The following is a 60,426-nucleotide window of genomic DNA, read 5'->3' as shown; positions in this document are numbered from 1 at the left end:
CTGTTTGGAAGGAGCGTGCAGTCTGCCCCAGAGCAGAAGGGAAGCAATATAATATAGGATATATATTCATGCTTAATATTAATCCAAAACCACAAGAACAAAAGATTTCTTTCTTAACCTATCAGCCTAGTAACTGCTTAAATTTTTAAAGTCACAGAAGTGATGGACAATTTTTCCCAGAGTGGAAACAGTCACAAATAAGCTTGCTCTGGTGTGTGTCCCACATCACACCCCTCCAAACGCCATGCCTATCTTCAAACTGGCCCAGGCGGACTCATGCCAAAAAGCCATTCCGCCTCTGCTTCAAGAAGGTCGTGCGGCCCAGGCATGGGTAGTGGAAATGGGGAAAAGTGGAGAGAAGAGAAGGGAGTGACTAAAGAGATGGGACATTTCCGAGGCCCGAAGAATGAGAACCCATCCTCACGTCTCCAGGCTGAGGACCTCTCTTTGAGCTGCCCCTCTCTGAGCCCTCACACTTATTTGCTTCACCACCCACCCCATTTACCCTCCACCACCACCCAGAAATGGCCGCCGTGGTTTTTCTCATCATATTGCCAATATGCAATCTTTTTTATGGTTAAAAAAAAAAACGTAATAATCTCAAGAAATAATATGCAGATAGACTGAGTATAAACAGATGCACTTTTTTCAGATGTCTATTTTTGGGGAGAGTCTCTGGAATTGCAAGTGGGTGTATGTTTGGGAAGGTGGGGTCCATAGGATGAAACAGATGCATTATATCGTGGTTATACAGAGTGAAGTTTTGCGAGGTGAAAGGGTAGCAGTGAGGCTGCTGCCACTTAGATGTGTGTATACGGGTGGAAAGACAGTAATGTTTATAAAGTCTGTTCATTATATTCTGACATTTCATATACCACAAAGAATGTGGGAAGCTTGGCGGGGAAGACCCCATTATATTTTTATAAGTCTTTTTTTTTTGTTTTCCTTTTTGGTGCTTTGTTTGGCTTTAACATTTCAGAAAGTTAGACAAACATTTCTCTCTCCTTCTAACTCTGAAGTGCCAGAACTATCCAAGATAGCTAGGGATATCTTGGGATAGTTCTGCGGAAAAAGGAGAGAGCCTGCGAAGTGAACTGCGGGGAGTGGGGGAGCCCGCTCAAGGACACAGATGTTCACAGATGGGAGGTCTTCAAGGTGGGCCGCAGAATTAGAGGGGAGCTCTGTCCAGCAGCCTCTGGCCCACCCTCTGTCAACACCACTGCACCTGAAATGACTGCACTGTGGCTTGTGGCATCCTCCCTGCTATGGCCTGTGACCAGAATACTGGGGTTACATTTCTTTCTTTGCACTTTAGTGGATCAAAGTGGTAGGCAGCTGGTGAGACACAGCTGACAGTCAGTTGTACTGAGCCTTGGGGTTCACTTGTGCCTTTAGAGTATCCCCAACTTAGGGCAGGACAGAGATGAGACACTGGGAACCTACCTCCTCCCTAAAGCACCTTTCCCAGAGGAAATTTCTCCCATTCCCTATGCCCATAACTAATGCCCATAGAAGCCCAAAGAAGCAGGTTAAGACAAGATCCAGAAGTGATTTAGGTAAAGAAAATGCACTATGCAGCCAAAAAAGGATTTGGCTTTGTGGCTTTAATGAAAAAGCTGTTTACATCCAAGCTCGAAGGTTAATCAATCATTGCCTTCCCTTCTCTTGGCCTGTGTAGACCAGAAAACTAAGCTGTATTCTAGCCTTGGAGGATGTGGGATGGAACCCGGAATCCTTTTTTCTAAGAAGCATTGAGGGATGGGAGCCAAGTGAGTAGGAGTCTCTCATGTAAGACCATCCTTTTCCCCACCACTAACATGTGTCTGAAGGAGGAAAAGTTAAATAGAGGGACTTGAACAAATACTACCAGTTCAAGACTAGAATATCAGCCTTTGAACTGCTATTAGCACCTTTCATGAGCACTATATTCACTTTATTTAAGGGAGAGGGGAAAAAACCCTCAAATCTCAAGTGGTGTATGGGTCTCTGGAAAGGCTATCATCCCCTTTCACTAGCACTTTATTCAATTTAGGGGGCAAATCATTTTTTAATGAAAAAAAATTAAAGAACCCCTTCTCTCTACTTTACTCATTATTAGACTAAATTCAGAATGTCTGAAGTCTAGGTGAATCAGGCAACAAATGCGCTAGGCCACTATCAGGAACTAAAGACTGGTGTACCAATTGTTCTAAGACATTTTTCCTCCACTCAAACTGCAAAATCACACTATACTCCTTGTATGAGGTGTCTGGAATCTCCTCGAGACAGAGAAATCACTGGGCCATTTGCCCAACCTCTGCTGGATCCCTGAACTTCTGCCACAATAGTCAACCTCTGTGTCCACTGGGTGCTGCCAGGTCTAGTTGATAGTATCCAACAGACAACAGAATCATCTCTCTGAGACACAGAGGGGATGAAATCTTCTCTCAGACTATTCCAAACACAGCATCTCTCATAGAAAGTAAATGTGAGCGGATGCATGACAGCAGTGAAAAGAAGCTTGTGAATTTTAGTCCTGCCACTAATATGCTGGGTGACCTTGGGTAAATCACTAAGCTCTGGTTTCTGTAAATACATAATGGGGAGAGTGGTACAGGTGATTTCCACCTCCCTCCTGGCACTGACTGCTCTATGTGCTTGAACTGGTCTATAGGAAGTTCACACAACAGAAAGTTTAATGTCACTTTGATTTCTGAACTCTCCGGGTGGCTATGAATGTACCTATGCACACGTATATGGACACACACAATTCTTGTTGCCTTTCTTTGGACAATTTGCAGATGTGTTTTTCCTTTCGCTCCACTTTATCAAAGGTGAACAATGGTGGGGAAAGAACATCAATCATTATAATGTCAAAAATCCCATCATGAATGAGGAATGGAGCATGCTCAAGGAGAACACATTATCATTAATGTATAATGTAGTAAGGATTTAGCAACTAGTTACGTGGATTTCATCATTACAGAAAATCAAACTAGGTAATTTAAGCCAAATTTTTTTTAGTTGGCTTTAACAAAAAGGGCAATACTTCCTTAATTTCCTCTTCAGTTTGTGCACAGAGGACATCATGCCTTGGGACTATAGATGCCAAGTGCTATGGTACAGAGAAAACTGATTTAGGTATAATGAGTGGTTTATTGGTTTTCAAACCCTTTACCTGTATAGACCAGTATTTCTGCATGAAGGAAGAACTGCATACTGGCATAGACGAATGGGTGATTTCACCCACCTCCCAAACTGCAGCTATTCCTAGGAGCCAAATTTAGGAGAAAGCGATTAAGCAGATAATAATACCAATAACTTCTTATCGATTAGCTTACAACATGTCTCATTTTTCAAGACCAGCCAAAATAAATGGCTCAGCTCTGCCATCCTCTGGTCCTTTCAAATATTCAAGAGTCCATTCTTGACTAACGCTACAGGGAGTGACCAAGGACAGGCATGAATAGAACAAAAAATGTGTGTGTGTATATGTGAGAGAGATACCTTGAACTTAACTCTATTTTTAGTTTGTCTACAAAGACAAAAGGTCATTTGATCCAAATTATTTCTTCTTCTAAGCTGTCAATAAATAAGAAATGTATCCCTCTAAGAAGTTCACCAATATTTTTCATAGGCTACTTTTTTCATACTGGGGAGAAAATATATATGACGGGAGATGGTTCCTTTCTTTGAAAGTATGCGCTTTTATGAACGTCATTAAAAAGAGATGAGATGGTGTTTTGTGAGGCTCGATATTAGATTGCAGAGTAGGTTGGTGCCCCAGCTAAGCTGGTACCATCGCTAATAACAGTCTTATGAAAATTAAGATTCCTTAGTTAATTGCAACATACCAAAATTGAAGGGAGTTATCATGTCTGCAGTAAGTGCCTCCTTAGGAGAAGCTGGCAAGCAGCGGGTACAATCTGCATCAGCTTTAGGACTGGGGTGGAGATCTGAGATGTGCAGATATTCCCTAGTCTGGCTGGAAGCCCAGCCCAGGGGACGATGAATACCACTCTGGAAGCTATCAGATTTATTCAATGAGCTCCTTCTGCACATTCAGAAGGCTGCTCTCTACCCTAACTCTGAAGAGGCAGGCAAGATCAGGTTTCCTCTGTGAGCTATGGTTCTCAGGTTGACGGAAAGATTTGCACTCTGAGGGGCTGGTAAGGTCTGCTGAGAAAGAGAGATTGGATCTCTACGCCCTGATATAAAGTATCTTTAATGAACCAACCAGACCAAAAATTCTCTAAGCACGGAACAGACCAAAAATTCTCTAGCAGGGAAAAGCTAAAATATAATTTAGCTTTTTTTTCTTCCACTAAGTCCCTTCTCTCAAAAACCAACTCCTGAAATTTAAATGAAGAACCCTCCTATTTTCCTGCACCTCTAGGAAGCCAGGAACAGGAGCTTATCCTGACCAAGGAAGGAGTAAAAGACATACGCTTTGTTTTGATTGAGCTGGGCTGCTCTTAACTACTCGTAGCACTGGGAGGCAAAGCATAGGTTGCAAAGGCTTTGGTCTCAGAGTATCCTGAAATCCCAATGGACGGGAAGAACCTCCATGGATAGGTTGAAATCCCTGTCGTAATGAGGAACTTTAAAAAAAATCCCGAAACACTGCCCTCCCTACCCCAGCCCAATGGTTAAGAGAATGAAAGCAATGACTTCTTTCTGGCTGTCCCAGTTAAAGATCTCAGAATGTCAAGGAGAACAAGGGCAACGTGCCAGCACCTCTCCCAGGCCTGAGTAACCTAGAATCTTGAGGGCCCAGACTAGATGATGCCTCTACCAAGTTATTACCCTGTTGCTCCCTTAAGGATTTCTCAGGCTGTAAACAGCAATGGCAGTAGATAAGTTGGCTCATACGTGTGTGCTATTTCATGCTGTTTTGATGGAGCTGTGTGGTTATTTAAAGCAATAATTAAGGTGCTTTATCATTCTTTGCAACAGCAAAGTGAGTTCCAAGGTAGCAATTATTGCCCAATAATTTTTAGGATCATTAAGGCTTCTTCAGCTAGCGTCCAGACCACTCCTTCTCCCTCTTCGCTCTCCACCCCACCTCTGCCTCCTCTCACTGCCTCCATCAGCATCCCTCTTTCATCAAGCTGTGCATCTTGTTTTGTGAAATCCAGCTCTGCCAGATATGCTGATGTATTTCTGAGGGGGTGGAGAACGGGATGCTGGGATGGGGACTAGAGTGCACTAGTAGCTCCTGTCTCATTTGTTTTAAGGCTGTGATTTCTATTCTTCCTCTTGCTCTTGCATTTTGAAATTTCAATGCTCTGGAAAATTGCCACTGGAACATTGGGTCGAAAAGTCAGACTACAGAGAATGGCAAGCCAAAAATATACCCTTCAGAGAGCCCAGTGATGAAAATTATATTCTATGTAAGGCCATTAACCAGCTGTAGACCAATACCAGCTAATTAACCAGCTAACTAATAATGGGGATGAAAGACATTCGCTGGCGACATACAGATTCCAAGCGAGATTGGGTCTCCCATTCCCACAATTGCCCTGCTTCCCAGTTCCCCGCATTGCCTTGTTTTAGGCCTGCCTTTCTTCAGATTCAACTGTTTTCTTATGCAACTTCAGAAACCCAGTGTTCTTTTTAAACACACCTGCCTCCTGAAGTAGACAGAGGTCAATGGGAAGTGGGTCCTCATTCTGGCGCTACCTCAGGCTCACCATGGAAACATGGGTAAGCTACTCCACCTTCCTTGGCCCAATCACCCTCCTGTAAAAAGAGGGAGTTGAAGGAGATTTATCACAGCCAAATTCTGGATACTTTGATGGGTTGAAGAAAAGAGCATACTGTGTGTTGTAGAAGGTTTCACTGTTTCCACATTGCAGGGTCAGGCTTGGAACCCCATCCCAGGCCTGCCCAGAAGGCAGGTAGGGAGAAATTAAGAAAGATGAGGGTCTTGGTCCTCAAGAAGATTACAATCTTAATTTTCTGGCAGTGAAAGTCTAGGTATTTCACAGTACTGATAAACTAGCTTCTCACCTGAGAATCCCATCCAACATCAGGACAACATTCCACTCTGTATTTTAGCATATATGTCCTGTGAAGGCTGTACCCCATTTCCTATGGCAGTTGTTTGAATTCTCTCTGCCAGAGACTCTGGAAGGATCAAAGAGAAACGCATCAGAGCAGAACTTATGAAATATCCCTGGGGAAATAACTGCAGTGACTCCACGTCCCCTCCCAGCCTGTCCCCCACACACCGTTTAATCGTAACAAGAAAATTCCAGCAAGACTTAGGAATATTTTCCTCTGTCTCTGTTACTCTAGCTGCAGTTAAAGGCAGAAAAAAAATGGGACTGCTCCAGACCATTGGGGAGGTTCATCGAAATTCATACCACTAACTAGGTTATACTAAGAAAGAGAAAAAATATTATAGCAAGAATGGCTGGAGTTGAGCCAGCTCTCTCCAATCGCCCCCCACCCCCAAACAAACCTCACCCTCGCAACGATGTTCCTGAAATTGCTTCCACACGCCTGTAGCTCCAACAAACACTCCTTATAATCAGAAAACACTGCTCCTGTCTTTCCCAACAGGGATGTGTTTATGGTTTATAGCAATAGAATCTCTTCAAAATATTTATAGGGTGACATTATGACAAATGATCTTCACTCTCCCTTCATCTGGCCCTGCAATTAATGAGAATATTGCAGATTGAACTTTTTTCTGGTTCCAAAGTTAAAAATAAATTAATAGATTTCACATAATAAAATAGAAACCATAATGTTTCCATTAGGAAACCAACCGTTTCCTACCCCTGCTCCCCATCACCATATAGCCACTTCCTTCTTTGCCCCTGAAAGATTCAACCCAGGGATATTTAAAAAGACCTCTAGAATGGATAGATGTGTGATAAAACAAATACAGTGAAATGGTAGTTGTATAGTTTAGGTAGTTAATATAGAGAGTCACTGTAAAATTCTTTCCTATTTTCCCCTCAGTTTTCCTATCTGTAAAACAGAAGTACTGAATTAGTTGAGCCTGACGAGTTTTCCCAGCTGTAAAGTTTTTGTTGTTTTTTTAAAGGCCACTTCTCCAGTTGCCTTTTAGTTGCAGAAAAAACATAAAGACTTCCCCAGACTCTAAGGTGATCTCACTCTCCCTTTTCTCCTCTCAGCTTTCCTCTCTAAACCCACTTGTGATTCTCCTAGTGCAGTGGAAAAGCCACGAGCTTCAAGTTAGAAGGCTGAGACACAAGTAGGCAAGTGATCTTGAGCAAGACCATCACCTCTCCAACCCTCAGTTTCTTTATGTATCTGGGGATAATATTCACATCACAGATCCACTGTCTCGATAAAATGACATAATGAATGCTAACTCCACCCCCTTGATGTAAACCGTAGAGCATTTTCATTATCTCAATCTCTCTGAAGCTCCTTATCACTTCTTCCTGTTTGCCAGAAGAGGTCACCAGAAATCTTTCTTTCAGAATTGAGGCTGGTTCCCAAAGGGCTAAATCCACCCGCCCTGCAGAGCAGTTGATTCAGTGACATTGCATGACTAGCCCCAAGGATTCTCACTGGCGAATTACACCACACTTGCCTCAGAGCCTGTACACACACTGAGAGATCTAAATTCTAGAACCGATTCCACTTACCAAGCACTTGCCTCCCTTTTTCCCGCAGATACCATGAGTACCAGCTAAATAGAAGCACCATATTAAGCTCTGTGAATAGTGGTCACTCACACATAGACCATTAAGAGATTATGAACAAACCCTGAATATCGCAATAATATTGTTGAGCATCTACTGTATGTCAGTCTCTTTAAATTATATAACTTATAAATTATATAATTCTTACAATGGCCCTAATCCTACTTCTCCTTTTATAGATCAGGAAACTGCGGCTCAGAAAGCTTATGTTACTAGCCCAAGTCACAGCCTTGCGGAAGTTTCATATTATAGAGATGATGGGAAGCCAAGTTTTGGAACAGGCATGACATGTTGACCTCTTCCACTCATCTGTTTTTGACTTCAACAAATTATTTCACTCTCTGTGACCTTAGTCACCTGCCTGTAAAAAGCTCTTATCTTCCCAAATTGTTGAGTATAAAATCAAGTAATTGATGTGGTAGTTTACTTTACATTAAAATAATTTAGTTTAGTTTACATTAAAAAGCAGTATATTGAAGAGACATTTATTAGTTTAACCAAATGTATCTTCTAACTGATAAAACACATGGTTCCTTTTGCCTAGGTACATTCCAATACACATAAATTTAACCTCCTGTAATCTGTTATGTGCCAAGGCATACTATCTTGTACTAGACTGGAAATCAAACATCTTCTAGATCAAGAACCAACCAAGACAATCCTTGGCCTTCCTCTTCTCAGAACTTGGTAATGAACAATGAATATAAATCAGCCCACCTTAAAAGGTTGAGAGCCTATTAATCCAGTTTTTGGTACATGAAGGATTTGGAATTGATATGGGGCCATTTTCGGGCTAAAGGAATAGTGGAAGAGAGCAAAATGAGTAAACAACAGGGCAGAATGGGAATAAATGGCATTTGGAGGACCACGAGAACACCTTGTCTGTAGTCCTGCATGAGAGGTCACTGTGTCCTGGAATGGCTTGGATTTGGCTGGACTCATGGGTAAGGACTAGAACTTTTCTGGAAGTCTTTCCTAAGTCTAGAATCCCTCTAAAACATTCACTCAAATAAGAACCTACTACAAACAATACAAGGCATAGGAACCAAAGATAAGCACCATTCCTAACTACAGAACTTATATTTAGTGAAGTGAGATGTGATATGGATATGAATAACTAATTCAAGAGAAGATCTGATAACAGATGAGGCAGAGAAAGAATTCAGGAGAGGTCTCTTGGAGGATGGGACATCTGAGCTCAGACTCTAAACAAAAAACTATTTTCCACAGCAGTTTACTTCTTAGATTTATGTAACTGTAGTCTCACCCACCTTTCAAAGTGTTAAACACAAGGTAACTACTTCCCCCAAGCAGCTGCGGAGGTAAAGAGGGAGCAGCTGTTTATATGAGGTACCACTGAAACAAGAGTATTACAAGGGGCAGCCTGACCAATGTTCCAGTAAAGGAGGGCCTTCTAACAGCTCTTGACTCCTATCCAGGCTCTGGAAATTAAGTGGGAAAATAAAATCCTAGGGAAATATGTGGACATAACCCTGCCCCACACACTCAAAAAAAATATATTAATAAGCTACTGCTTGTCTCCAAGTCCTTTTGTTCCTGACTTAACAATCGCCTAGGTAATTTGATGTGTATAATCTAGCCAGACCAGTTCATGGGGGTAGGCTTCTTCTTACTACATTGCCGAAGTCCCTTTTGGCCTCATCCATGACTCTTCAGCTGCATCAAGTTTGGCGTCTGGCCTAACAGAACCATCAGCTACCAGCAGTGACACCAGAAAGGTCTTGGCGACCGCTCTGAGGACCAGGGCCGCTCCTTCTGCACAGCTCTGGATGCTGGTGAGCAAAGTGGTGCTCTGAATGGACCCTGTTTAGTGACCGCAAGTCAGCTTCAGCAGGTCTCCTGGCAACTGTTAAGTACTTGCATTTGGATGATTTTTCAAAATGTCTCAGCCTAGAGAAAGCAGCTTAGCCCTTCAAGGTTTGAGCTGGAAGCTCAAGGAGGAGTTTTCAAAAGAAAGTGTCGTAGCCAGGGCTAGAATGTACATATTCTGTGCAGGTTTTCTATAGCCAGGGCTAGAATGTACATATTCTGTGCAGGTTTTCTATAGCCAGGGCTAGAATGTACATATTCTGTGCAGGTTTTCTATAGCCAGGGCTAGAATGTACATATTCTGTGCAGTTTTTCTATCAGCTTTGTTTTTAACCTCCCTACACCTGCCTGTCTCCACCTACCTGCTCTTTATTAAATCTACTGTGGCAAGACAGTGTACCATGAAAGCAGGGCATCAGAATAAAGCAGAGCTTCTTTTCCTACATCACAGGAGGGGCTAACAGAAGTACCAAAATACTTGGTACTTACCAATAGTTGGTAATACTTACTAATGTGGAATGCAGGAAATATGTGACAGACAAAGGAGGGTACCATGGACCATGCAGAAAATAAAACATGATATGTTTCACGGCTTAAGAGCCATTTGAGCAGTAGCAAGCTTGAAAAACATGTGAGATTTTGATGGATTGTAAGAGTATTCCAGCAGAAGGAACATAAGTAAAAAATATGGAGGTAAATAACAAGAGGCACAATATAAGGCATAGTGATTATCCATTTGGCTGAAGTCTAATGAATGGTAGGCATGTTTGGAAAGACAGACTTGGAATCCATCAGGACAACCTTAAATGTAGAATAAAGGGTCAGGACTCTATTGAGTATGGCAGTTCTCAAAGACAGACCAATAGGGTATTCCCTCATGGTTTGCAAAGCAGTTCATTCAATCCCCTCTCTCCATTAACTGATACTTCCAGCCTAATTCAAATTTACCTGTACTTTGTTGCAGAGAACTTGCCTTTCCCTTCATCTCAGCAGCAGATATAGTTAATACCCACTAGAAATTCACATCTTCTAGGACATCAATTCAAGCCAAGTTTTAAGCATTTAGTTTGTGGTAGGTAGGCACTAGAAAGGGGACAATAAAGGTACAGTAGAGTCATGGTTCTACATTCAGCTCACTATTCTACAGTGATTCTGAAAAAAGTTACTTCTAGAGTTTCTTCTTTTGTCAAATCTCAAGCCAAGGCAATTCTTAGTACAATGTAGCTATTTGTAAAGAAGAGATTGTGATCCTAGTACTATTACATTTTGTTGATCTGAAATATTAAACAGAGATGACCTAGAAGAAAAGAATAATCTAGCATGTCCTTTTTATTTTCAGTTGTAACTAAAATGATTCTCCCAACCCAAAGAGCATCTATTCAAAGCACGAAATCATGACTATAAAGTAAAAAGGGCATGGAGCGCAAAAAAGTCAAATACGAAAAAAAAAAAAAAAAAACAGACAAAATGTAACTGGTTTTTAATAAGTCACTGCTTGTGGAAGTATGTAAAAAGAATAATTTGCCTTTCTTTAGAAAGAATATTTTTGGGAAAGAGAAGGTTAGTATTACCTATCCTAGTAATAGATGAAAGATTGCCCCACATCTTTTTTAGAAGTGGTGCTTACATATCAAATAATCAATTTGCTAAACTCAGTTTTTTCCACGTTAGATATATATTTCTACCACATTTAAAGCTGTACCATGCTCAACATGCCATTTAGTCAGAATAGTATGCAAGAGACAAAAAAACTGGACATTCCCACAATGCATTTCAGAGCATGTAAAATTCAGACTATTTCACATTTTAATGGTTCTACCTTCCAATACGTGATCCATTATAATATTTTTAGCATAAACAACAGTTAAAATGAGATGAGTGAATTAAATCCCAAAGGGGTGCGTCTTGCTACTTAATATACTGGACACAGATTAAATACCTACCCAATGTGATTCTTGCACATATTAAACAAAAGTACAACTTTCTTAAAAAAAAATTTTTTTTAAAGCAAGTTAAATAGCCAAGTTCTACTTTCAAGACAAACATACCAAGGACCTCAGCAGCCTCCAAATAAGCTTGAAAAACGACACAATACACATCTTCCCTGCTGTAATTAGACTTGACCTGTACAACATGAACTACAAAGTGTCCAAGACAAAACTCTTAATGCTTTTAAGCCTCTCCGCAAGGTTGCCAAAGGGGATCCACATGTCTCATTGTCTGGATCAGTCCAAAAGTGCTGTATCTAGAACTGATGCAAATTACTGCAATGTAAATAACTAGTGTCATTTTGGGTGAAACGCAGTTGGAAAGGATAGTGACTGCTCACTTTCTAAGTGTTCAAACATACTAAAGTGCTCCCAAATCACACATTATTTGGTCCTCTCCCAGAACAAGCCATTTCCAGAGACCTCATTCTCAAACTTGACTGACCCAGGGAACCCACGGGAGGAGATGAATTACCCTGCAGCCACAGTTGTTGTGAATACCCTGGGCCCTACTTGGAAACTGGCCCATAAAGAATTGGGGACGAACATGACTACTTGATATCCAATTCACAGCTAAGACAACATTAATGAAAAAGCAGTGTTAGACTGATCTAAAACACTCCAAAATGAGTGGTAACATCATCAAATAAAGGCTCAAAGTCTGTCACTGTATTTTATTTTCATAATTTATCTTAGATTTAATTTTTTTTTGTTTTTGGACAATTCATCCACTAAAATGGGCCAGTCTCAAGAGTTGCCCCCCAACCTTGCCAAAGCAAATGACTTCTGCATAACTGGAAGTCATCTCCAAAGGACTTGCCCGTGTTTTCCCCATTTCACTCATTTGATATTTGCACAAAAAATCTACCCTTTGTCTTAAAAGTTGCCTGACTTGATGTTTAGGCAGAAGAGCAAATCCCACGTTACGATATTTCTGCAAGTGATTTTACATTTCCTTTTTTCCAAAAAGGTAGCTGCCAACTTAAATGTGTGACACTGTGGGGATAAAAGTTGATTATTAACTTTCAACAACTCCTGGGGTTGTCACCTGAAACCTCACACTTTGGTTCATTACACTTTAACTATTCAAAAAGTTACTTTAACCCCAAAGAACAAAAAGGCACTGTTTAGTTCTTCAGGTCACAATGCCATCATTGGCTACACAGTCTGTTACAGCTAAGACAAATGCAAATTACAATACTTTTGGGAGATGTAAAAACTATGCTGGGCTGGGCAGTGTTAGTTAAGCTACAAAGTGCTTGATCACCCATGATGGAAGAGGTTCAAGATGATTCATACTTCCCTGTAAGAGACTACGAAAAGTCACAAGCCCACATAGCAGTAACTGACAGCTAGCCAAAGTAGAAGACATTTCTAAGTAACCTGGGGACATCCTAAACAATTAATTGGCCTGGAAAATTGGGTCAGGATTAGTCACAAAGCTCCTCATCCTTTCCTGGAAGAAAATGTGACAGTATGCCTTTTATATGGAAATTTCTTTGTATATATGTATAAACTTGGTATGGCCTTAATGCTGCAGTTAAGGATTTGTTTGGCTACCACCTTAAGCAGCATGTTAAGCAATCGCTTCCTATTGTACATTTCTACTTCTCACTGGACTCTTAACCTTGAACAACCAGTTAATTCCCCTTTGTCCCTTATTCTTCCCCATTTTTTGCATGAAGTCATAAATGTTATGGCAGTTATTTTTTGGCTTGTAAAAAAATCTATTTCTGCAGTTTGAAGATGGAATGTAAAATTTCTGTGATACATGTATATAAAAATATATTTATTGAACCATCCATATACACATATCCATGTTGATTCCAATGGAAAAAAAATTAAAGTTTTCTGAAATTTTCCCTGTGGTTAACTCATAGTTGTTACTAGTTAACCGACTTTATATTAGGAGAATTTTTGAAATCTCCCCATTACCCGAGAGAAACCTACATATCATCTGGAAAACATCATTTCACTTAAGACAAGGCTTTATGCTGTTCATTCAAGATATGTTTATTGATAGGTGCTATGGGAGATACAAAGATGACTCAGACACAGATCCTGCCCATAAGGAGCTTACAGTCTAGTAGGGAGGATAGAACACATACATGGGATACATGGTCAGAGCTAGGTTTCAGTAAGATGTATCTAATATCGTGTAGAAAGTAGGCTGGGAATAAGAAGAGGTCAAGGAAGCTGAGAGGCCACTGAAATTATCTAAGTGAGGAGGAAGATGTGAAAGACTGCTGAGGTAGAACTGACAGGACTTAGCTGGACACTGGATTTGAGGAGTAAGGAAACAAGAAGCAGATGACTGAGTCTAAGATGACTAAGACGTTAAGTCTAAGGTGACTTAGACTTATGGCATGGGTGATGACAAACTGAGAACAGAGTAGGTTTGGGAATTGAAACTTGGCGCATACAATTCTTGTGCATAAACACAAAATGCCCAGGATATACTGGGCACAATCAGAAAGAAATAGCTAATTGCCCAGACCGGGGATGGAAGTACTTCAAAATGACTGGTGACTTCCTCCCTCCTCTACCCATCCCTCAAAATTTCCAAACAGTCCCCTCCACTAGGAAATGCATAGTGCCTATAATTTACTGAATTAAGTCTGATCTCTAGGCATGCCTCCCTTGTGAGAAAGAAAACAGAAATACACTAATTTATTAATTGAGTGAATCATCATTTACGGATGCTTTCATGTACCTCCAGGAGGAAGGAGGAATACAGAGATTAATCCTCAAGTCCTTGTCCTCCAGGAGATTATGGTCTCATAAGGTAGGTCTGTTCTAATTCTAGGTTGAAGGGTAAGTTATTAGTTAAGAGAAAAGGATAAAGTATTCTAGGAACACATTTTAAAATGAAAGTTGGGACAGAATTTCAAACAGGAGGGACAATGTGTAAGGAAAGTAGATGAGAATAAATTTGTTCCTCACTTCAAATTCTGCACAAATCAACCCCTAAAGGGGGGCTACCCTCTCGTAAGACATCTTTTCTCTTAGGGGAGAAAAAAAAAAAAGCTCGAACTAGGCCTTGAAAAAAATGGCTTTGATGGTAAGAGATTTGGGGAGATGGGGGTGGCGAGGAGAATGCAGATGCAAGTCTATCTTCAGGGAAGTGAAGGCACTTGAAGCCACGGAATCAGCCATACCTGGCTTGTTAGAGGAACCGTAAGTAGTTCAGCATGGCTGTAGCATCCTTTCGTGAAGAACAGGGAAAATCATTGGAAAGGAAGATTAGAACCCTGATTCAAACATGGTGCTGCCAGGCACTGAACAGGGTACATGCCTAAGACCAAATTGCTGCCCCTTAGGAGCTTACAGTTATAACAATACAAGGTGGAAAGAGCACCACAACGTACAGAATGCAAAATGCTGAAGGATTTAGGAGAAAATTACAGCTGAGTTTCAGCTATTAACACATTAGGATACCCAATAGCTTTCTGACAGCTAGTAGTAAACCCATCCCTGAGGGGAACACAAGTTAATGTCCTTATTGACAACAGGCCCTGGTAGAATTGGGCATTAAAACAGTTCTAAGAAAACAGAAAACTTGGGTATGAAAATTGAGCTAATGAAGCAACGGGGTAAGCATATAAAATGTGGCTCCTTCCCTTTTCTCCCCACATCCTACCCTTTAACAGCTCTGGCTTACTAGAGCGAACATAGGGCAGGATTGGCAATTCCCGAATGTGCTTTTAACTGACTTGAAACTCTGTACTAGTAATCTGGGCCATCTATCTTTTGAAAACTGAAGGGGTTATTATACAAATCACCTTAGTCCTTTCCAGCACTAATATTCTAAGAATTCCAGGGGTCTCCTGTTTCTTGTGGTAACCATCAGTATGGGAAGAAAAACTTCATGGAACTATTCTGATGTTTCTCACTTAAAATTATGATTTTTTTCTTTTATATAAACCATAAATGATTCCTATCCCATCAGCTAAGTTCCACGCCCACCCCACTCTTCTTCAAAACCAACATCTACCTATACAAATTTATTTTTAACATCATGTGTTCTGCATAATCTATTTAAAGTGTACACTTTATCTTTAAAGAAGGGAAGTCCCTTCTTCTTTCCTACTTCCTTATGTCTTCATTTAAAAGGCCCAAATCAGGGTACATACGCTCCTCATAAAAACATTTAAGAATTTAAACCAAACCCAAAGTCAAACAGGTGACAACAAAGCTTAGGGAGATTATCAGTAACCAAAGTGGTTAATATAGCAATAGTTAAAACTGTTTATATACATATTAAATGATATAATCATCCCTCTAACTACTACCAATAATACAGGCAAACTTCCCATAAATGGGTTTCCGAAAAATAAATACTTGCTAAAGTAATTCAACAGTGAATTTTTGGTAAGCATCGCTTACTTTTTTAAAAAACAAAGACACAGTGGATGGATACAAGTCCCTTAGGAATCTGTGACACTGGACACATTTCAAAGTAATAAACATGTATGGATTTCTGTAACTGTTCAGTTCACATGGTTTATGGAAGTAAGACGAGAAATGATTTCCAATACTATTTTCCTCTCACTGGGAACTAAAAAAGGCTACCAGGTTCAAGTGGAAACTGGAAAAGAGGAGACTTCAAAAGTCATGCAATCAATGACAAACAGAGGCTTCCCTGGTGGCGCAGTGGTTAAGAATCTGCCTGCCAATGCAGGGGACACGGGTTCGAGCCCTGGTCCAGGAAGATCCCACATGCCGCGGAGCAAATAAGCCCATGAGCCACAACTACTGAGCCTGCGCTCTAAAGCCCGCGAGCCACAACTGCTGAATCCCGTGCGCCGGAACTACTGAAGCCCGCGTGCATAGAGCCCGTGCTCTGCAACAAGAGAAGCCACCGCAATGAGAAGTCCGCGCACCGCAACGAAGAGCAGCCCCCGCTCACCGCAACAAAGAGCAGCCCCCGCTCGCCACAACTAGAGAAAGCCCGCCCGCAGCAACGAAGACCCAATGCAGCCAAAAGTAAGTTTAAAAAAAAAAAGGAAAACAACTTTGATTCTAAGCCAATACATAAGCATAATCATAAGCAAAAGTGGTTAAGGGCTGTAGGCCACCTTTAATCAACTTCTCACTCAACTCACTAAGGCCATTATGAAAGACTGCTTCATGAAAGCATGAGCAAAGCAGTCTAATTTCAGCATCATCCTGAGTTAGTTACATATCTACTAAAAAGAATGAAAATAAAAGTTTTATCTCACACGTGCCACCACTTCTTCCTTAATTCAGTCTAGCAAGAGTTCACAAGCCTATCTATGGTCCCCAGAACCTCGATATTACAGTAAACACAAATTCTAAAAGGTATTACTACCTTAAAACCACAAATCCTTGTTTAATTATCTAGTACAATATGGCCATTACTTGATGAGCAACTTTAACCTACAACCCCATCCCACAAAAGACATTGCTAAGTTGCTAACACATTCTTTAAGGTTTCTAAAACATTTGCGAAAGAGTACCTCTAACTGTCCACTGCCCATCTGTGGTATATTAGGCAGTTAGCTAGAACCCCAATTTCAAATAAATGCTGAACTTGCTTCTTTTACAAGGTTCAAAATTGCTAAACTAAAAGTTCAACAATTATCTAATTTGTATGCAGTTCCTGCAGAGATTCTTTCAAGTAGCACAAAAATAAAACTTTAATATAAAAGATATTTTTAGATCAGTAGATTTGACAAATGCAATCATTTACTTAAAATAAGCCACAACATGAACAATGGTCTACAAATTTAAACCTCATAGAAAGAAATTTTCATATAGATTCGAACAAATTGTTTTCTATAAAGTGCCACGTTTTCCACTAAATCATTAAACTCTACAAAGGTTTTCAAATATAAAAGGGATGAAGAAAAGCATCAGAGGATGGCAGTTATAAGCAAAACACAACTGTTATAAACTCATCTGTATGATGCTATGATAAAAATATTACTTCCATATCTAGATTAAATTATACTAAATGTATTATCAAACCAGATGAGAAAATAATCTAGTAACTCAATGTTACTGTGTTACCAAACAGTCTGCAAAGCCCTACAAAATCAATGTTTACGCATCTACTTTACCCTAAAGGAAATGGAGAACAGTAATGCTAACCTTGATCCTAATGTTTGCAGACTCAAGTCTCTATACTGTAGTTATTTCATGCCCTATGCCCCTAATGTCATTCAAATATAAATAGGTAGGCATTATGGTTCTAGAGAAAAAGCAAGAGTTTTGGAAGCCAATCTGCTCCTAAGCTACATGGATGTCTTTGAGGCCTCTGATGTCATTTCTTCATCTATTACTTTGGGAGAAATCGCACCTAATCCACAGGGTTATAGTTGTGAAAATTTAGTTGTCTAACCTAAAACTAAAGTGCAATTCAACTAACACTGTGATAGTAACCTACTCAACCAAAGCCAAATAATTATTTTTGCATTATCCATTTCACTGCTCCATAGCAACAGCTCAAAAAGTTGAGAACACAGGAGACACAAGTAAAGCCCAACCTCAGCATAAAAGCAAACAAAATTATTTTTGTACAGCCAAGATCTATTTATTTTCAACAGATCTTAAAAGAGATCCACTGAACCAAACTAGTCTTACCTAGCTAAAATATTCATGGGTGAAGGGTTTTAAACTCAGGAAAGAACTGCATGTTGGGCCATTCCTACAGATGAAAAATTATGTTGAATGTGACGAGTTGATGCTGTCTACAGAAAATCTTGCCCTGATCTATTTTATTTTCACTTTCTGTGAAATATGTGAATATATGTGTATCTAGGGGGACATGTTTATTCCATCAGCAATAATGTAACCAATGATAGCTGGATACTTAATAGTGTTAACCATGATGCTATATCCTATTTATAAAGTCCAATGCTAGTCAAAACATCATAATATCCCAATTATGATAACTTGAAATTACTGAAGCAACCTTTTCTTTTCTGAAATTATGCAGTAATCCCCTGCAATAAATTACAAGCAGCATCTAGTACATTGCTACTACCTCTCCAAATTAAAAAAAAAAGCACACAATTGGTACAGATAAAGGAAAGCTGAGATTATTCCTTACAGTAGTTGTTCCTATAATTCCTGAGAGAGATTTACTTGCTAATCTGTTTATTCTTCTGAGACTCTATTTCAAAGCAAGGACAACTTTCCCTGCAGTTGTCCTAGTCCACCATTCCACCCACCGTGAATTACAGGAGTCGGGACTACCTGTGCTCTCAATGGGGTTGCTTCATTTTCAAAGAGCACTTGGCACCACTGGCCCCCACCCAGCAAACCCTAGATGCAGGGTATGCATCTCCCTCCACCCCCAACCCACCAAAAATCCCACATATTTCTGCATGTCCTCTAGGATACAGTAACAGCCCCAAGTTGAGAAACACTGCACCTAGTTAGTGCCCTTAATGCTCTGTTCTAAGGAGGAAAAACATTTTGAAATGTACGGTTTAGTATTCACTTATGAAAACTGGTTTCTAGGTTATCTATAATTTATCACCAAACATTTACTGCAACTTAATTTTTTTCTCAAAAATAACTCAGGCTAAATTTTCTTCTTTCTACCACAAGCTTAATATAAGCTACGAAAAGTACAAGCTGAATTTCTTCCAATTATCACTGGACTGGGCCAAATGAAGTGGTTACCAATTAGTTATTTAAACTGACCCAAAACACAGCCATGTGACTCAGTTATATAAGTTTCTTTATGTGAAAGAAATGTTGCCAATTTTCAAATATTTGAGGTACTGAGGGTCAACTGATAACATCAAACTTCATTTTAGTTTAAGGCTACACCCTTCAGCAAACATAGAGACTCCCAGTAACAGCAAAACAAACATTCCTATTCCTACTAATATTCTATCCTCAAACAATAGTCCTAAAGATGAATACTGTTAAGAAAACAAATAAGTTAAATTTGACAACCTCACTGCCCTTCAATTAATGACAAGTTATCACGCAAAGGCTTGCTTCACAAACGTGTAAACAAAACCTTCACCCATCTCCCAAAGAGCACTCAACAGTAACATACTATGCAAAACGAGTATTAGTCTATATTGCCAGATTAAGTTTTCTTCCAGAAACATTTTAATACAGATTGGCCATTTCCAAGAAACACCCACTGCATGCCCACCAATAAAAGGGAACCATAACAAAATAGAAAATTTACCATATGGCTATGATTTAAGAAAAAAAACTAGTGCACACTCAAGCACACCAACAAAGTCCAATATTAAAGTCACATTCTTTCTTAAGGGCCATGATTAGGATTCTGAAGAGACACTGAAATAAAACTTAATACAAACGCTGAACTACTCAGGTCAAAGGAACTCTACAGAAGCATCTGACCTCAAAAGCATTCCAGTTTGAGACTCAATTTCAGAATAAGGCATAACAAATGAACACAAGATATTCAGGGTGAAAGAGGGATTCTATAATTCCCAACATACTCTGAACCTAATAGAACAAATCTAAGTTTATTTTTTTTATTATTTTTCTTTAAACAATTGCCAAGACTGGAATCAAAGATAAATAGAAGGCACAACAGTTTTGCTCTGGTTTTGTGTTATTCAGATTTTTGAAATTTTTTTGGGTTTTTTTGGTTTGTTTTTTTTTTACAAATACAAATTAAACATGAAAAAACTCTACTTCAAAAAAAAAATCTAACAGTTCAAGAAAAGCTTATCAGTTGCATTCTAGACATTTAAAACCTATCTCACAGTTTAAATTTCAATGGTAAAAACAGTAGGTTTTGGAACTGTTTTGCGACCACGTATCCAAAGAAAAACTCTACTAACACCTTTTATTCAGTTTTTAACCATACCAGAGAGAATCTAAATTGTCGATTTTTCCAATGGCAATTTTTCCACACCAGAAGGTAGTCATGACTCTCAAAGAAGAGACAATTTGGGGTCTTCCTGCCTTCAAAATGTTTATCAAATCCTGTAATTCTCACAGGCTTTTGAAACATGTAGAAAATAAGTAAGAAATATTCCAATGAATGAAACATACCAAATGTCAGTAATAAGCAAGACACATTCCTTTGGGGAAACTGTTAAAAAAAAATCCAGTCTGTATATGCAAAGAAAGCAAGGAAATGCAGTCTTTTTTTTTTTCTTCTTTAAAAATCTGTTTTCCCTAAAATATCATTCCACAAAACTGGAAGTGAAGGACTAAAAGGTGGGGGGGGGGGGTGAGAGGGGAAGGAGCACACACCAGTAACACAAAAAGTAGAATTGTACAAACTTAAGCAGTTTATCATAGACTAGGATCAGATTCCGAGATACCAAAGGCTGGCTGAAGAAATTCACCATTCTGTGGGAGCTAGGGTTTGTACTGCTGCCTGAAGATCGGTGAAGAGCAATTCACTGCCTTGGAGCAATGCCCCTTCCCACTCCAAATCCTGGTTTCTGCACCATGCCTCCACGGGGTGGGCCTCTCATCCCACCACCCAGCCCACCTCGAGGGCCTCCAGGTCCCCGAAGGCGGTTATCTCGGCGGTCCCCTTCCCGGGCGGCTCGAGTCTTCTTCTCTTCCACATTCAGACGGACCTCACCTCTGAACATGATGGGCTGTAAGAACCAAGGTGAACAGACTTACACAGAGTGCTTATGGGCTACTGACTACCAAAGACAAAACAAAGCTATAAACAAAGACAAAACAAGGAACCAGCAGCTTACAAATCAGCTTCGTTCTCACAGTGCAGTTTTTGTCTCAAACTCAGAACACATAATTTTCCCATTAACAGATACATGGAAAAGCAGTTAGGTATGCAACCTAGTTCAAAAGTCAAAAAGTCAATTTAAACAGTGTAGCAGAGTAACTCTTTGTACTTATTAAAGTACATCTTATATTCCCACAGAATTATATAAACAGAATATAAATAAAAATTGCCACTTACTCCATGGATTGGGAGGCTTAGAATAAAATCCCATCATCACCTAATGTGGAAAGACTTTGCTGCACATGTTTATGCAAAGTACGTATACGTCTCAAAAACATCATGAATTTCATCTAAATATAATCTTAACATGCTATTTGCCTGAACAGAATTTGGGAAAATACTGAAGATAATAAAGATACCAGATCTTAGTGCAGGAAAAAAAAGTTACTTCCCACTGAGTCTTGGGCTTTTTTTTTTTGCCAAGAGAAGTACAGAAAATAAAGGATTACTCAAGATTCCAATGAACTCAATTTACGCTCCTTGCTGGTACTCAGTGGTTTTCTACTGTAATATTTTTTAAAATAAATATCTAACAGTACTTACTATGCAGAGAAGTATTCTATATACTTCACTTTTATTATCTCATTTAATCTTCACAACAACCCTTTCAAGGTTGTTAGCACACCTATTTTATAAAGACCAGCAAACTATGCGCCAGGGAGGTTAAGGAACAAGACTGCACGGGTCACAAGGCTAGTGAGAGACAGAAGAGCAATGTAAGCCAAGGCATCCTGACAGGAAAGCATAAGCTTTGAACCGACACAGCACGGTCAGACACCACGGTCATATTCTACAAGCTATTTCTGTACTCATAAAAAATTACTGAAGGGGGCTTCCCTGGTAGCACAGTGGTTAAGACTCTGCGCTCCCAATGCAGGGGGCCCGGGTTCGATCCCTGGTCAGGTAACTAGATCCCACACGCATGCTGCAACCAAGAGTTTGCACGCTACAACTAAGGAGCCGGACAGCCACAACTAAGGAGCCCGCATGCCGCAACTAAGACCCAGTGCAACCAAATAAACATTAAAAAATTAAGAACAAACCAAAACAAAAAAAAGAAGTCTAAAAAAATTCCTGAAGGGAGTACGGTAGACTTCTACCAATACAGTGAGGTGAGGGAAAGGCAAGCTACATCTGAAGTCACCAGAGTACACAGGAATGATCTGAAAGTGCATGTGAGGAAACCTGCATGGGGGTGGGGCGGGGGAGCCTCTTTTGAGCTCTGACTCTAAAGTGAATTTTAAATTCTGATTAAATATATACTTATATTTGTACATTTATAAGTATTTTAACACAAATTTACCAATATTTATTTATTTATTTATATATATATATATATATATTTTATATACACAGCATATAAATCACACACATTAATGTGAAGTGCTGTTCCTGGTAATGTTCTAGATACAATGGGAAAAATAAAATCATTTAAAGTCTGAAAGATAAGCAGAGGTTAGGACTGTGGATATTTTAAAAGGTAGTTATGGAATATATCTCTAAGGAGGTATCACAAGGATAGAAGCAATCTGAATGAAAAAAGGTAGCAGACATACAGCTACTTTCTGAGGAAATTTACCTCAACAATTCCTATGCATAACGATGCCATGCCTTACCCACAGGGGTTAAATGAAACACCAAAGCCCTCATCTTGGATAATTAACTGGAAGCAAGCTATGAGGCCTGACCTTGTTTGGCCCCACTGGAGTATCATACCATCTAAGAAAATACAAAGTCAAGGCTGCACCAAAAAGTGTGGCCCCTGGATCTATTGCATGCTCCGTGGTGGATTTATCAACAAAGCCTACTGGACATCTCTGGGTTCAGTATTCTGTGTCCTGGGTGACATAAGCCATTATTCCCTCCACACTTCTCAGGGTTTTGCAGGAGATGCTTCACAAAAATAGTGGTCCAACAGTTTGATAGATAATGTACATTTCAGATTAAGGCTAACTTAATGTTATGACCACAATATTAAACTTCGTAATATACCCATTAACATTCTGGAGAACATGAGAGGTTCTGGAGAACCTCTGGGAAATAATGATCTACAACATTTCTAACTAACGTGGTTAATAAAATGTGTAAGTTTTAACTGGCAGAAACTGAAAGCAGATTAGTGGTTGCCAGGGGCTGGGGAGAGAGGATATGGGGAAAGACTGCTTAATGGGTAAGGGACTTACTTTTGATGAAAATGTTTTGCAACTAGATAGGTGATGGTTGCACAACAATGTGTATTAAATGCCACTGAATTGCACACTGTATTATTTTTTAATGAACTTTTTTGTTTTGTTTTGTTAATTTGTTTTTGGCCACGCTGGATCTTCATGGCTGTGTGCAGGCTTTCTCTAGTTGCAGCGAGCAGGGACTACTCTCCGTTGTGGTGTGCGGGCTTCTCATTCCAGTGGGTTCTCTTACTGTGGAGCACAGGCTCTAGGCTCATGGGCTTCAGTAGTTGCAGCATGCAGGCTCAGTAGTTGCGGCACATGGGCCCTAGAGCACACGGGCTTCAGTAGTTGTGGTACATGGGCTCAGTTGCTGCAGCACGCAGGCTCTAGGGTGCACAGGCCTCAGCAGTTGTGGTGCACAGGCTCAGTGGTTGTGGCTCGCGGGCCCTAGAGCACAGACTCAGTAGTTGTGGCACACGGGCTTAGTTGCTCCGCGGCGCGTGGGATCTTCCCAGACCAGGGCTCAAACCCATGTCCCCTGCATTGGCAGGCAGATCCTTAATCACTGCGCCAACAGGAAAGTCTTGAACTGTACACTTTAAAATGGTTAATTTTGTTATGTGAATTTCACCTCAATTGAAAAAAAAAGTGAGGTCTTAAAACTCCCACACCCATCTCAGTAAATTAACAGTATTTACACCTTTGCTCTTCTCTACTACTAGAGAAAGTGTTTTTTGCTAATGAAAGACGTGGGGGAAGGAAAGGGCTCTTTAAGAACACAGAAATAAGATTCTGATTCTACAAATCCCTCTATTATTAGAGAAAGTAATGTTAATAAAAGTGCCTTAAGGTAGGGTGACTCCAAACCCAGACAACTTATAGAACAAAGGAGCTCCTCATAGTTATACCCAGTTATATATGAAGACTACAAATATACCTGGTAAACAAACTGATTCTAAGTTATCTTAGCTAAAAATAACATAATATTTAATTCATCACTTACACCAGAAGCCACTACCAAAGAAAGGAACTGCATAAATCTCAGTGCATTGGTTACCATAGTTATTTCATTCTCCATCATGCACGTATTCAAAAAGTACGTTATTTAGATGGCAGTTTTGTTTTTCTAACTCCCAGGCAGTTCTTTTAATAATGGTTAAACATGATGGAAAATATTACCCAGACATGTTGGAATAAACTGCGCTTTACATATAAGACATAGTTTTAAGGATGAATACATTAAAAGACCAAAGATACAGAAAATCAAGAGGAAAAACTGCTTACCCTGTTGCTAAGCACCTTCTGAACAGGCTCAGAATCATCAAACACAACGAATCCAAAATTGGGTAATTTCCCACCGCTGTTAATACGCAGCTCCACCACATTCCCATAATCTGCAAGTGGAACACAGATTCTCAAATAACTTAGAACATTTCCTTTAAGTATTACATGCGCACTGTCCAATGACAGCCACTAGTAACACATGGTTACAAAGCATGTGAACTGTGGCTACTCCAAAATAAGATGTGCCCTACGTGCAACATACACACTGGATTTCAAAGACTTAGGATAGGCTGATGGACAGTATCTCATGTTTGTACATATTAAGATGATGTCTTAGATACACTGGGTTAAATAAAATATTATTAAAATTAAATTATCCAGGTTCTTTTTGCCTTTTAAAATGTTACTACAAAACTTAAAATTATACATGTGGCTCATCTTCTGTTTCTATTGGATAGCACTGTATTAAATGAATCTAGTATTTAAAACTCAATAACCTACTTTGAAAAAAATCTTTAAGCTCTGATTTGTCCACCTCATGAGGCAGGTTGCCGATAAAGAGTTGGTGACTGTCAGGGTGTCTCACGATTCTTCGGGGTTCAACGTCACCTTGCTCACCAGCCTCACGGACTGAAGAGGAAACAAAAGCAGCAAGGAATGAGAAAGAAGACACCTTTCAGTGACTGTTCCATTCAACAATTCTCTCTACCCCTAAATACAGGCAATTATTCCATTAACTCCACAACATATTTTTTTAAATCTAAGTACACACAAACATCAACTACCCTCCCAAAACAAGCTCTCAACCTCAACAGGCTCAGACTAAAGAAGCCACCCTTCTGAGCTCTCACCTGGTCTAGGTCCCCTCTGGGGAGGAACATTTATTCGCTGTTCTCGCACCCTTTGATCTCTCTGAGGCCTCTGCGGTGGAATCTGAGATTCAGGCTTAGACTCCGGCCGAGGCTAAAAAATGTATAACGTTAACTTTTGTGTAAGAACAAAGCAAGTTTACCTTTTTTTCTTGTGAAGTATCCTAGCTAACAATAAGGTTTAAACTAGAAAATGACAATTCCCTCGTTCTCTCACCAAAAAAAAAAAAACAAAAACACATTAAAAATCACCTTGTAACACAGATGTAGAGGACAAACGTATGGACACCAAGGGGGGAAAGCGGCGGGGGTGGGGGGGCGGGGGCTGGTGGTGTGATGAATTGGGTGATTGGGATTGACATGTATACACTGATGTGTATAAAATTGATGACTAATAAGAACCTGCTGTATAAAAAATAAAATAAAATTCAAAAAATTAAAAAAAAAATCACCTTGTACCCTTCTCCTCTGCCTTATTCATTAAACCTCTGTGAAATCACACTACACGAAAATACAAGTAAATTTGCCTAATACACAAGCTTAATTAAAAACTCACCTGTGAAGCTGGTACTTTAACAACATGAGGTGGTATCCCAGTAACTGGAACAGCTCCACTGGGTGGAAGGTTCTTACTGGTCACAGATGCCCAAGAAAAGGTCTAAGGGGACACACCAACATCAGTTGATTACACTACTTATCACAACAATATAAAAGGTATTAGTTTTTGGGCTTCCCTGGTGGTGCAGTGGTTAAGAATCTGCCTGCCAATGCAGGGTACACGGGTTCAAGCCCTGGGCCGGGAAGATCCCACATGCCACGGAGCAACTAAGCCCATGTGCCACAACTAATGAGCCTGTGCTCTAGAGCCTGCGAGCCACACCTACTGAAGCTTGGGCATGCAGAGCTCGTGCTCCGCAATAAGAGAAGCCCATGCACCACAACCAAGAGTAGCCCCCACTCGCCGCAACTAGAGAAAGACCACACACAACGAAGACCCAACACAGCCAAAATTAAATAAATAAATTTATTTTTAAAAAAAGGTACTAGCTTTTGATTTCTTGTATTATTACGTGTGCATCTCATTTTCAGAGGCAAGATGGAATTTATAAGTAACTTGAGATTCCTTTTCCCCACTACTTAAAATTTAGTACTAAAATTCCTTAGGACTAATCAATCAAGTATCAGCAAAGTATGAGAGGCTACTTTCACATAATTTCAAGTTTGTGAATCAAAGAAAATTCTCCTTTCAAAACCAGCTCTTCCTCCTATGATTCTCTCAATCTATAACCCAATTACACCAACTTTAGAATCTTCTTGAGTTATTTCAATCAATACCAAAATCACCAAATCCTGTTATTTACCTCTTAAATCTCTTCTCCATCTCCACTGCCATGACCCTAATCCAAGATGTCATTACCTCTCTCCAGAACTACTATAATTAAGCCACCTAACTTGTCACCCATTCTCAATCCAGCCAACCTACTTTTCCACCTGCAAGCTAAAGTCATTTCACCATTTCTCTTTCCTACTCACCCAGAAGCTTCCAGAGACCAAGAACTCTACCTACTTTACTGACAGTTCCCACACCTAGAACAATGCCTAACGCAAAGACACTTGAAATAACTGTCAGACAAACGGCATTACAAGAACCCTGGCCCCATAAATACAGCACTAAAACATATTCCTTCAAAGAGCATCAACTGTAGAGGTTCTGTTAGTTCAGTTGTTATCATCTTGATGTGACTCAGGGACAGTAACTGAAAATCTTCAAACTTTTCTAATCAGGTATTCTAATTAGAAAAGTAGTTATACTTGAGCAATTTGTTTCTACTTCTACTGTAAAGTTGTCCTCAATTAGATTTCATAGAAAAGGGCAGGAAAAGTCTGTTGTGCCATGTTGTTTTTTTTATTTTTGTCTTTTTTTATTTTATTTTATTTATTTATTTATTATTTATGGCTGTGTTGGGTCTTCGTTTCTGTGCGAGGGCTTTCTCTAGCGGTGGCAAGTGGGGGCCACTCTTCATCGCGGTGCGCGGGCCTCTCACTATCGTGGCCTCTCCTGTTGCGGAGCACAGGCTCCAGACGCGCAGGCTCAGTAATTGTGGCTCGCGGGCCCAGTTGCTCCGCGGCATATGGGATCTTCCCAGACCAGGGCTCGAACCCGTGTCCCCTGCATTGGCAGGCAGACTCTCAACCACTGCGCCACCAGGGAAGCCCGTGCCATGTTATTTTTTAAAGATAGACTATCACTTGTTTAACAAGCACACAATAATCTGCAATTTGAAAGAGTAATATTAAAAAGAAGGTTTGTTGATGCAGTGATAAAACAGCACCTGAAATTTCTGGCCTAAAAAGTATTCAAGTTTCCTTGGAGGAGGGGAAAAACTACTTTTGATTTTATAAACCAATATGTATCTTACTTCTTATCTGAGGTATGGCTCAATATGGAAGAAACTTCCCTAAACAACCAATATGAAAATGCACCTACAAAAGTCAACCAAGCAACAATAAAGAAGAAGAGAGATTTTTAAAAATAGAAATGGAATAAAAATGAAGACACATTGCATACTCTCAAGTCCTCCTGCACTGTCTGGGCTATGTCTGCAGGCGCTGGAGAAGAACTCTTCTGAGCATCCTCAGGAGCAGGTTCTTCCAATACTGGCTCAGACTTTTCCTCTTGGACTTCAGACACAGGTTCTTGCTCTGGCTCTGGTTCAGGATCAGGCTCTGGTTCAGCAACAGGTTCTTCTAAATGTTCTTCTAAGTCATTGCTTTCATGGTAAAATTTGAGAAATATCATTCTGCTTCCGTTGATTTAGCAAGAAATTCCTAGAGACCTGAACCTAAAAAACAAAGCTCCCTCCTCCCCAAAAAGATCTAAGAATTATGTATTTGCGTATTAAAACAACTTTTTAGAAAAGCCCTCAGTGAGCAAATCTTAACTACAGTCAGATTTGCTAAATTCTGATTAAGCAAATGCATCAAACAGATCAAAATGAACCAGAGCAGTGTTTCTCCGAATCCAGAAATTATTACAATTTTACCTATCACATATCACAAAACTCTAACAGGCTATGGGGAGATGGAAAGGTACAGTTTCAGTTTTTTCAAGATAAAAATTTCTAGACATCTACTGCACAATCATGTGCATATACTTAACACTACTATAAAGTACACTTAAAAATGGTTAAGAAGGTAAATTTTATGTTATGTGGTTTTTAGTATCAAAACTTTTTCTCATAATAAAAACACACAAGGAATTTTGGAGGAAAAAAAACCATCAGTTGTGATTCAGAATAGTTCTTAAACTTCCACATAAGTCACTTTAACAAACTGCAGATGCTTTCCCCCCCGGAAATTCTAATTTGGTAGGTTTGTGGTAGGACAACAAATCTTCATTTTCAACCAGCAACCCAGATGAGTCAAGTCAGTCCCATCACCACACCTTGACACACATTTGAAAGTATCCTTTAAGCACTGAATATTAACATTAAGGGTATCACAGGGCAACAAGTAAATATTAATTTATATTGCTATCCAACATATTTCTGTTCCAGTTGCAGATTAAAAAAAACCTAAGATACAGTCACACATTTGTCTGAGCTAATAAATGAAGTTCTTTATTGCTACTTAACTCATGTCTGAATTTCTGTCAATTTATGTCTAAGTCCTTGCACACCTTCCATCTCAAAAGCACTTAAAGCTATGCCTTGATGTATTAAATACTTGATAAAACCAAACCAAAAAGCAACTGATAGATACTATTTAAGCAGTCCTCAGACTGCAATCTATATTAAACAAGTTATATATTTATGTTACATACCAAAAGCAAAACCTTTCTTCTGGGAAATTATCACTATTTTCTGAGAATTATGGCTGCCCTCCAACAAACAGAAAGACTTTTAAACAACTCAAATTCTCATGCAGCTCTGGACAGATGAACAAAGTTTTCCTTACCTGACAGTTTGATCATAGAAAGTTCCAGAATCATCAGGAACCACCTCAGGTGTCTGCTGTCTTTCTTCAGGTTCCTCTACTTCTTCTTCAGATTCTAAATGAGAAAAGAAACTTAACATACTTGTGCTCACTTAACTCACAAATATATTCACTTGCACAATGTTCATCATGATAAAAAAGGCAATGAAATAAGAAAAGTACACATACATAAAAAGATAAAGAAAATTGGGTAAAATCATGACGTAGGCTTTAAGGACAGAATTAAGGCCATCGTACAGTTTGGGTTATAAGCATGGAGTCTGAGGTCATATTGCCAGCAATCCAACGAAGGTTCTACCACCTAACTAGCTATATGACCTCTGTGCATTTCAGTGCCCTAATTTATTAAAAGGGAACAATAGTTCCTAAAATACTTAATCTGTAAGGCTGTTGTATTATACAAGAAATACAAAGCACTTAGAATTCTGAGTCATACAGAAAACACTAAAATACTAATCATGCTTAGCATTTAGAGACAATTCTCCATGGGTCGCTTGTGTTTCTGCACATCTTACAGCTGAGGCAATGGCTAACCTTTGTTCCAGACTACCTTTTAAGAATATTTATACAGCAACACTCTCGGAAAACGGTGTCTCTCTGCAGAGCAATGGGCAGGCGTGTTTGCTACCCCATTATAAGGTTTTGGTTGCTGAAACTTAGGTTCCACTCTAGTAATGCACCCCACTGCACTGCAGGTATCATCTAAACTTCTGCAGTGTCCTACTGAAACTATGGCCAAGATGCTACTATTGTTGCTGTAATAACCTGTCTACTTCTGATTTAGGAGTTTGATGTCTTCTACCAATATCAGTGAAGTAGACTAACCTATCAGCCTCAAGTAGGTTAAAATCTCCAACCCTTCTTATGCCTTGACAATTAAAAGTTACTAATGAAAGATACAGAGAATTATGAAAACATTCAAGGAACCTACACTCTCTTCAGGTCAATCTGATGCCATCCAAAAAAATTTAGACAAGTAACTTACCTTCCTGAGGCTCAGTGACAAAGCCACCAAAGACCTCATCTTGGTATCTGAAGATATCATTATGAACATAGAACTTATTTGCAACAGAGCCCTGCAATGCCAACAGAAAGTTTTCATTTATTCAGCAAACTTTTAAAATTCCACATCACCCTACACACCATCGTTCTCAACTAAAGGCAATACTGCCCACCCCAGGAGACATTTGGCAACTTCGGGAGACATTTCAGGTTTCCCATCGGGGAGGAGAGCTGACAACTACTAAGGAGAGGGCAGGGACGCTGCCAGACACCCTACGCCGCACAGGACAGCCCCACAGCAAGCAGTCACCCAGCCCCAAATGCCAATAAGGTCAAGGCTGAAAGGATCCCTGCTTTCCATTACATACTGTGTGCTTAAAATACCACCAGGTGAATATCCAAAAACTGACAAACTCTAAGTATTTAAGATGCCAAAGCCCAGACTTCAAATCATTTCTTGAACAATAAATACATATTACCAACTGCAACAGATATTTTAAAATTCGCTAAATCTCTATCCAAGAATATTGACACAAGCACTCAAACGTGTAGCTAAAAAGGTTTGCCTACCCTAGGTATGAAACACCTACGTTGAAATCCAACTATGTCATTTACTAGTCATTCAATTTCTAAGGCTGTTTCTTCATCTGCAAAATGAAGGATACCAACTTGTACTTTAGAGCTTTGAATATTAAATGAGACCGTTTATGTAACAATCCATTATACTATGGTAATGTTAGGATCTTCCGCTCTAAAGGCAAAAAAGAACTAAATTTAGAATAATTAATAATCATCCCATGATTCCTTGAATATTTAGAAGTCCATCAACAATTTTAACACTATAGATAATCTAAGCCTTCCTCTAAAAATCATGACTAAAACGACTTCATGTAATTTTTCAAATAGACAACTGAGTTATTTTATATTCAAACAGTAAAATGATGGGGATTTTAGATTCACTACCCTTCAACAGAAAATTATCTGACGAATAATGCTAGAGAAAACTTTTAGTCAGCTGGTCCTCTTGGAGCCCCTTCCACATGCTCACACAGATAGGATTCCTGACTTTGTTCATTGTGGACCAGTCGAGAAGGCAGTACAAATGCAATTAATCAACATAAACCTGTAGTCCTTTCATAAGCATGATAACTAAAAAAAAAACAGGGCTCCTTGAAGAAACAGCTGACTCCAGAACTGGGGTTGTGGCTGGAGCAGGGAGAGTGCAAGGTGAGCCTGAAACATCTGTGCCACAAACTGCCCCCCCCCGCAAAACCCCCCCCAAAACAAACAAACAAAAAAAAACAGAAACCCGCTTGAAGGGGTTCACACTTAGCAGATCCTAGGACACTTCAGAAATCAATAAAAAATTAACTAAATCCATTAAATAAACAAAGACCCCATGATAGACAGAAGAAAAGGCAAAGTTCTTTACAGTAGAATGCCAACTAATAAATAATTAGATGATCACCATTTGTAGCCATCAGAGTAGCAACTGATTCTGGCAAGAATCAATGAATGCTAAAACTAGCGCCTAAAAGTTTGATGAAGAACAAAGTACACGCACAGTCTCAAAGAAGCACCCACAATTTACTTACTAATGAGAAAAGTAAAAGCACTAACTTTACAGTGGCAAAACCTGGTGACCATCACCTTAACTAAGTAATACTAATAATGGGACTAAATGACATCAAGTGCTACCTAATATGAGGCACTGAAAGACACGTATAACCTAAAACTAATTATAAGGAAATATCAGACAATTCAAACTGACGCATTCTACACGGTAATTTGATTGTCCTCTTTAACAACATCAATGTCTTGAAAAACAAAATATTAATGAATTATAGCAGATTAAAGGAGCCTAAAGAGACATGACAGCTATATGCAATGTGTAATTCTGAACTGAATCTTGGACAAGGAAAAAAAAATTACTATTCTTTGTATTATTGGGACAATAACCAAAATCTAAATATGGACTATAGATGGATAATTGTATTACAAATACTTCTTGAATTTGATAACTGTACTTTGGTTATGGAAGAGAAATCCTTATTCTTAAGAAGTGCTCACTTAAGTACTGGAGGATGACTGGGCATAATATCTCCAATTTTTTTTCTTTTTTTAAATTTTATTTATTTATCTAATTTTGGCTGTGCTGGGTCTTCGTTGCGGCACATGGGCTTTCTCTAGTTGCGGTGAGTGGGGACTACTCTTCGTGGTGGTGTGCGGGCTTCTCATTGAGGTGGCTTCTCTTGTTGTGGAGCATGGGCTCTAGGTGTGCAGGCTTCAGCAGTTGTGGCGTGAGGGCTCAGTAGTTGTGACTCGCGGGCTCTAGAGTGCAGGCTCAGTAGTTGTGGTGCACGGGCTTAGTTGCTCCGCGGCATGTGGGATCTTCCCAGACCAGGGATCGAACCCATGTCCCCTGCATTGGCAGGTGGATTCTTAACCACTGTGCCACCAGGGAAGTCCTCCAATTTACTTTTAAAATAGTTTAGAATTAAAAATGATAGGTAAATAGAAAAAGAATTATAAATGTGTGGGCAAATGTGGCTCTAGGTAAGATATATGTAAGAGTACTTCTGCACTATTATTTCAACTTTTCTGTATATTTAAAATTTCAAAATGAACAGTTTTTAAAAAGACATGTACAACCTTTCATTGTTATTTTTTTTTCATACCTCAGGAGCAAGGACAAAGGTCTGCATGAATCTCCTCAAAGCCTGGTTGTTATTAGAGAGCAAGCCCATCACCTGGACCACCACACCGTCATTCAGGGTGGCATGAGCATCGACATGACGGATCTTAGTGTGGCAATTGGTGAAATTTTGTGACATCACTTTCCTATGGATTTCCTAAGGAATCGAGGGAAGAGAATGCAGAATCTCCAAGAACAACAAAAAACTTTCTAACACAACAAAGAGCATTTACCTGTGCACATTTAAATTACAAACTACACAGCCCCACTGTAATTTGTCTTAGTACAGTATATTCCCAATGACACCTTAACCTTAATTATTAAAATTATTGTCCTTAACTAACATAACTAAAATGTTCGCAATAGATGATCCCCATGCTAAAACCTATTATCTTCTAACATAAAAAAACTTCAGAATATATCATACAAAATGAACAAAAGTGACATTATAAGCTTTTCAATGATTATCATATAAACCAAGTAGTTACTGAATACCTAAATTTCTAAACAGAAGTTGAGAAATTTGATCTTTAAATATCAACAAACGTATCAAGCATGTATCCACCTCAATTCTATGGGTTATTTTCTAGCTGCTCAACAGCCTACACGAAGCTTGTTATGCTTACTTTCTGTCCATAGACCGCATCTGCTGGCTTTCCATTTGAATCCAATCCCCCATGGACATAAGAAGAGTTCTTTCCATAAAATCTGTAAAACAGAAAGATACTTGTCATCTTCAAGTATCCTAAGACCAGGTATTTACTGTTCATGTTTGAGCCCATCTGTCTCACTAGTACATTCTTGGAGGCAGCAATGTGTTTTCTTTTTCATCTTTGTATGCAATCATATATGCATCACCTACATGTCACAACATTTGCTGAATGGGAATGAATCTGGTCAAGGAATTTTTACACGTCACAAGTTTCAGGTCTCAGGAAAGGATGATCATGTTGGGAAGGATCTTGTAGTTCATGTCAGGAAGGCCACTTAAAATAAAAGTTCCTGTTTTCACTCAAGGAGACCACAGGTAGTCTTGATATAGATGAGGACATCTATACTCTCAACCGACTTAGAGAGTCCTTTTATATCTGGGAATGCATGTGATGAGTTCCCATTAAAAACCCAGTAACTCAGGCAGATGGGTTTTAGGAGTAGTTTAACAATTTTTGCTGATGCATTAAGAGCTTCAGACGTAAATCTTCATAGCTTTAATTCACCTATATCCTCAAAATTGTCTTGTTTTCATTACAACAATACTGAATTAGGGAAGCGCCAACAACACCCCGCCCCAACACACACACTGACACACAGAAAATACCCTAACTTGGGGATAATCACTTTTAGGATTTCTTGACACTTATACTCCAAATTAACAATTTTTCACAAATAAGCCCATACATGTCATTCTACATCCTGATTGCTTTTTCCTCCAAAAAAGGGACAGATCTGGGGCCTTAAGGATCCCAAAAGTACCTTTCAACTTTCAAAGTTATTAAAAGGCTGCACATCAGCCAGTCAATCAGTTCACTGCTGGCTAATCCACTTTTCATTGCATCTAAAATGCACCTCAGAGATGAAATGTGAAAAACAGATGTGTTAGAACCAGTAAATAACAATATTGACAAGAAATGTATTTGGTTAGTTTGTTTCAACTCCTGCTCCACTTTAAATTCCAAATGTATCTAACTTCTAAAGGCACAGAATACAATTGACCAAAAAAACAACAAAAAGGGGGGAAAGAAAGGTTTAGGGCTTGTTCTATCACTTAATAGGTTTGTGAGTACCGGCAAATTTTTAACCCCTTAGTGTCTTTATCTGTAAAATGAAGTTAACTATCCTACAATGCCTTACTAAGAGGTTTTTATAAAGATCAAGAGAAAGGTAAAAGTGTTTTGGAAATGATAAAGCCTTAAAAAAAAAAACACGGGCTTCCCTGGTGGTGCAGTGGTTGGGAGTCTGCCTGCCAGTGCGGGGAACACAGGTTCGAGCCCTGGTCTGGGAGGATCCCACATGCCGCGGAGCAGCTGGGCCCGTGAGCCACAACTGCTGAGCCTGCGCGTCTGGAGCCTGTGCTCCGCAACAAGAGAGGCCGCGACAGTGAGAGGCCCGCGCACCGCGATGAAGAGTGGCCCCCGCTTGCCGCAGCTGGAGGGGGCCCTCGCACGGAGGCGAAGACCCAACACAGCCAAAATAGATAAATAAATAAATAATAATTAAAGGTACTAATAATTAAAAAAAAAAAAAAAAAAAAAACACAAGTGATACTTTCCATTTTCAGAACAAGGACTCAAAACAAATTTAAAAACATTCCTTTACACCTAATAATCATGTGGTATCCAATATGCAAACTGGCAAGATACAGAAGAAAAAATAGTTCTGGTCCAACAAATACACATTTTAGAATTTCTAAAAAATATTCTAATAGGTCCACATAAACAAACTTAAGAGCTTTGTATAATGCAGCATTGTTTGTAAGAGGAAATAATGGAAGCAACTTACATATTCATCATTAGGGGATTAAAACATATGTTACACCTCTGGAAAATGAAAACCTTGTGGGTAACAAAATAAATGTGATACATGTACTACCCTTGTAAGATGATCACAGATTATCAAGTAAAAAAGCTAAAACACAGTATAATAAAAAAATTTGCACCTACATAGAAAAATCATTAGCATATCAACACAAAAGTATGTGATTAAAGGAACACTCTTGCATCTTCTTCAATACATTCTTACTAAATAATTCATGATTCACCAAAAACAGCAAAACGGAAAACAAAATCAAAAGCACAAAAATTATACGTTTACATTATCAAGCATTACTTTTCTGATAATGTATAGGCAACTTAGACTAATTTTTAAATAATATTTGTATATTCTACTATTACATAATTTGAACAACCATCACTTTTTGGTACTTACAAAGCAATTTTATGCAGTAACCCTAGACGGTGCATGATGAATAAGAGAATCTTAAGGATAAGTACCCACACACTAAAACACAGCATTATATGATGCTCAGGGAAAAAAAGGTCTTACCTGTGTAGCATGTCTGGGGCCTGGTTCAGCAGTGTGTAATACTGTCTCACAAATTCCCGCCCGACCAGCAGGGGACTAGGCTTCTCCATAACCATTGCTTTGGTCAATTCAACCTGGAAAAAAAAAGTCAAGTATGTTCAACCTGAAAGATCAAGTACAAGGGGAGAAAGGGTCAGGGGAGCAGACTGAATCATTTAGCTGAGACCGACTCATAGACCAACAGGATCACTTCAGCAATTCTTGGTTTTTAAAAGGAATAAACACTATAAGAAACAAACAAAACCCACAGACCAGTGAGGTTTTATATATTCAAATTTACTGTAATCGGATGAATGCTATGGGGGAAAAAAATCACTACTAAGAATTAATTCATCATTATTCCCAATATTCAATTTCCTTAAACTTAATATAAGAACTTCAAAGGTACATATTGCCAACATGCATCCTATCATAACTTTCCCAAGCCAATAAAATCAATTAAGAGTGTTCCACTTGTAATATTACAACATATTACTATGGCAATATTAGGTTCAAGGGTGATAAATATATATTTGACAATATAGACACATACTATCACATTTTTAGTCAAACTAAATCAGAGAAATTTTTACTACCTTTAAAAATGAAAAAAAAATCTAAAATGAAAAAAACTAGGCAGAAAGTAACAAATGATGTTTTTACTCAACAAAATAATCTCTACCACCTCAAAATTATGACTTAAAGTATGCTGGAGTGTTAAGAAAGGCACCTGGCACACAGTAAGTTCTCAATTACTGCCTGTTATTATTTTTTAAAAAACTCTTTCAAAAAAATATTTGGGGCTTCCGTGGTGGCGCAGTGGTTGAGTCTGCCTGCTAATGCAGGGGACACGGGTTCGAGCCCTGGTCTGGGAGGATCCCGCATGCCGCGGAGCGGCTACGCCCGTGAGCCACAACTGCTGAGCCTGCGCGTCTGGAGCCTGTGCTCCGCAAAGGGAGAGGCCACGATAGAGAGAGGCCCGCGCACCGCGATGAGGAATGGCCCCCGCTTGCCGCAGCTAGAGGAAGCCCTCGCACAGAAATGAAGACCCAACACAGCCAAAAAAATAAATAAATAAATAAATAATTAAAGGTGCTAATAATTAAAAAAAAAAAAAAATTTGGCATGAGATAATCCAAGTTTTCATTTAAGGAGATAAAATCATCCCGAACTTGATAAACATAAAGGCAAACAAAGGTACGTATAATTAACTACAGTATAAAGAAACAATGAGAGAAATTGTATTTCAGTTTTCCTAAAGAATGGGCAAAATGGATCGAGTTTGGTTGGTCAATTCCTGTACAAGCAATCTGTGGAGATGTTTATCCTCATCTAGTGCATGACTGCATTATTCCTGAATACCTAGACCATTTATTACTTGTTTCACCAAGATCTAAGAAACTAGACTAATAACATCAACCTAATTGCACCCTTTGATACTGCCAAGTAGTCTCATTATAATATAAATTTCTAAATAATATTTTATCAAATATTGCTTCCCACATCCAATCTTCCCATGAAAAATGATGAAAATCCTCCAGGTTATATATGAAAGGTAAGAAAAATAAAAACTTATAGACCACATCTGGAACTTCTCCTTTCCCTGTGAGATTATCTAGATAATTCAAATTAAAAAAAAAAACTCAGTTTGATTACCATTATCATCAGTGTTTTATTTCAGGTCATTGCCATAAAGCCAAGAAAGTTAACATATTTATACAGTAAATTGATCTTTACCTCATTTGTGAATTTTTCTTTAACTGTTATACTTCTGAAGCTTGTCAGAGAAATCCATATCATTCACCGAGTTTCTTTATTAGTTTAACAGTTTTAATATAACTGAATATTTTGCAAACTAGGTTCTCAATTAGCATTTTAAAATGTTCCAAACAGATGGTACTTTATTCCAGGGTTACCTCAAATAGCCTTGCATACTCCCAAGGCTTATATTCACACTATGGTTCCATTAAGGTGGAAACTCCAGCTCAAGTCTCTCCTTTAAGCTCTTCTATAATAAATATCAACCAATCAGCTCGAGGGAAATGGTAGCAGTATTTAAAAATAATCTTTCTGTCAATTATATCTCAATAATTGAGAAAAAAATAAATAAATAATATTCCATGTGCGTAAATACACATAGCATTTTAGTGAAAAGAAACTATATTGCTTCAATATTAAAAAAAAAAAAAAAAGGACTGATTCTTAAAATAGCCGAAAGCATCAAGAATTCTACGTAAGTCATGGTCAGATAAAAATAACATTTTGAAAGAAGGCTGCAAGCTTCTTTGAAGTCATAAAGTTTCTTAAGATTAGAGACCATTTCTTATGCAACTTTCTAGCCCTAAAACTTAAGAGTGTCTGACACACTCAGGAATAAAAAGCTTTCTTTCATTCATCATTCTCAACACAAGTGGAGATTAGAATTTTATAAAAGCAAAACAGACTTCTGATCATCCATTTGTCAGACTGAACTATCAGGTTGTCCAGAATTCAGATTATGACCGCAGATACATTTTTTTTTCAATGATTAAGAAAAGGCCAAAGAGAAAAATAAGCTACGGTGCTAAAAAAACAAAAGCTGCCTGAGACGGAACAGACTGGGAAGGACTGGAGGGGAACTGGCTGGGGTGAGAGGACTGTATGCATTTGGGTGATGGCTACCTGTATACAACTAAAAAAACTTTTCAAACTAAACCCTTAAATTCTATTAATTTTGTGGTTTGTAAATTATGCCTCAAAAAATCTAAATAAAAATGCTTCCACATTAAAAAAAATCCTGAAGACATCATAAAATGTTTTAGAATAATTAAGAGTACTGAACCACCCAATAGCACCAGTGACTACAAAATGTTTAGGGAAGTTCTTCAGTAATCTAAGACCATCCACTGAAAGTTTTGTGAATAACCTTGTCTATTTGATCATCATTCTCAGTAAAAAAAAAAAAAATGCAGAAAATTTTGGCAATTTGAGCCCAAAAGATTTAGTCTATACAAATAGACTCAATCAATTCTCATTAGAAAAAGTTTATTTGGTAAATCACCACCCTGAAATCTCCACCTTTATTTCTGGTCCAAACATAAAACAGAAGCTATGAGAAATATGTAAACTAACATCATACCCTCCTGAAAATAAAGTCTTTAATCTCACCCTCGTTCATTAGAACTCTCAATTCTGTCAAATCTAAAATAATGAAAGTAAACAAAATCAAATGGCATCATCTCAGAAAAGCTGATGTTTTACCAGTTACTGATCCACTGTGACAATTAGAAACTATGCATACCAATGAAAATACATGCTAAAAATACATGCGATCCTCCCTCATTTATTAAATACTCCTGAAACACTGTGTCCTTTTAGAAGAGGCTTTACAAATTTATAATACTATGGATTCTGGCTGTTCCTTATATAACAGCATATGCCAATGGATACATTATTGGTTGGACTATGAAGCATGTACCAAAATCAGAAATAAGAGACAAACTAGATAGTCTTATTATTTTAATTATCAACAGCAATTCCCCCTTCCCCATGCTGATGTGAAGACTGGAAGACTTCCTAAAAGATACATGCCACTCTCCCAAGACAAAGTAAGTTCATTGAACATTCCAAGTAATTCCAAATTGGAGATCACTCCCTTGCAACACTGCTTTCAGATCTACAGGATAAACCTTTTGGGGTATATATTACAAATCACTCAAAAGTAATATTCCTAAAAATGATATAAAATAAAATCATTGTGGTCTAGAAAGATCAGTGATGAAAGAAACAGGACCTAGGAAGAATAAAGGGGGAAGAAGCAAATCACTCACTTCCACTAAAGTTTACTTTCCATTAATTTTATATCCAAGTTTGAAATATTGTGAATGTCATAATATGCCAAAATTGTACTCTACAAAGGGGACAAGAAAAATACATTTTAAAAATTATACTTTCCCTTAAAATTTTTTTCAAGAAATACTGAAAAAGTCCTAGTTTAGGGAAAGGGGAAGAACAGAACAGTTCTTGACCTCAAGAAGTAAAGAAAAACTTGGCCACTTAGAAATACTTAAGGAAGCAAAGATAGTAAACAATACCTTCAGTTTACCAGTTCTAACTGAACTGGTAAATCTAAGACCAGTAAGATATAACAAATGAACAGTGAAACCGAGTGCTCTACTTTAAAACAGTGAATGAGTATTTGAGATGCAACAAAAGGAAACCTTCAAATTTTCTCTGACCAATTCTCACTGGGCAAAATTCTAACACTAGTTGTGCTCCTGAGCTAGTAACAATCTCTGGTGCCCTCAGTTCTTTCATCTTTAAAATTAAAATCATAACTGCAAGAATTAAGTGTCTGGTAGTAAGCAATAAATGTTAGCTGTTACTATTACTTTTACTATTATAACTATTAACTATAGTGAAAGAAAACATTTCTACATCCCACCATTTTCTGTCACCCAGAAGATTATTTAGCTATTTTGCTAGCAAAATAAAAAGAGGATTATCTCCTGAGAGAATAAGAATTTTTCTAGAGTACCTTGGACTACGGAAGCCCAAGCACTTAATGTAAAACTACTGTTTAGTGAACTTCTAGGTTGACTTGATGACTGCAGTGGTCTACTCATGAATGCCACAGAGTCACCTGAGTGCCCACAGAATGTAACTGGCCCAATTAAACTGTAAAACCAAATGACGTGCACATCTTAATATCTTAACTTTTAAAACATGCATCATGAAGCTACAATAATTTTAGGTATGTTTATGCTATGTTAGATATAAAAATTTCTGCTCTCTTTAAAAAAACATATATAAAGCATTAAGTTTTACTTTTCTGTTGAACACTGCTAAAAATTTATTTTATTCTTAGGCTAGGAAAATAAGTTTGCTGAAGTATTTCTAAAACAATTTTTATTCATCACAGTCATAAAGAATATTTCCCCTGAGAAAAACTACAAGAAAATATGAATCAAAATGTTTATCTCACATTAGCAACCTAAAAACTGAGAATACTGACCACTTCTTTTTTTGGGAGGGGGGGGGAGGGGAGTGTTTATATTATGAAATAATCCATACAAAAAGTACTATATAAAAAACACAAGGTGTAAATACATACAACATAAGGTTTAAAGGTATTCACCGTTTCATTACCTGTGTTATAGAAAATTATATTTTGTTCCATATAATATATATAAAACATTTTTAAAGGAATACTATGTACCTGTTAAAAAGAATAAAATTCATAGACCTCTGAATTGCTGGAATGTCCTGGGATGAACATGAATTACTTTCAGAATAAAAGAAAAAGAAAAACGCAACAAATGGTACCAACATCCAATAATTTATGACCTGTTATCTTACATATTCTAGCTCTTAAAACAAAATGATCTTTAAAAATCCCTGTAAGGGACTTCCCTGGTGGCGCAGTGGTTAAGAATCCGCCTGCCAATGCAGGGGACACAGGTTCGATCCTTGGTCCGGGAAGATCCCACATGCCGCAGAGCAACTAAGCCTGTGGGTCACAACTACTGAGCCTGCGCTCTAGGGTCCGCGAGCCACAGCTACTGATGCCCGCGCACCTAGAGCCCTGTGCTCTGCAATGAGAAGCCAAAGCAATGAGAACCCCACGCACCACAAGGAAGAGTAGCCCCCGCTTGCCGCCAACTAGAGAAAGCCCACGTGCAGCAAAAAAGGCCCAAAGCAGCCAAAAATAAATAAATAAAATAAATTTAAAAGAAAAAAAAATTCCCCTTAAGTTCACAATTCCATAAACTAACTCCACACTGTGTGATTTTAATTAGTCCAAGTGGGATACTTTAACAGATCTGAGGACCACAGAACATCTCTCTGTATTTATTAGCAGCAAGTAGAGATGGTCCAATTTAAACTTTTTCATGATGCAGGAAGTTTCTATCTGGTTACTTTCTCCCAACTTTCAGGATTAAGGTCTTAGAGCAGAGCAATCTCCTAAAAAGCTCTTGGTTTCATCTCTAAATTTGTCTTATGATATCTATGTACTTTGCTTTTTTAAAGGATTATATCAGAATATTTTCTGATAAGTTTTCCAGTTTTAGGAAAGATTCGCTTCTGGCTTCTAATAGTATAATTTTTCCAATAGCATCACTTCGTGTTGGCCTTAGGATCCATCAAAGCAAACAATAAAAGCATGACTAAGGTAGTTTACAAAAAAAGTTTGAGGCAACAGAGTTGATATTAGTTACCTACAAGGAGTGAAGAATATAATTTTTATACTTTTCTTACCTTATTTGTAAAGCATGCAACATCAATGAGTGCTATTCTAAAAAAAACACACACACACGGAAATGTCAATACCTCACATACTAACATAATCACTGATCTGTTTTTACTAGTTGACCCTGATTTGTGAAATATTCAATACTTCTCTAACTTTCAAAAGACTCACTTAGCCCAATTTAACTAGACTGCATGGCAACTTTAAAGAAATTCCACATCAATTTTGTTGAAATTCAGAGAAATGTTAAAGGTGCTTCTTTTAACTGAGTCTAATAGAGCTGTGAGAATTTATGTTCCAAGAACAGGGAAGCATTAAGACCAACTATAATCCACATGAATTTTTAAATAGTAGATAGAGCTTACTCTTTCTAATAATAGCAAAAAAGCAAAATGTCTTAATAACTCAAGATCTGTAAGTGCCCACTGTAAGTTAAGAAAAAGCACAGCATCATACTCTAAGAGATTAATATGCAGAATGGATATAGAACTCCCACACAGATCATTAAAACAAAGAATAACCTGAGAGAAAAACAAGCAAAGAAATGGAACAGGCAACTCTCAGGAAAGTAAACGGGCAACAACAAAAGATTAAGTAACTAGTAAAATGCATATTAAAACTTATCACTTCTCACAGGAGATCCTCCAAAGTATTAAAATATCACTCAGTATCAAACACTGGAAAGCAAGTAATGAAAAAAGAACCTGCAAAACTGCTGAGTGTCATCTGGTACAACCACGGTGGAGAACAACTCTGCAATTGTCTAACAAAATTAAAACCAATCTGATGAATCCAGCAATTCTCTTGTAGATTGATATATAAACAAGAGAAACTCACCCATTTGCACAAGATATAAACAGAGAAATTAAATGCCACCCTATTTCTGAAACATAAGACAGATAACAATTCACATATACGTCAAAGGGGTAATGGATTAAGTTGTAGTTTATTCACATCATGGAGAGGCCCGTATGTAAGATAATCATATGGGCACTTAAAAGATTAAAAAGTGATACAATTGATAATTACGCCAGTTTAACTGGAGTGAATTAGGAGTGTTCCTGGGAAACCGAGATATAAAGTCACCCTATTTATAGCAGTCATAAAGTCAGCATGAACTAGATCTCAGAAACAAAAAAAGTCCGGCTTGCCTGGTGGCGCAGTGGTTAAGAATCCGCCTGCCAGGGCTTCCCTGGTGGCGCAGTGGTTGAGAATCTGCCTGCCAATGCAGGGGACACAGGTTCGAGCCCTGGTCTGGGAAGATCCCACATGCCGCGGAGCAACTAGGCCCGTGAGCCACAACTACTGAGCCTGCGCGTCTGGAGCCTGTGCTCTGCAACAAGAGAGGCCGCGACAGCGAGAGGCCCGCGCACCGCAATGAAGAGTGGCCCCCGCTCGCCACAACTAGAGAAAGCCCTCGCACAGAAACAAAGATCCAACACACCCATAAAATAAAAATAAATTAATTAATTTAAAAAAAAAAAAAAAAAAAGAATCCACCTGCCAATGCAGAGGACACGGATTCGAGCCCTGGTCCGGGAAGATCCCACATGCCGCGGAGCAACTAAGCCCATGCGCCACAGCTACTGAGTCTATGCTCTAGAGCCTGCGAGCCACAACTACTGAAGCCTGCGCGCCTAGAGCCCGTGCTCCACAACAAGGAAAGCCACCGCAATGAGAAGCCCGCACGCCACAACAAAGAGTAGTCCCGGCTTGCCACAACTAGAGAAAGCCCGCGCGCAGCAACGAAGACCCTACGCAGCCAAAAATAAAAAAATAAATAATTTTTTAAAAAATAAACACATCAGCTTGGAATTAAAAAAAAGAAACAAAAAGTCACTTGCCAAATAAGTACTGTATGATAGCCTTGAAATGTTTAAGTGTTTTTAGTATACACAAAACAATAGCAGTATTGTTCATAGATACATCAGTAAATTTATTTTTAAAACAGTCTGGATGTAAAAATAGACAAATAGATCCATGAAACAGGATAAAGAAATATATTCACACATAAATGGACAATTGATTTCCAAAAGTGCAGACAATTCAGTAGAAAAAGGATACTCTTTTCAACAAATGGTGCTGGAACAACTGCACATCCATATATAGAAATAAAGAGAACTTCAATTCAAGACTCACAGAATGGGGCTTCCCTGGTGGCGCAGTGGTTGGGAGTCTGCCTGCCAATGCAGGGGACACGGGTTCGAGCCCTGGTCTGGGAAGATCCCACATGCCGCGGAGCAACTGGGCCCGTGAGCCATAATTACTGAGCCTGCGCGTCTGGAGCCTGTGCTCTGCAACAAGAGAGGCCACTATAGTGAGAGGCCCGCGCACCGCGATGAAGAGTGGCCCCCACTTGCCACAACTAGAGAAAGCCCTCGCACAGAAACGAAGACCCAACACAGCCATAAGTAAATAAATAAATAAATTTTAAAAAAAAAAAAAAAAAAAAGACTCACAGAATATTAAAATTTACTTAATAGTTTTAGGTTTTACCTAAAACTATAAAACTTCTAAAGAAAATCTGAATGACAGTGAGTCATTTTTGGATACAACACTAAAAACGTGATCTATAAGAGCACAGATTGATAATGTGAACTCCATCAAAATTAAAACCTTCCAGGGACTTCCCTGGCGGTCCAGTGGTTAAGACTCCGCGCTTCTACTGCAGGGGGTGCAGGTCTGATCCCTGGTCAGGGAAGTAGGATCTCGTATGTCGCACAGCATAGACAAAATAAACAAATAAATAAAAACTTTCACTTTGCAAAGACACTATCAAGAGAATGAAAAGGCAAAGCAGGCTTGAGGTAACTATTTGCAAAGCAACTTGTATACAGAATATATTAAAGAACTCTCAAAACTGAAAAAAAACTAAAAAATATGAGCGAAAAGTCTGAGGAGACAATTCAACAAAGAAATTATTCGAATGTCAAATAAGCACACGAAAAATGCTGAACATCAACACCGTTAGTAATTATAGAAATGCAAATTAAAACCACAGTAAAGTACCACTACACACCTGTCAGAATGACAACTTAAAAGGCTGATAATACAGCGTTGGCCAGGGTATCGAGGAAATGGAACCCTCAAACATTGCTGGCGGGAATGTAAAATGGTACAACCACGTTGTAAAAGTTAGGCAGTTTCTTAAGAAGTTTTATTTGTAATAGCTAAAGGCTGGAAACAAACCAATGTCCATCAACAGGTGAATGGATAAACAAATTGTGGTATATTTACAGAATAGAACAAACAGTATTACTCAGCAAATTTTTTTTAAAAAGCACATATTGTATGATTCCATTTACATAAAAATTCTAGAAAGTATAAACTGATCTTCAGTGACAGAAAGCATAAACTGATCTTCAGTGACAGAAAGCAGATAAGGGATCCCTGGGGGCAGAAGAGGAGGGAGAGTGGATAGGAAAGACGGAATGCAAAGGAGCATGAGAAAACTTTTGGGGATGATAGCTATTTTCACTATCTTGATTGTGGTGGTTTCATAGGTATAAACAATGCCAAAAGCTATCAGATTCTACACTTGAAATATGTGCAGTTTACTGTATGTCAATTATACCTCAATAAAGCTGTTTTTTAACCCATCAATATAATAGCTTGGAAAGACAAAAGGTCGTCTCAGGGGAAGAGAGCAGAATGGGAACCTGTACCGGAAAAAAAAGCAAATTTAAAAGAGTAACTCAAAATGTTAACTGTCAATTCTGAGTACAATGACATTTAAGGGATCTTTTTACTCTATTGTAATAACCTATCTAAAACACTACGGAAAAATAAACAGCGAGAGTTTCTGTGTACTAACATGAATATGTTGTAAATTTTGTTGCAAAGTTATGCTATGTATTCCAACATTTGAAATTTGGCTTAGTTATGAGAAATAAAAATGCTTTCCCAGACCAGAGAAGAAACTACAGAAACCAAGCCGCTTCTGCTCAGAGCAAGAGCGGCATGAACTATCACTACATCTACTACTGTTCAATCTATTTTCCAAACTCTTGACATTTACCACCTGTCACTCTCCTTCAAAATTCTTCCTGACAACTCCTTGGAGACACAGGACAGGCAAAATACAACATGAGCCTGAAAGTACCTGATAAAGAAAGAAAATGCTTAAAAAAACAAACAAAAAAAAAAATAGGGGAACATCAAAAGAATACAAGAGTCAAAACTGGAACAATTCAAAAAATAAAGTAATAAGTAAAAAACCAAAAATAAGTTAGGAAAACACTGGATTACAACCCCAAAGAATATCCATGAGCCTATACTGACATAACTAAAAATTTAAAAATTAATGGGTAAGTAGTGTTAAAAAATGGGAAAATGAAGAATTAAAAAAATGGGGAGAAGAGACAAATCTTTCTTACCTAAGAATTTCAAATGATGGAGAAGAAACAAGGGAAATAAAGAATCACCATGAGAACACCACCATAAGAGCTGCAGGCAAGATCCACTAATGAATGCTAACATTAAGCAGGGAAACTAGAGAAACAGAATATCTGCCTAAGTTCAAAGTGTTTCCCCCAAAATGTTTAGTAACTACAGCGGTAGCTTTAATATATCTCTACAAATTCAAAGATTTTCCTCCTTTAGTGACTAGCTTCTAATGAAAAGAATATGGAAAGGAAAAAAATACTAACCTGGTACACACCACTTTAATCAAGTGATCAAGGTTAAATTCAACCAGGAATGGTATTACATGCCCCGTGATGCGGTAAGAAGGCTAAGTCACCTCTGTGGTATTCTTCCCAAAATCCATAACCTCAGTCTACTCAACACCAAGTATAACCAAACTGAGATCAAGTGTCAAGGTCATTAAAGAGAAAGAAAATACAAGAAACTGTCACAGATCAGAGAAGAGAAACCAAGGAGACATGAGGACTAACTGCAATGTGGTATCCTGGATTGGATCCTAGAACAGAAAAAAAGGACATCAGTGGAAAAACTAAGGAAATCCATATAAGGTCAATCCTTTGTTAATAATACTTTATCAATGTCAATTTATTTTTGAAAAATGTACCATGATTAGGTGAGATGTTAACATTATTAGTGAAGTTGGGTAAGGGGTATACAAGACATGGCTGTATTGCAACTTGTCTGTAAATCCAAAATTACCTCAAAAAACACGTTTCCTCAAGAGAAAAAAATTCAAGGACTGAGAAACTTAATTCACTAACTTTTCTTGATTTTTAACATCCCTTCCCCAATCCAGCATTAAAAGCTAGTCAGCTAGGTTTATAATTAAGCAACAATCTGTCCTTTCTCACCAAGATGAAAAAATACCGTTAACTATATACTAATGCTTCATCTACGAAATTCCTTAAAAACATGAATTTCCTATGCTTTAGATCTCATAAAGCATAGGTGGATGTATGCCAGGAATCCCGAGGCGTAAGCTCAAGATAGTCCATAAACATGGGATATACTTGAGGCGCAGCTGCTAAAACAAACAAACAAACAAAAAACCCTGGAAAGGCAGGTAGGTGCCACTGATGCCTTCTAAAACCTTCAAAGATTTTTTGAATAAGGAAATTCTAAAACCTTCAAAGTTTCTGAACAAGGAAATATATCTAGCACATATCCTTACCAGTTACACCACTTGCTTTACAAAATAGTTTAGACAACTATTTAGGTTACAGAGCTCCAGGTCTTATAAGCAAAAACATGAGAATACCTAAGATGTGTGAATGCACTTTAAAAATACATAAACAGCTATACAAATAAGCAATGATGCTGCCACAAAGCCACTTAACAGCCACCAAGGATGACATTCCTACTAAGCTGAAGTGTGTCCCATCTAGGAAGCCAGCTTTTTTTCTCTGAACCATCTCTAACCATCTCTAATATTTACTTTTTATTAAATACCTGAAATACAGCACCCAGGCTAAACAGCCAAGCAATATGACATAACAGATTGGCCAGAAGGCAGAAGTGGAAATCTATCACTTAAAATCTAAAGACCTGATTTTATTTACAAAGGCCACAGCCTACAAGAGAACTTTTAATAACTTTCTGCTTTGTTAAGCCCCCTCTTCCCACTCTTCATGTGCAGATTTTTCCTAACTCTTCACCGTATCATCAGGCTTGCAATTAAGCTTTCCCAACCAAAGCCAGATAGGGTGACCAAGAATACTATAAATAAATAAATAAACAAACAAACAGAAAGCTGACTTTTGAGATTTAAAAACAACCTTAGTTGTTCACCACAGCGTGATCACCAACTACAAGTGTGATTACAGTTGCTGAATCTTAAATTTAACTCCATGGCTGGAAGGATAGTACTGTACTAAAGGTCCCACTAGATGTTAAAAACTGATTACTGGTGGGGGGGGGGGGGGGGGTGGTTCTTAGCTACCTACTTTAACAATTATCTCCCTCTTTAAAGTCAGTAAATTTTGTCCAAGGAAGTCTTAAAGCGCAATTAAATGAATATACAATGCACATTTGAATTTTGAAGTATTTTAAGAAACAAATCTAACTGCAAAATGTTGAAAGATCAAGTGGGTAATGTTAGTAAACTGGCAAAAAGAAAAACTGGTCTAGGTCACACATTCAGGCTTTATAACAAATTTCATTTTTTAACACTGCCCCATCCGTCCTAAGAACCATATACAATTCACAAACCTATAAAAATTTAAAACAAACTTCTGCTCTTTACTTTCTAGGCAAAGTACTGAAACAAGTTTAAAAAAATGTAAATTACCCAAAACTGCTGTGAAGTAGGTCACCAAGAAACATTACCAAATCTCCTGATGTTCCCTTAGCAGACTGTCAGCTGAGAACAGCAAACTAAAGTGAGTTAAATAAAAGAACAAAGAACTACCTACTTTTCTACCAGTTAGAAGAAATACAAAAGCTTAAATTCAAAGGATTTAACAGCAAAAGTAACCTCTAGCTTGGATTGAAGACAGGCAGACAAGTCTTGTATTATCACAATTTGCTTCAATTCATTTGTTCTTGATCAATGAATACACAGGCGATCAACTGGGCTACCGATCTGTGAAATACCAGCTTTCATATTCCTACCCAAGCGATAACCATTTGCCTGAAGCCAAGAACAGTATTTTTTAAAATATCTAAAGGGGAAACTAACAAAAATTTCCCTCAATTAATACACAAAGAACTTTCATTCTGATATATTTCACCTCAAGGAATAATCAGTGGACTCATTAACAGTTTAAATGTAGGTCATTAGTGTTTTAACATTTGATAACTTAAAATGCTAATTCAATAGCTAACTGGTGTATAAATGCAGGTAACCGGAATTGCTACAAGAAGGCAAGTTCCAAAGAAAACAATGTTATACTCTAAAGCTATCTGTCATTCATGGCAACACCAACAAAGGTGCTGGAACCTGTCCACAAGCTATTTTGATCCTGTATCTACTGCTACTTTCTGTTAAGAAATATGGAAATTACTGGGTAAATGGAAACACAAATGTTTGTTTCCTCATAGCTTTTTAATTTACTTACAAAGATGTAAATTATGTGTTCCCTCTGGCAGCAACTTCTTATACAAAGACCAATTCTAAAAAGTGTCTGCACAAACAAAATAGATAAACTTCTTTAAAAAAAAAAAAAGAGAAAGAAAAATGGTCGACAGCCATTCCAATCAAAATTAATTCAGAAGAGCTAGCTCCAAAACTTTTAATGTGGCTTTAGCTCAAGTAGAGACATTTGTGATGCAAAGTAATGATTCGGACCTGCAACACAGGAACATTTATTATTTCATTAAGTCAAGGAATAAACTGGCTTTAAAAAAATCTCAGATATAACTCTACTAGAAAAATTTACACTCAAGTCTTTGAAGGTGTCTTCTACGTTTGCATATAACAGGAGCATACACACAACGCTAAATAAATGTACGTAGACAAGTTTTCATCCACGGAAGTTCCCAACTGCCATAAGGGTAAGATTTCCAACACCTCTCAATCACCCTTAATTCACCTAGCTGAGGCTCCACAGAGGTCAAATTTGTACTGTAACTGGGCTCCAAGCTTTCCACTCCAATTTCAAATTTTCACTTATACGTCACGGCCAGATCTGAAACTCATCGCTCTGCAACCTCATTTTCTTCAACTACATAAAATGAGGAAGTCCAACTGTCTTCTCGAGGGTCTTTCTCAAAAGCCTGCTCCAATTAAAAAATGAAGAAAGAAGATTCAAGATCTACTATCAGAGCCTAACTTCCTGCTGGCGGGAACTTCCCATCATCAGGCTGTAAGTTTCAAATCTGAGGAGGAACACTGTCCAGGATCATTGGGCTTATTCATTTTATTCTACGCTTTTCCCAGAAGCTTTTAGGGCAGCACATCCATCAGCTACCTGTAGGAATATCTGTAGAAAAGAAGCCCAAAAAACCCTTTATTTTCCTTTGTCATAATCCCACGTCCAACCCTCGTCTCCCTGGAAGCCCTCAATTGGCCCAAATACAAATGCCGCTGCAGTCGGCCTTCCGAGGCTGATGCTGACCCCAGGGACTAGCGTTCTGGGGGCAAAGATGCCCTAGAGCCACACAGGGCGCTGGGACAAAGAATAAAACAGGTTCGGTGACTGGGAGTCAGACCGCCTAGGTTCAAACAAATACCTGCCCCTTACGGTCTGTGTGCCTTTGACCGTGTCACTCCACCTCTGGGCCTTCGAGTCCGCTGTAAAAAGAGGGAAAGCATCGTACATACTTCATCGGGGCATTTCGGGAGGAAAGAAGAGACACACAAGTTGCTCCGCACACTGCCTGGCACACAGCGAGGGCTTGGAAAAATGTTAGCTATTATCATCACTCAATACCCATGAACTCGCTGCTCCCCCCTTACTCCTTGTAAAACCTAGGAGCAGCACTTCTGCTTCTCGAGACGAGAAATTCTCATCGCACTTTCGTGTCCCCCACCCAAAGAAAAGCCTCCTCTGGTCTGGGTTAAGCTGGAGACCCCGCCAGGGGAGGAAGGACTCGGCTGGCGCGCGGAGAGGGGCGGGGGGGCAGGCGGGAAAAGCTACCGAGCCGGCCGCGCGGGGCCCCAGGCCCCCGAGATCACCCTGGGGCCCCGGGCGGCGGCCGCGGCTCGCTCTCGCTCGCCGTGGCCTTTGGGCGCGGCACGCGCAAGCGGCGGACGCGGACACGGCCACGCGCGCCGGGCCGGTGGGGGCGGGGGGCGAAGAGCCTCCGCGCGCCCGTGCGTCCGCCGCGCGCCTGCGGCCGTTGCGGCGGGGGGGGGGGGGGGGCGGGAGGCGCGCCTCGCGCGGTCGCCGTTAGGACTTCTCCTTCTCACCACAGCCCCAGCTCGTCCTCGTCCTCCCGGGGCCGCCCAGCCCCGCCCACACCTCGGCGTACCTGCACGGCTGAGCGGGAGAGGAACAAGCTCTGCTCCACAGCACAGCAAAAACCAAAAAACCCCTCACGCAACTGCGTCCGCACACACGCGTGTTCCGTCGCCGGGCTATATAAGGGCGATTCAGCCTAACTTGTTGAGGCCAGGTCGGGCACTCTGGTGACCAATCCCGACTGCGCACCCTGGGCTCTTCGAACAGCAATTGGGTACTGATTCAGGATGAAGGCGTGGCTCTTGATTGGCTTTGACTCATGCCTATGAGACTGTGAGGAGCTCGTTTCCCTAGTAACGGATTGGCACTAAGAGAGACCAATAACTGAAAGGTACGGTGGGAAGGCGGGTGGGAAGTTCTTTGACCGATATCCACGGTAGCCAATAAATATGTGAGGGTGCTCCCATTCGTTACAAAGTCTTCCCCAGGGCGGAGATCCGCTTTCCATGCAGGAGCGGTTGCTCCACAAGGTGGGGCCCGTGTACTTTGGGGAAGTAAACCCCAAGCAACTAGGAGGTGGGCGCCAGGGTGGCCAAGGAAGCCCACCAATCACAGCGCGGGAAGGAGCTGATTGACGCAGGGGTTGGACCGCACCGAGGAGACCTGGCCCCGGCTACGCCGTGCCCTCTGGGGCGGTTCTGAGACTCTCTGGGCTCCGGTTTCTGTTCTTTTTTCTTTCTTCACTTCTTGGGTGCGGTCCCTGAGGCCCCCCTCTCCCGCCTTTTCCTCATAGTTTGGTACCAGGGGAGCCAGGTGGTAAAGTTTCCCGTTGTTTGGTTGTTTTGTTTTGTTTTTCTTCCTTATACCAACTTTTTTATTTCCATGAGGCCGCCTAAGGGCACTTGCTGGCTCCCACCATTAGTCAGCACTCTTGTGGAACAACTGTTCAAGGAAAGCTAGAGGAGAAAGTAACTCCCGTTGTGTACCTAAGATCCTGTAAAAAGGTCGCAGGTGAAAACCGTTGAGTTTGAGGACACCAATTTCTACCCTGCTGTTCTCGGCAAGTGCTGCGGCTTGTCGGCTGGTGGGTGTTCACCGAGGAATGGGAGTTTGTAAATTCTCCTATGGGCTTGGGCCTGCCTGCAATATCCTGGGCGTCACCACCATTGTCATTCAGATTTACAGTTGCTTTGGATGTGAGGGCTTATTTCTTCAGGTCATTGCGTCTTTAAAAGGTAGCTTGTCAGACTCTTATGTGGCGACTGACTTGTTGGCTCAGTGGTTAAGACACGGGTTCGAGCCCTGGTCCGGGAAGATCACATGCTGCGGAGCAACTAAGCCCGTGTGCCACAGCTACTGAGCCCACGTGCCTAGAGCCTGTGCTGCCTAACAAGAGAAGCCACCGCAATGAGAAGCCCGCGCACCGCAACAAAAACCCAACGCAGCCAAAAATAAAAATAAATTTATATTTAAAAAAAAAAAAAAAAACTCCTATATGGACACCCCGAAGCTTTCCCGAAACACTTCAGGGGCTAAGTGGCACTCCAGCCGGGTCCTGTCCACGACTCTTACTGTTTTGTTGTGCCTTCTGTTGATCACATGAGCATTTTATATGGAAATACAGAGACCGCCTCTGTCGGTTCTCCTTCCAGGCATGTGACCCGGCGGAAGGGGCTCTCGTTGTTTTGCAAATTTGGAAATGAAGCACGTGAGGCCTCTCTGTTGGGGACGAAGGGGCGCAGGCAGCAGCCTGGTGGGGTCGGAGGTGCGGCTCCAGGAGCGAAGTGGGAGCGTCCCTCTGGCCCCGCAAGCCCCTCTCCCGCACTGGCCTCGCTCAGTAAGCATTTATTGAGCTCCAGGGACTGGGGTCAGAGATGACCGAGATGCTGTCCCTGCCCGCTGTCACCCATTCAACAAACCGTGCCTCTGCGCCGTGCCGGGAGCTCCCAAAACTGGGGAACGGGCGTGTGGGGCTATGGGGGCACCGGAGGGAACTCGGCTCAGAGGAGAGAAGCTGCTAGAGGTTTTCTGGAGTAAGGAACCTCCAGGATCACGTTAGGCTTGCTAAGGAATTTGGACTTTATTCTGAGGGGGTTGGAGAGCCCCTGAAAGGTTTCTTAAAGGGTGAACTAAGAAATTTGCATTTTACAACACGACTTTACAAATTGAAACGCTAAGGAGAGCAGATTGGCAACACTTCAAATTCACAGATTGGTAATTTAACCCAGGTGGCCTGTGATGGGGGTCAAGGCTATTCTTAATCACATTTGGAGGGAATTTTAAGTGATAACAGCTCTTTTTGTAGGGCTGTTTGGCAGTCTGTTAAAATTGTGTATATCTCCCTTCTTGCTTGATAGCCATGTGTTGTTTTTTTTTACCAAGAGACATGTACTACGCGTTCATTACAGCACTGTCAGCTTTGTTATGATATTTAAAAACAAAACCTAATTGCTCATCAATTTGCAAACTGATTAACCGGTAATATGCCCATAGTATAGACTACTATGCAGCAGTTTAAAAGAGAATGAGGTCGGGCTTCCCTGGTGGCGCAGTGGTTGAGAATCTGCCTGCCAATGCAGGGGACACGGGTTCGAGCCCTGGTCTGGGAGGATCCCACGTGCCGCGGAGCAACTAGGCCCGTGAGCCACGGCTGCTGAGCCTGCGCGTCTGGAGCCTGTGCTCCGCAACAAGAGAGGCCGCGATAGTGAGAGGCCCGCGCATCGCGATGAAGAGTGGCCCCTGCTCGCCGCAACTAGAGAAAGCCCTCACACAGAAACGAAGACCCAACGCAGCCAAATAAATAAATAAATAAATAATAATTAAAGGTGCTAATAATTAAAAAAAAAAAAAGAGAGAATGAGGTCGAACTATACTGATATGAGCCTGTCTCCAGTTGTTAATTGGATTGTTAACTGACAAAAATCAAGTTCAACAAAACATACAGTGAATTCCCATTTATGTTAAAAACGAAAAACCAAAACGCCTGATTTCTGTATGTTAAAATAGGTATGTAAGTGCACCTGGTAAGAATTCTAAATTTAAAACAAGCCATTCCCCCTAGGGATTCCCCTAGGGTGGGAGCAACAAGGATAATATATTATTGGAAAGTTTTACAGTGAGACTGTGTTCATGTACTGTGTTGTCTCTGTGTTGCTATAGTTATCCATGCACAATCCTGTATCGTTTTGCTGTCTAATAGTGGGTAGGAAGAAAGGAAGAGGAAATGGATTACCAGAGTGAGAATGTGGACAAGACCCTTCAGGTAGCTGTGACTGTCTTCCACAGGAGAGAACAAGTTGGCATCTTCCTGTGGTCATTTACCTCAGGATACAGATGCTGGATACTTAGTAAATGTTCAGTGAGTAATTTACCACCATGGATGTGTCTGAAGCGCTTTTTCTCAAGATGGAGGAGATTTTGCCCCCAGGAGACATATGATCTTTTCACAACTAGGTAGAGAGGCTACTGGCATCTAATGGATGGAGGCCTGGGAAGCCCAGGAGAGCCCCCATGATGAAGGGGGCCAAATTAATAGTGCCAGCGGTGAGAACCCTGATGTAGTCACCTAAGGGAGAGTACCCGGCCTCCTACTAGTCTTTCTACTGGCAAACAAATTCTGCAAACCCCTCCAGAACACAACTTCACCCTTTTGTTTCTGCCAATTCTCCCCAAAGCTCTGAGAATGGGGGTGGAAATGAAATGGAGCGAGACTCTGTGGGGCCCCTCCTGGTACAAATCCTTTCCATGTCCCGTTTCTTATTTGCTGGAAAAAGACTTCTGCCTCCTTGACCTTCCTTGAGTTCCAAAGGGGAGGTTCAAACAGTTGCTAGTCAGGGAAGGGAGGGAATGCAGAGACAAAGGAGGAGAAGTCAAGAAACAATAGTGCAGCCTTGGGCCAGGGTCTTAGTTCTTCATGAAGGAAGATAAATAACAATATCTTTGAGTTCTTCTGCAGGAACTAAGGCCCCCGCCCAGGTGGAGGATGATAACTTCAGGCTGAGCACAAGATTCCTGGAACCGGGACTTCCCTCGTGGTCCAGTGGTAAAGAATCCACCTTCCAGTGCAGGGGACGCGGTTCGATCCCCGGTCGGGGAATTGAGATCCCATATGCTGCGGGGCAACTAAGCCCGAGAGCCACAACTATTGAGCTTGTACGCCTCAGTGAGAGAGCCCACATGCCGCAAACTACAGAGCCCATGCGCCCTGGAGCCCGCGCACCACAACTAGAGAGAGAAGAAACCCGCATGCCACAACTAGAGAAACCTGCACGCCACAACGAAGAGCCCAGGCACGCCCAGGCACCGTAAGGATGCATGCCTCAACTAAGTAAGAACAAACCCTCCCGTTACCTCACTACCAAGCCAATCAGAAGAAAGTCACACACTCTACAGCCCTCAAACCAAATTTTGCCTGTAAAAATTTCTCCCTGAAAACCGTCAGAGTTCGGTGGTTTTTGAGCCTGAGTCACCCATTCTCCTTGCATGGCCCTGCAATAAACCTTTCTCTGCTCCAAACTCTGACATTTCAGTTTGTTTAGCCTCACTGTGCATCTGGCACACGAACTTGTGTTTAGTAGCAGAAAAAAGCATGGGCAAGACCCCAGAAAATACACTTTTGTGGAGAGAATGGATGGGTGGTGTATTAGGTAAGGAATGCTCCTAAGAATATCACCTGAATCAGTATTTCCCAAACGAAGCTAATCACTCAGGAAGGGTGATTAAAAATATGTGCCTCGGGCTTCCCTGGTGGCGCAGTGGTTGGGAATCTGCCTGCCAATGCAGGGGACACGGGTTCGAGCCCTGGTCTGGGAAGATCCCACATGCCGCGGAGCAACTGGGCCCGTGAGCCACAATTACTGAGCCTGCGCGTCTGGAGCCTGTGCTCCGCAACAAGAGAGGCCGCGATAGTGAGAGGCCCGCGCACCGCGATGAAGAGTGGCCCCCGCTTGCCGCAACTATAGAAAGCCCTCGCACAGAAACGAAGACTCAACACAGTCATAAATAAATAAATAAATAAATAAAAGAACATGAATTTCTAAAAAAAAAAAAAAAAAAAAAAAAAAAATATGTGCCTGTATGTACCTTTAACTGTTAAACTTCTACCTATGAACAAAGACCCAGTGTAATATTATTCATTGAAGCACACTGCTTGCAGTAGAGACAGGAAACAACCCAAATGTCGAGCTATATCGGACTGGGTAGTTACAATACAACAATACAGTGCACTCTTGAAACCGTGCAACTCAAATTGGGACTTGAGCCCATGGTCTTTTAACTGAGATCACACACCTGTTCTCAGGACTTAATGAAACTCAGGTTCTCCATGTCTCGTCACAGAAAGAGTTCAGTGAGAGACAAAGTGATAGGTAAGAAGTGGGTTTATTTAGAGAGAAACACTCCACAGAGTGTGGGCCATCTCAGAAGGTAAGAAAGGCACCAGGGTATGCGGTTGTCAGTTTTTATAGGGGTGGGTAATTTCATAGGCTAATGAGTGGGAGGATTATTCCAGCTATTTTGAGGAAGGGGTGGGGATTTCCAGAAGTTGGGCCACCACCCACTTTTCGACCTTTAGGGTCAGCCTTGGAACTGTCATGGCACCTGTGGGTGTGTCATTTAGCTTGCTGATGTATTACAATGAGCGTATACTGAGGCTCAAGGTTTAGTGGAAAGTCGGCTCAGCTCGTCCACCATCTTGGACCTATTTGGTTCTAATCAGTTTATGTCATGTCCTTGGGCTATGTCATTCTTCTAAAGGTTGTGCCCTGCCCCCTTCCCTCCTGTTTCACTCTTACAGTGGACTGTCATGCAAACATAGAGAAAATGAGGCAGATCTATGTGTATGGTTATAAAGATCTCCAAGAGATATCAATAAATGAAGATAGGAAGAAAAGAAAACAGGGGAGGGGGCCATTATTAATGGGGCAATTATTTCTATTGATACTCTGTATTGCTACAGTTATCCATGCACAATCCTGTATGGTTTTGCTGTACATGCACAGGTAATACCCGGAAGGAGTCATAAGAAATTGTCAATGATTGCTAACAGGGAGATGAATTGGACCTGGGTTGGAGAAAGGCTTAGTTTTCATTCATTGAAAGTACCCTTTGGTACTTTATAATTTTTTTAAACATGTGCATGTATTTTTCAAAAATTCAATGTTAAGTATAGATTTTAATAGTGATATGAGGGACTACACATATGAAAACTTTGATCTTTAAAACAAACAGATGGAATACTACATTACCCCTTTAGGTATATGAGGGCTTTTGGATATGAGGCATTAAAGTTTTAATCTGCCTCCCTCCCAGACTGCTAACCTCTTTTCCTTTTTCTCCTTACCTTACAAAAATCGTACAACGATCCAAAGAGACCCTTTACTGGCTTAGAAATGCATGCCTAATTGGATCCCTCTCTCCTTTGGCATTGACTGTCTGCAAACACATCACCTCCTCAAACTCTGACCAGTGCCTCAGCCAGGCACCCTGCTAATGTTCTCTACAAAGATCATTTCATTTAATAGTCACAACAACCCTATTTCCCATTTCTCAGAAACAGGCTCAGAGGGAGTAAGCAACTTGCCCAAGGTCACACAGCGAGAGCTAGAAAGTAGGACTCTCTGACTTCAAGTCCATGTTCTTTTACCCACTTGTCAGTACTGCCCAGGGCAGGATAAGACAGCCCCAAGTAGAGAAAAGGGGCAGGACCTCCTCAGAAACCCCTGAGAGGCTGGGATTTTCTTTCATTCTCTCAGGCACGGCACCAGGTATTGCTGCAGAGACAGCTTTCCAGGTGGTTTGAGAATTGAATCCATGGCAAATCCTGGTAATCTGCAGCCAAAGCTCTTTGCAAAAGAGCACACTCTAGTACCATCTACAGACCTAGGTGTCCTCACTTCCTGTGGCTTAGAAGAGGGACAAAAACTTGAAGTCTAAATAACGTAGCATGTATCAAGCACCTACTATATGATAGGCATGGTGCTCTAGGCACCATGTTTGAGTCCCTCCTCACAAAAACTCTTCAATAACTTCATAAAATATTAACTCCACTTTACAGCAGTAGAAACTATGGCTCAGAAAGGTTAAATGACTCGCCCAAGGTCACATAGCTTGGAAGTGGCAGAGCTGGTATTCAAATTCAGGATAATAGCACTCTAAATCCAAAGCCCAATAAGGAAAAAGGGAACAATAATAAAATACATACAATAGCTCATCTAATCCGCAAACTGCTCACTTTAACACAGGGGGAAACCAAGGCAAAAAGAAGTTGAATAACTGTTCACTCGTCAAATTGAGAAAATGATAATTTGCTAAAATCAAATGTTGACAAGAGTGTGGAAAAGTAGTTATTCTCATATACTACTAGTAGAAAGTATAAATTAGCATAACCATTCCAAGCGCTATTTGAATGTACCCGTTAAAATTAAAATCCATACACTCTATGACCCAGAGATTATGCTTTTTTATATCCCTTCTGAAGAAACACTCCCACATGTATACAGTGAGCAAAGATGTTCATTATAGCGTTGTTTGTAATATTGAAAAATAATCCAAACATCTCTCAATAAGGGAATATCTAAATTTACAATAATAAATCCATACTAGAGAATTTTATGCAGTAATTTTAAAGATTGAGCTGGTTTATAATATGTGTATATATGTGTGTTTATACACATAGAGATTGACATTTTAAGTATATATTGCAATATTATATAGCATAAATCTCCAGAGCATATTCATTAAAAAGAGCATCTTACGAATTATGTACAGTATGTCACATATGCTTAAAAAATCCCAACTATTATTTGCATGTGTTTGTCAGTGTTGGTAAATGCATAGGTAAATATCTGGAAAGATGTAGAGCAATCTGATAATAGTTACTACCTCTATGGAAGACAGTGACCTAAGAGTTTGAAGGAAACTTTTACTTTATCTGTATTATTTTAAAATTCTTTTACATTAAGAAACTTTTCATATATTGTGTAATTTAAAAAATAACTTGTCATAACCCTAAGAGTAGCTTCTGAGTGCTTTTGTGTACCAGGCAGTGAACTGAGTATTTTGTGAGCGTTGTCTTATTTTTCACAACTGCACTATGAAGAAGATAGGTCTAATTATTATCTTTATCTTACAGGGAAATAAACTGAGGTTTGAAGAGGTTAATTGTCCAAAACAGCCAGGAATTGAACACAGGTTTGTCTGGGTTATCTCACTGAACACAGCTTTAAATCCTGGAAGTCTAGAGTAGTTTGGCAGAAAATAAAGGAACAAAAGGACGGTGTGACAAATGTCCTCTGACCTTTGGCTGTAGTGCTGGGAGTCCACTAAGGCATGCTGGGGACTGTGGTGACCCAGAGAGTTCGTGTCTTGTCTAAACAGTCCCTAGCAGTCATTAGTGTTGTTTTCTGACAATGCTGTTTCTCCTCCTTCCAGGTGCCTGGCAAGATTATACTTTCCTGTCGCCTCTAAAGACAGGCATGAATGGGAATTCCCTGGCGGTCCAGTGGTTAGGACTCCACACTTTCATTGCCGGGTGTGTGGGTTCAATCCCTGGTCAGGGAACCAAGATCCCACAAGCTGAGCAGCGTGGCCAAAAAAATAATAATAATTAAAAAAAAAAAAAAATAGGCATGACCATGTGCTCTGCT

General features: G+C 39.8%; 1 protein-coding gene and 2 long non-coding RNA genes across 3 annotated transcripts; 1 reads left to right on the top strand and 2 right to left on the bottom strand.

Annotated features, from left to right (window-relative positions):
• Positions 1 to 5,994: 5,994 nt before the first annotated feature.
• On the bottom strand, positions 5,995 to 10,624 carry LOC132363873 (uncharacterized). Its single transcript, XR_009502666.1, has 3 exons — positions 10,443 to 10,624; positions 6,451 to 6,639; positions 5,995 to 6,108 (listed from the first exon to the last, which is right to left on the bottom strand). It is a non-coding gene; the product is annotated as an uncharacterized LOC132363873 (long non-coding RNA).
• A 2,846-nt stretch (positions 10,625 to 13,470) lies between these two features.
• Positions 13,471 to 51,959, bottom strand: G3BP1 (G3BP stress granule assembly factor 1). Its single transcript, XM_059917548.1, has 12 exons — positions 51,852 to 51,959; positions 36,269 to 36,381; positions 33,853 to 33,934; positions 33,210 to 33,383; positions 30,515 to 30,605; positions 29,491 to 29,584; positions 28,103 to 28,304; positions 26,090 to 26,191; positions 25,516 to 25,627; positions 25,166 to 25,294; positions 24,665 to 24,774; positions 13,471 to 21,060 (listed from the first exon to the last, which is right to left on the bottom strand). Exons 2-12 carry the CDS (start codon positions 36,361 to 36,363, stop codon positions 20,854 to 20,856), a joined length of 1,398 nt encoding a protein of 465 aa, XP_059773531.1. The 5' UTR covers positions 36,364 to 36,381; positions 51,852 to 51,959; the 3' UTR covers positions 13,471 to 20,853.
• A 517-nt stretch (positions 51,960 to 52,476) lies between these two features.
• Positions 52,477 to 56,296, top strand: LOC132363871 (uncharacterized). Its single transcript, XR_009502665.1, has 2 exons — positions 52,477 to 55,139; positions 55,737 to 56,296. It is a non-coding gene; the product is annotated as an uncharacterized LOC132363871 (long non-coding RNA).
• Positions 56,297 to 60,426: the final 4,130 nt, after the last annotated feature.

Source organism: Balaenoptera ricei, chromosome 3, assembly GCF_028023285.1.
Source record: "Balaenoptera ricei isolate mBalRic1 chromosome 3, mBalRic1.hap2, whole genome shotgun sequence".
Classification (NCBI taxonomy): Eukaryota; Metazoa; Chordata; class Mammalia; order Artiodactyla; family Balaenopteridae; genus Balaenoptera; species Balaenoptera ricei.
Note: the sequence above shows the minus strand (reverse complement) of the source record. Positions and strands in the feature narration are given on the sequence as shown.

Excerpts from the sequence above, each read along its gene's own strand:
- G3BP1 (XM_059917548.1), bottom strand. The coding sequence starts at position 36,363 with ATGGTTATGGAGAAGCCTAGTCCCCTGCTGGTCGGGCGGGAATTTGTG. Across the intron at positions 33,384-33,852 it reads ATGCGGTCTATGGACAGAAA|GAAATCCATAGGAAAGTGAT; the intron begins GTAAGCATAACA and ends TCGATTCCTTAG. Across the intron at positions 25,628-26,089 it reads TTAAAGTACCAGCTTCACAG|CCTCGGCCGGAGTCTAAGCC; the intron begins GTGAGTTTTTAA and ends TACATTTTTTAG.